The 72,089-nt window shown below is 33.8% G+C and overlaps 2 protein-coding genes across 2 annotated transcripts; one reads left to right on the top strand and one right to left on the bottom strand.

The window, feature by feature from the left end:
• Positions 1-22,021: 22,021 nt before the first annotated feature.
• Positions 22,022-44,305, top strand: LOC140437233 (protein dachsous-like). The gene is made up of 3 exons (XM_072526620.1): positions 22,022-22,242; positions 41,907-43,655; positions 44,273-44,305. The coding sequence occupies exons 2-3, from the start codon at positions 41,928-41,930 to the stop codon at positions 44,303-44,305; spliced, it is 1,761 nt and encodes a 586-aa protein (XP_072382721.1). The 5' UTR covers positions 22,022-22,242; positions 41,907-41,927.
• A 133-nt stretch (positions 44,306-44,438) lies between these two features.
• On the bottom strand, positions 44,439-50,905 carry LOC140437237 (uncharacterized). The gene is made up of 2 exons (XM_072526636.1): positions 50,000-50,905; positions 44,439-44,513 (listed from the first exon to the last, which is right to left on the bottom strand). The coding sequence occupies exons 1-2, from the start codon at positions 50,903-50,905 to the stop codon at positions 44,439-44,441; spliced, it is 981 nt and encodes a 326-aa protein (XP_072382737.1).
• Positions 50,906-72,089: the final 21,184 nt, after the last annotated feature.

The raw sequence follows: 72,089 nt of genomic DNA on the forward strand, positions 1-72,089 counted from the left end.
GGTTTCTCTTGTTTTCCCTGGGTTTGAATTCCATTCGCAGGTGATGCTAACATGAAGATGAGTTAAATCGTTTAAACATCTAAAAGGACCGATGAGATGTTCAACAAAAGTTTGGAGATGATCAAGAAGACATTTAAAAAGACCGATAAAAATCTCAAAAATGTTAAAACAGCAAAAAAATCAATAAATGTTTCTATTATGAAGTTTCTATGAAAATCATCAAATTTTCCTTTAACTTGTTATAAACCTATGACCAAAACAAAATATAAATTCTAATTCTTCTAGACTACTCAAAAGCTTTTGATACAATTAACCATAATTTTGTTATTCTCTATTTTAAAATATATTGGTCTAGAAGCGAGAGCAGTTGATCTAATGAAATCCTATCTTTATAATAGATGTCAAGCAGTAAAACTTAATCAAAATATTTCTTCATTTCTAGATATTTCTAGATCTAGACGATACCCAACTCTATATGTCATTTTATCCAAATGAGTGTCATCAAGCGGTAAATGCAATAAATTATGACCTTCTTCAGCTGCAGATTTTTTCTCAAAATCATTGTTTAAAATTGAATACATCAAAAACTCAGGGTATCATTTTTGGGAGGAATCTCCATAGGAAAATATTTTTAGAGAATTATGCCAATCGAATTATCTTAGGAAATGACAATTTAATTTTTAGCAAAAAGATTAAAAGCCTTGGGGTTTGGTTCGACGAAGATTTAAGGTTTACATATCATGTAAGTATTTGTTTACAACGAGCTTACGCCGTTTTAAAATTACTGTATCAAAGCCGCAATTTATTAAGTAGGGCCACAAAGTCATTATTATGTAATGCTCTGGTATTATCAAAATTAAATTATTGTGACGTGCTTTACAATCCGTGTCTCACAGAATTTGATTCATGGAGAATACAGAAATTGCAAAATTTTTGTTTGCGTTTGATTTTTGGCATCAGGAAATTTCAAAGGATAAGTCATGTTTTCACTGTAGTTAAGTGGCTAAATATGAAAAATCGTCGGAAACTCCATGCTTTATGTTTTTACCATAAAATCATTCAAGAGAGAGTTCCACCATACCTGTGCAATCGAATAACTTATAGGACGGACGTTCATAATCTTAATCTTAGACACAAGAATACCCTCACTTTACCTAAACATACAACATCCTTTTTTAAACGTTCATTTTCATATTCAATTGCTTGCAATATTACCAGTTTGTCCTACAATATTAAAAATCTGTCTAGAGTCAAGTTCAAGAGATTAATTTATGAGCAGTTGTTAGCTGAACAGTAATTTAAAAATTTAAGAATTAAAAAAAAAATAAATAGTTTATAATTTATAAATTTAATATGTACTTAATATTTGTATGTTTTATTGTAAATACAATTTCATTATTTAGATATAGTCTATCTATCCTATTTTCGGGGGGTTAGGTGGAAGAGCAGTTGTATGCCGCTGTTGCACAGTGGTACACAAACTGAATCTCGCCCTACTGATATTATATTTCATTGTAAAGAAAATTTAATCTGTTGTTAATAAAGACATTTATTATTATTATTATTATTATAAAGGTTGGGTTTGGGAAACTAAACTGCTACACAACACTACACTATGGAACAGTATTAGGGTTTGAAAAATCTGACAGGCAGATCACCTGGAAGATTACTTTTTAACCTTCGCAGGACCAGACATCTTATTAGGGGTTCAACGAATACGTTGGGGTGATTTTCTATGCCTTCGTCATACTTCTGGGAGCAGTACTTTTAAGATCACGAGCAATAACACTGTTAGTTACGCAACATGGAGTGTTTACGATAATCCTAAGTACTTTGGACTGGAATCGTTGTAGGATATCAAAATTGAAGTGAGATGCTGTCCTCCACAATTGATTTGCGTAGCTCCTTTACGACTTAACATCCAGTACAATTTGCTAAGTTTTAAGTCCAGTTGTTTTCTTTTAGCAAATATATGTGTTCTTCAAGTTAATCGTCGGTCCAGATGGATTCCCAGATATTTTGCATCTTTTTTTTGTTACAAGAAGTAACCATTTAATGCCACAGTTGGACAGGCACCTCTTCGTAGGGCGTAGGTAACATGAAGAGATTTAATTTCATTTGATTTAATTCGCCAAGAGGATTTTTAGGCAAGAGGAAATAACATCCAAGTAAGTCTGCAAGATTTGAGAAGCAATGACAGGATCTTTGTGAGATGCCATAACAGCGGTATCATCTGCATATGCTGCAATGGTTATATTTTTACTAGTGGGAAGAACAGCTGTGTAGATGATATAGAGGATCGTCCAAGTACACTCTACTGAGGCACGCCAGACCTTATTGGGTATAGAGTTGTGGTTTTGTCTTGATACAGATAGAATAAGGAAGGTATTGTTTGGTAAGCTTTTTTTGATTTTGTATAATAGTCCATCGTGCCAAACTTTGTCGAAAAAGGCAGCAGAACAGTATTCTTGATCTTTAAATGATTATAATCATATCATTTATAATAATAATTATAAATGATAATTTTTTTAAAACCCAGTGGACTTGTTCGATGGGGGCATGTTTCGCTCTAAATCCAAATTGATGGTTAGGAATGAATTAATTTGCTTTCAGAATTGGTTCTATTTTCTCTACAAGTAATTTTTCTAGCAACTTTGCCATAGCAGGGAATATACTAATAGGTCTGTAGAATGTTGTTTGCTCAGCAGGTTTTCCTAGCTTAGGGTTTAGTATAATTTGTGTTACCTTCCACAAAAGCGGAATGTATCCCGTCCTTAAAAAAGCATTGTATATTTATATCACATACCTGAGTCCCTTGTATAAAAGTTCTTTTAGAATTCTAGCATTAATTAGAAGTAAAGTCTGTAGATTTTTTTAATTTAACATATATATGGATCTTGTGTTAAAGGTAAAATTTTGTGTAGGTAATTACAGTTAATATGAGGTTTGTAGAAATGCAAACTATTACTTTTTCTTCAATGTCGAAGTTATTTTCATTGGAATATGGTTGGAGGACTTTTTCTAAGTGCTCGGCAAAAACATTGGCTTTGTCTTCATTACTTTTTGCCCATTTACTATTTAGTGCACGTATAGGATGGTTGCTAAATTAAGGCCTTTTTATTTTTTACAGCTTTCCATAAATCATAGTCAGTAGCTTCTGAAGCTGTTAAGTTCCTAAGAGTGTTTTAAATTTCATTGTGTTTTTATTAGTATTTAATAAGGTTTTGAGTTCTAGGGTAGGTTGATTTATTTCAGTTTTGTCTGCAGGAGCACGAGTTATTTGTCAGATTTTTTTTTATTTTCCGCTTTTCGATTTTACCATTTTTTATTTAATTATCGAAAGAAGTGAAGAGTTGCCAGAGACAGGGGCGAATGGAGGATTGTTCTGAGGAAGACTTTGGCTCATAAAGAGCTGTAACGCCCCTGATGATGATCGAAAGAAGTTCTTGAGGTGTGCTAGTTGAGACTTGGCTTGGAGTTGTGCCCCATATCGCTTTTTGTATCGATCTTGTAAAATGTTTCACCGTGTTCTCTATTTCATCATTGGTTTTTATAGAAATATAGAGATTCTACAAGGTATCTAGGTATTCACTAAAATCATTTCAATTAGTGTATTTGTTGCCTAAGCTTGGCGCTGATTCTTTTTGTATTATGCCACTGCTAATTGTAATTAGAATTAAAGATTGATCAGAAGACAATTCAAGACAAGAGTTTGCCAACACGCAATTTTTGGGAATTCCCTTGTAAAATCCAAAGTTAAAAAGATCAGGGACTTTAGTTCTGTTGGTTGACAAATTGGTTGGTTTATCTATTGATTTAAAGTCAAGACTTTTGTTGCCTTTAATAGTTGTCTACCTTTTGGTTTTATTGATCTAGAGAACCATTGTGTATGCTTGGCATTATAATCACCAGCCGTGATAATGTTGCCAAGTGTAATAAACAGCTGATCAAATTGTTTAGTAGTTATTGAGCGTCAGTGACCATACCAGTTCTCTATGCTTATATTGGTTGCTTGTATGTGACATTTTGAATGCCTATTGGTTTAGTTCGTGATGCTTGATTGTCCACCTAATAGTAATTGCAGTTCTTCCATGTGTCGTGCCATCTGGATGATTTGTGTAGTAGGCATGTGTAGTTCGAATGTTTAAAGTAGCTTCGATGTGTAAAATGGGTTTCAGAAACAAACATGATATCTATATTATGGTTTGTAATGAAAGCTTTTATTTCTCTTGCATGTTTTACTAGTCCATATATCTATTTTAAGCTATATGGAACTTAATCGTTTTGTTAATTTGGTCACGACAGTGATAAGCAGATTTAGTATTGTTCCCATCTGTTCCATAAGATTTTTTAACATGTTTTTAAGTTCATCTATATCATTCGTATTTTGAACTCTTGATGTGCTTGCTGCATTATTTAATATTTACTGTGGCTATTTCTTTGTTGCCTAAGCATTATTAATACCGGGTTTTAAGGGTCCAGAATTTATATGAGGTGTAGAAGAACTTTGTTTTGGTTTAAAAGTCGGATATTGTTTTTTTCTGCAATTCTTTGTAGATAGAGCAACCTTTGTAATTTGCAGGATGGTTACCCTCGCAAAGTATGCATTTTAAATTGACTGTCCTTACTGTTATGTATATCGTATCTTGGTCTGTGGGATCAGAATTTCTTTGTGTGTCCATAATGTTTGCATTTTATTCACTATCAAAACTATTTCTAGTTTATGGTATGGGGGCTCAATCTTTATACGACAGTTTAGTAGGTATTCTAAGTTGTATATTTCTTTATTATTAAATCGCGAAAGAAAAAATTCGAAGATTTCTCTTGACGAAACCAAAATTTCGATTATTGCTTTAATCTGTACCTTCTATACATTGCAAGGCAAAATAGACGATGCTAAAGATGTGAGAGAGAGATATGGAGAATCTAAAAGTTGCATTTTACAACATATCTAATTATCTGAGCAAAAATTTTTGGCGAATTGGTTTCTTGTACACATAAAGAGTAATCCGAAAGTCTTTGCATTTCTTTATTATTATTAGCTGGTTTTATGTCAATGTAAAACATAGGCAATAGTGCTTTGGTTTTAAAGTCTTTTATCTTCCATATATTCTCAACTTAGTGACCATGTTCTTCAGTGGCATTTGTTAATTCACTGATTTTTGCTGAATAATGAATGTTTTATCATCAAAATGAATTAAAAAAAGTTTGATAAGATACAGAAAACATAGAAGAGGAAATCAAACAATTATTGCCACAGTTTGATGGGAAGTCTTCTTGGTACATTTATCTTGGAGATAAAAGCCGTTCTGAAGAGGTCTATTAGGCCGAAATACGTATAAGCGGATGCACAGGCGCCCTGTACGTGAAATCAAATCTTAACTGTCTTTTCCTTTTTATTCCGATATTCTCTGTACGAGTACTAGAAACCAATTCGCTAAGAATTTTGCTTAGTTGAGGAGATATGTTGTGGAATGCAATTTTTAGATTCCCCATGTCTCTAATAACATCTTTATCAACGTCTGTTTTGTCTTGCAATTCTTAGAAGGCACAGATTAAAGCAAAGTTCTGAATTTGGTTCCGAAAATTAGTTTACGGATTTTAATATCAGATGTCGCTATTTGCGTCTATACGAAGCCATGTTAGAGTTGCTTCCTAAGACAGAAAGGATTTATTTTCACGTTTAGAGCGACTGTGAAAGCCGTTCTGAAGAGGCCTATTAGGCCGAAATACATATAAGAGGATGCACAGGCGAGAAATCAAATCTTAACTGTCTTTTCCTTTTTATCTTGGAGAATTTGAAGCTATTGCGTTTGCCAACTGTTGAACAGAAGAACATAGGCTATTTTGTTGACTGCGCATTTACAATTTACAAATCTGTGACAAATATACAAAGTAAACCTGCGAACTATAAGCATGCAAAAAAGGAATTGAAAGAGTTTGAAGCAGATGTTGCTTGTGTGGTGACGTTAGCTTATCCAGAAGTCTCTGATAATTATTTTTGAGGAAATAGTGGAAGATAACTTAGTTTATGGTTATGGTTTAAGAGAAAGAGCAATTTATAGAAAGCTTTATGAATGACAAGACCAAAACTTTGCTATCGCTTTGGATATTGCTAGTCAACTTTCATGAAACCATCAAGTTCGAACTATTGAAAACGAAAAACTTCAGATCGAGAGCTAACTATATACTGGAAGAGAGAGAGAGGCAGTGAATTAAGCACATTTCCCACTGTACGCAGAGATATCGCTACGTAGCAAAATCTTATCTAGATGGCTGTAAATAGACACCACTGTGTGTCTTTGAACTATGTACATCTTCCAAACACAAATTTTTGTAATTCGTTTTATCTGTTGCAGTGTATGCTCCAGAAAACATAAATTCCTGTCTTTTCTAACTAAAACCTGATTCTGAGACGAAACTTTATTATGACGAAACGTATCGTGTAAAATTTCTTTGATGTTGTGGTTTTTACTTACACATCGTTTTGTATGATTAATGCTATAAATTTCATATCATATATTGCATTATAAATTAAAATGCTTGCTTGTAAAGTTAACTAGAACTCTATTTCACATAGAGTAAACGTTAATTTGTCATATTTGTTGCAAATTTAAATGTGTCGAATTCCCATACGTTAAATAAAAACCATTTGTCTAATGAAAAATTCTTCTTTACCAGTTCGATATAAATTATTTTCAAATTAGTCGAATTTTATGTTTTTTGCCCGGACTAATACCCGTGTAAATGCATTTCGCGACAATAAGAAAGTCGACAAAAAATATTTAATCTCAGCACCGAGGATTCAGTTTAAAATATGCATAAATAATGTAAAAGAAGGCATGTTACATTTTAGTCTGCCATATTTATTATAAGCGCGTCCGCTTAAGTCAAGGATTTATTGTAATCATATGTGAAGTTGCGGTGCTGAGCCAGAACCAGCATCAAAAATCTCCGGTGGGACTTTGGAATTAAGCATAGGCTGGTGATGATTTCTGTATCGCACACGACTGCGAACTTATTGAAATTTACCAAGAAAACCCAAAGAGAATAATTGGAAGATGTCAAATAAGGCTTAGTTTAAGTTTTGTTCTACTTATTTTATAATTTAAAATCACAATTTTATATATCATATTCCTCATTTGTTATGTATAGACAAACAAACATCAATGAGGTTATAAATCCATAGTTAATCAGGGTTTCTGGCTTCTGGATTGTAGGATTTTAAATTTTAACTTGTTTTAAATCTGAAATGTTTCATAAACATCTTCTCTGTATTATAGTGATGTATTTATCTCTTAAGTTTTGCCGACGATCAAGTAGTCATCGCACAAGATGAAGAAGATCTCAGCTTTATGCTCAGAAAACTAGAAGAAGAATATAAAAACAACGGAATGGAAATAAACTTAGAGAAAACCGAATACCTAACAACAGAAAACAAGGATATGAGAAACCTAGAGATAGACGAGGGAAGACAAGTAAATGGAACAGATAAATTCAAGTATTTAGGAACCATAATATCGAACCAGGGAACAACAGAAGAAGATATAAACAACAGACTGAGACAAACAAGAAACTGTATAAGACAACTAAACTCAGTGTTGTGGGATAAGAACATTACGATAAAGACAAAAAAGAGAATATATAATACCCTGACAAGAAGTATACTGACATATGGGTCCGAAAACTGGACAATAAACAAGAGAAATAGAGGTAGAATAAGAGCAGTAGAAATGGAGTTCCTGAGGAGAAGCTGTAGACTTACAAAAAGAGACAGAATTGAAAACGCAGAGATTAAGCGGAGAATGGGAGTGCAATCAGACATAATCGACTATATAGAGGAGAAGAGACTATCCTGGTACGGCCACGTCAGAAGAGCGGACAGAGGACGCTGAATAAACAAAATCACAGAATGGAGCCCGATTGGAAGAAGAAAGAGAGGAAGACCCCGAAGGTCATTCAGAGATGAAATCGACGAGGCTATGGAGAAAAGAACCCTGCGAGATGGAGACTGGAATGACAGGGAAAATTGGAGAAAACGGTTGAGTGAAGGAAGACATTGCTATAATGGCGTGCCCTCCAAGTAAAGACTTGGCCGGACCCTGAGCTTCCTGGCCTTTCGGCATACGCTCTTAGTGAAACCTCTGCCCCTACGAGTTCGACACCAAAGTGAAGGTGCCACGGGGCGCGTACCAAAGACGTCCCGTGGGTCCCCCTGTGGGGGTACCCCGTAGGGTTACCACGACACGTCTAGCACACGCAACCCGCGGGGGCTCCACCTTCCCCGTAGTACCTGTGTTGTGAGTACCTTACCTACCCGTTACTCCCACACTACGGGCGGGTAGGTTCGGCAGGCGGAGGAATTTCCACCTCACACGTAGACAGGTCGCCGCCGAGGATCTCTCCTCTACCACTCTTGGATCTCCCGGTGGGTACGTGCCGGGGCACCTACACCGCTCCTGACCGCCGTCAGGAGCGGTGTGTCCACACCCCTCCTGACCAAGGTCAGGAGAGGTATTTACGGGCCCAGCTCGTTCAACCTCACCAGGCTCTTTTGGAATGGGAGTAGAGTGGTCCCACGAGTAGTCTCGTCTCGGATACTAGGAGTGTAGACCGGTGACCGTGTCGCCGAAGCGACCGTGTGCGTTTCTACAAACCCGACACCTCAAGCGACGGCTCTCCACCTCCCTATTCCTACCCATTAGTCGCCTCTTACGACAGGCAGGGCTTTCTGACCCCGGCCGTATTCTTATCTCCGCGAGCCGGACGGAGCCAAAGTGAAGGAAGACAGTGAAAACTGTGGAAATCCTTAGTAGTAGTAGTAGTATTTATCTCTTCTTCTTCTTATGGTGCCCTATCCATTAGTGGATGTTGGCGACAATTCTGGCATACTCCTCTTGGTCTTGTGTGGCTCTAAACAGTGCGTGGGCGTCGAGGTTTGTACAATCCATTATGTTTTTAAGCCACGAGTATTTCTTTCTTCCGATGCCCCGTTTTTCTTCTATCTTCCTTTCCATAATAAGCTTTAAGAACTGGTACTTGAAATTTCGAAAAATATGACCCAGATAAGCAGTTTTTCTTCTTTTTATTATTGGCAGCAATTCTCGTTCTCTACCCATTTGATTTAATACTTCGACATTTGTTGTGTAATCTGTCCAGGGAATTTTAAGTAGTCTTCTAAATACACACATTTCAAAGGCCTCCAATCGGTTCATCACATTAGCCTTTATGGTCCAGGTTTCTACACCATATAGCAGTATGGAGTAAATGTAACATTTTACAAAGCGATATCGAAGCGTAAAGTTAAGGCTGCTGTTGCTTAGCAAGGTTCTCATATTAGTAAATGCTGTTCTGGCTTGCTCAATCCTGCTACGTATCTCTATGTCTGGATCTAGATCTTCAATTATCCAATTACCGAGATATCTGAACTTTGGGACCTTTTGGATGTTTTTATTGTTTACTCTTATATTTAATTGCATATTTCGTGTTCTGCTAACCACTATTACCTTGGTATTGTCTATATTAATCTTCAAGCCCAGTCGTTCTCATTCAGTGTTTATTCTATCTTTTAGTCGTTGTAGCGCTTCTTGGCTATCAGCTATTATGAATAGTTTGTCCGTTGATTTTGATTCCATCTTCAGTGTCACTTAAGGCTCTATCGAAAATCGTTTCAGAGTAAAGATTAAAAAGGAGGGGTGACAGAACACAACCCTGTCGTACACCTTTTTCGATTGAGAAATATGATGTAGATTCCAGTCCTACTCTCACATATGCCACTTGATTCATATAAAGGTTCTTTATGATTTTAAGGTCATTCTCATCTATCGAACGTACCTGGAGCAATCTTACTAATTCTGAATGATTAACACAATCGAACACTTTCTGGTAATCTATAAAGCATAGGAAGACATCTTTTTGCTGATCTCTGCATTTTTGAAGTAGGACAGTTAAGCTATAAAGTGCTTCCCTTGTGCCAAATCCTTGTCTGAAACCGAACTGTGTCTTATTATTATTTATATTTTAGTTTGACACAGCATTTCATCACATTGTCGATTCGACAAAGAACAACTCTATATAAATACACTCGCGATCATAAAATCCGGGTCATCTTGAAAATTTAAAGTTTCTTAAATATTTTTGCCTCTGGTGCAGTAATAACCTTTTTTTGGCTAATGTATTTTTTATTTGTCATCAATGTTTGTTTTGAAAGAAAAAAAAATGGTTTTTTATTGTTTTTATTGAAAAAAACAGAAAACAAATCAAATTGTTGATAAAACAGACATACGAAAAAAAAAATGGAAAATACAGAACGTGGTAAAAAATCAGTGAAATTTCAATGACCAATATCGTGTATTGCCTCCCCTTGCTCTAATAACCTCTTGCAGACGATGGGGCATACTCTCAATTTTTCTCCGGATTACATATTGTGGTATGTTATTCCACTCTCTCACTAACAGATCCTTAAGCTCCTGTCCGTTGTTAGGAGGAGGTGTATGGGTTTGAATACGTTTTTTCAAATCGTCCCAGAGATGTTCGATGGGATTCAGGTCCGGAGACCTAGCTGGCTGGTAATTCCAACTTTGTCCAAGTATTACATACTGATCCTGGCAACGTGCGGTATAACATGTTCTTCCGGAATCTCCGTAATGTACCTTCGTGCAGTTAGGGACCCATTTTCGATGAAGGGTAACTCTGGGTGGAAGTCGGAAGATGTACCTCCCCAAGCCATGACCGAGCCTCCACCAAATGGCATTCTTGGAGCAATGCAAGCTTGTGAAAATCGTTCACCGGTTCTCCTCCAAACTCTTACACGTCCATCGGATCCAGTTAGGCAGAAACGGGATTCATCTGAGAATAACACTTTGCTACAATCGTTAATTCTCCAATGCGCGTATTGTCGAGGAAAAGCTAGTCGTGCAACTCGAGGCACCCGGCCAAGTGGCGGTCCTCTAGCCATTACCCGAGAAGATAGTCAAGAAGAACGAAGTCTTCTTCTTACTGTTGCAACACTAAAATTGCGATTTCGTACTTCCTCTAGACGATTTTGATGCATAACCGCAGTTGAGGTATGGTTTCGTAAAGCCTGAAACACAAGGAAACGGTCATCTAGTGCCTTGGGCGTTCTTCTTCGTTCAGAGCCAGGTCGCCTGGTTAGCAAACTTGCCTTCTGAAAGCGTTGAAGCACTCGTTAAACCGTAGAAAGGCTTACGCCAACAGTTTTTGCGACTTGCCGTTGAGTGTGACCGTCTTCCACAAGTGCAACACTTTGTGCCGTTTCAACAACAGTCAAAGGCATTTTTGTCAAAAAATAAACACTAATAATGGCACTAATAAACACTAATGGTGGCAATAATAAACGTTTGTCCGTTGCATTTGAACAGAAAGTCGAAGTACAAACGAGACATTTAAAACAAGCGGAGTTACAGGTAGCGTTCATTTTGGGAAGTGTGCACTTTACCGCGAAATCGGCACTATTGGAGTTCTTTGTTATAAAGGAAACCTCAACAATTCTCAGAAACATGCATTAGTTTGTACTTGTGTTATTATTATTTACGATAAAGCTCGTTAAAAATGAAATATAGGTGATTTTCAAGGTGACCCGGATTTTATGATCGCGAGTGTATATAAATAGAAAATATAAAAATATCAAATAATTAACAATAAATGTTCAATTTTTGATTTGGTGTGTAGTTTGTCAATAATAATCGATTCGAATCGATGAGCGCTTTGATAATCGTTTTGAAATTTGATCATTTTTGACATTGTACAGTTTGGGGATACAATGCTAGAAGTGGACAATAATTTCCGTACAATGCTGGAATTGTCCAATTTCGGGCTTTGCTCGTAACAATGTTAGTCTATGATTAGATTTTCTCATTGATTTGCCAATGCTGTTAAATGGCGAATGAACTAGGTATGATAAGATTTGTGGATCGCTAACAAATTTTTTGGCCAAAAGTGTTTTACCGAAATTAGTTTGTAAATAAGGTATAAGTGGTGTCTTAAGGTCGCGGCATATTATCGTGCACGTATAGTTTCCGGCACGTAGCGTTTCCAGTCCAGCAATTGGGCTGCGCGTTCACATTTTCATACATAGAACGTTTCAATTTGGTTCGGTGAAGATATGATCTCGCTTTTCTCGACAAAAATTATGTGCAATTGCTCTTCTACTTAACGATGAAGAATGAAAAACTGTGTTGAAAAGAAGGTTTGAAGTACATCCAATGCTAAGAGAAAGGAAGAAGGAATGTGAATACTGGACTTTATACATAGAATTAATTGATGACGATGAAAAATATTATGGATATTTTAGAATGAATAGGATTCAGTTTAAATATGTTTTAAATTTAATTTCACCTTCAGTTAAAAAACAAAATATTACATTTAACGAAGCCATACATATCAAACCAAAAAGTATTTTTAAAAAGAAGAGGTATCACTTCCGTACAAAAGTCCTAATTGTTTATCACTTCCGTGATTAATTGTCACAAAGCAATAAAAACACATAAATGACAAAACAGCCTTGAAAATTATTTTTTTCAATACTCTGTATCAAAATCAAACAAATACCTAAATAAACAACGGAAGGAAAACGACGGGCATCTAATTCACATTATCCTTCCAACCGGTTACGACTCGTTACGTAGCCGTCGGCATCAGTAAAATATTGTTTTTAAATATACTGAACGGAAACGTTAAGTGTCTGAAACGCTATGTTCCGAATAGTGTGCGTTGTTCATATTTAAAACCATTTAAATTATATTTTTCGGAAACTAAACGCTATGTGCTGGAAACGCAACGTGCATGATAATATGCCACGACGTTTAGAGATGATACTAATATTATGTTCCATCTTTAATATTTGTGCATGAAATGTGTTACAGATACAAAGTATGGATCTGACCAAGAATTAGAATATATTTCTTTTTCATCAGGTGCCCTACTCGATTATTGTGCGTTGACTATCAAATTGACTATACTAATTTTGTTGACGGCAGCTCGAAAAAGTGTTGCAGAGGATCTGTAAAACCATTTTCTCTGGTTTCTAAGCCATGACGTTCTTCTTCGGCCTGGTCCTCTTGTTCCGTCTATCTTGGCTTGTATTATTAAATGAAGTATATTATATTACTCTGGGTGATGCGTAACATGGCCTTAGAACAGATAATAAACTGGAATATAATATACTATATCTTTACTGATAGTAGTTAGATTAATATATTCTCTTTTTTTCATTACAAATAATTCTCATTTAACTTTGTATAAATAAACTGTTCTACTATTGTTTTTAATTGTATCCATTTTTTCACTGATAGACAATTATCACTAACGAACATGCCTTCAATAGGTATTAATACTTCCAAGGTTTGAATGAGAATCTCCGCTATATTTTGCATTGGACATTTTAGTCGTTGCAAATGTCTCATTACATATTCTGGTGTGCTATGGTTAGCAGTGATCGCAGTATACGTTGCATATAGATTTAGTGTTGCGGGATTTGTTGAAATATAAGATGCAAATATTGTGTACAACAAGGGTTAAAAATTTATCTACAATATAAAAACTATGAAGTAATATATCAAAATAAATATCATGAGGAAATTTATAGTGCTTATATAACAGTGCTCCTTTTATCGTTGTTTATAATAAGTGGCTTCAAGTACTCTTTAAGCAGTTACCTTTGAGGAAACGATGAACAACAGGAAAAAAAAGTAAACCAAATAATTTTGTAATACTAAACTATTAAATAATTTATTAAAACAGGATAAAAAAATATTAAAGTTAATTTTACAATTAATCAAAATGATATATCATATCCGCTAATCCACATAATTAAAATTACAAATTCATTAAAATTCCTATACAAATGATCAATAATTGTTTGGACTTATATTTAAATAAAAGATCTCTTCTCTGTGTTTTCTTTTTTTAAATTAAATCAAGAAAAAAATTTTCTTTTAAGAAATATTACTTCTTTTAATTTTTTTTTATATTTGAATTAAAAGATTATATTTATTGTGAAATGAAATCACTGAATAAAATATAAAAAATCCAAATTAATTATGATATAGTTGTGATCGTGGTTGAAAGTCTTTGTTGATTATATGGCAAATTAACCTTTTATTTCCAAGAATTCTCTACTGGCCCCTTTTCTTCTTACGACTGTGATCTGTCCACCTTTTGCTCGTACTCTCAGTTGCTCTACACACGCCTGCCATCTCCTCTGCTTGTTCACGTCTCTCGCACACACTATCGCCGCAACAGTGACTACAAAAGCTCCTGGACCAAACTCCTATCTCACAGGAACCCAATTTCTTTCTGGTCGAAAGGATTTTCACTTAATCGACTAGTACCAAATATACTATACACCTGTTTATTTATTACAGGATGTACTTTCGTTGTCCACTGCTATCAACCCTAGGGGCTCGTTCCACAGACCCAAAACATTATTTGACAAGAGCTCTGCTAACTTTCTCTGCAGAAAATGGAACAAAAACAACTTGCTTCTTGCTACGTTCAAATCACAGTAATCTTCCTTTTCCTGGGCAAAACCTGACTTTCTTCACTTGAATCCCCCCTTCTTCTTTTCACCAAATCAGACATACACATTCTATATACCACGCCATCCCTGTCGACCAATCAAATTCTGTGACTTGTCAAACACAAGCTCAATGCTATTATGATATTACATAACCTTGATATTTCCAAATTTTGACTATTTCCGAAATATTTGACTATTTCTATATATAGGGTGGTGCGACAGGGATGTATATTGTCCCCATTATTGTTCAATATATATTCAGAACACATTATGAACCTAGCGCTAACGGACATAGACGAGGAAATACTTATAAACGGAGATCGATTGAACAACATAAGATACGCTGATGATACTGTCATTTTTGCAGACAGTCTTAAAGGTCTGCAGACACTTGTCTCCAGGGTGGCAGAAGTAAGTAGCAGGTTTGGGCTTGATTTTAACATAAAAAAAACCAAATACATGGTTATAAGCAAAAATAGGATACCACCTGGTCAATTACTAGTTAACCAACAACCTATAACACAAATCACCAACTTTTGTTATCTGGGTGCAAACTTAAATGAACAGTGGGACCAATCGACGGAAATTAAGATAAGGATCGAGAAGGCAAGATCAGCTTTCGTCAAAATGAAAAAAATCTTTAACAGCCACGAAATAAAATTGGAAATAAAAGTTCGTTTACTAAAATGCTACGTATTCTCCGTTCTTTTATATGGCGTGGAGTCATGGACTTTAACTGAAGAATCACTGAAGAGACTCGAAGCATTTGGGATGTGGTGCTATAGACGCATGTTGAGGATTTCTTGGATAGACAGAGTTACCAATGAAGAAGTACTACATAGAATGGGTAAAGAGCGCGAACTAGTCATAACCATAAAACGTCGCAAACTAGAATACCTGGGCCATATAATGCGCAATGAACAACGATACAACCTACTTCGGACCATACTTCAAGGTAAAGTGCATGGGAAAAGAGGTCCAGGACGAAGAAGAATATCCTGGCTGCATAACCTGCGAAAATGGTTTATCTTAACCACTACCGGACTTTTCAGGGCAGCAGTCAACAAAGTCATAATAGCCATGTTAGTGTCCAACATCCGTAACGGATAGGCACCATAAGAAGAAGAAGATTTATAGGGTGAAACGACTTTAGTGGTTGGTGAATTTAATGTTTAATTAGATTTTAATAAATTTAAACCATAACAATATATATTAAATAGTAAGGGACCTAATATAGTACCTTGAAGCACACCATATTTTTCTACATTTTTTTTCGAAACTTAAGTTGTCATTAATTTTGTCCATTTGCGTTCTAATTTTTAAGTAACTTTGTAATAGTAAGTGTGGTGTACAGTTGATTTCAAGATCCTCCAAAGTATCCAGAAGCTGTTGATGACCCTTGGCTAGATCCAAAAAAAGAGCTAATGTAGAAGAACTGTTATCAATCATTTTGTATAAAAAATCAGTAACAGATGTTATAGTATCGGTAGTAGAATATCCGTTCCTAAAACCATATTGGTTTGCTGATAGTAGGTTAAATTTTATGCGATATTTATTTTATTCTAAATAATTTATTCTGACAAGGCTTTTTCAAATATCTTGGCAATGCTGTGAATAAGCGACATAAGCCGATAATTTTGCACTAAATTTTTATCACGTTTTTTAAATATGGGTATAATTACCGATTTTTTTAAAGAGCTTAGAACATGATTATATAGCTTGTTCGAATAATTTATTTATAGATATAGTTATGGGATCTATAACGATATTTGAAACTATTTTTAGTATATCTGCAGAAATGTTATCTATTTGATTTGTTTGAGCGAGAAGATTTGTTAAGTTTTAAGGTTTTTAATGAATAATATTATGGATTTCTAATTTAGTTACAGGTTCCAAAAATAATGTACGATGGCATATAGATTTTGGAGAATCGAGAGATTGATGAATTTTAATTTTTTCAGGGAGCTAAGCTCCTACATTGGAAAAATATTAATTGCAAATGTGGTTTATGTTCCAGCTATCAATAATTAATTCATTTTTTCTATTTAAGATATTTTTTTTATTTCATTTATTTTGTTATTTTTATCTAATTGACAGTATACCACAGGCCTTTGGAACCATTAGCATATTTTTTTATATTCCAGAGTAAAAATACTCCTTTTTTTGTTTCAATAATCAGTTTAATTTATTTTTGTATACTGTATATTCCTTTTTAAATATTTGTTCATCTGGATTATTTATGAAGTTTTCTGTAAAAATCATTTTTTTTTTAACTGATTTTAATCAGTCCGCCATCCAACTATCCTTTTTGAGTTCACATCTTTTTTCCTTACTTCCTTAGTATTTTTAATAATTACTAAATTGAGAGTATTGATAAGATTATTTACTACATCATCAAAATTATTCGTATCTAGAACTTGCTCCCAATTCTGAAAACTGAGATCTCTTTGTAAATTATCATAATTTATTATTTTGATATTTTTTTGAATCAATTTTGTTCTTTTTAAAAGCAATATTAACAAATTTAGCGTTGTGATCAGTTATAAGGAGATACAAAACAGCTGATAAAGTATTATTTACCATTTTAGAATTACTTTTTGCAAAAATATGATCAGTAAAGCTACGAGAATCTTCTTCAATTATAAATACAAAATTATTTTCGTATATAATATAAGAGATAAAATTTTATCGACAATATTTTCGACTGGTGGCAATTTTCACGAATTAAGTTTTGACAGTTAAATAACGAGACGTCAGTCGAGTGATTTTGTCAAAATTTCATAAGCGAAAATTGCCAAAAGGCAACAAACTTGAATAAAACCAGAAGAAAATTTTGCCGGTAAATAAATTTCTCTCAAATGATATTCGACAAGACTATTTTACGAGACAATTATTGCACCATATCAACGAATCATAATCTTTATTTATTTATTAACAATATTAAATGTACAATTATTATAATGTATGTATGTATGTAAATATACAAAGCTATAGTAGTTTGGCCATTCTTTTCTACCAAAGCATGATTTTGTGTATTATTAACCTGTAGCATTTGGGAACTCGAAGTTCCAGCTTCGTTTGTTGTTCTGAGATTTTCGATCATCTGGTGGTGAATGGAATCCAGCAGCAGATATGGTTTTAGAGAGTTTGCATACAGCTGAAGATTGATGAGAATGGTTTGTTATTTTATGTTTTTTTGTGTGTATTCCAATTTTTTTAGCTGACATTTTCCTCCACTTAGATACGGTGTTGATTCCAAGTGGGCAGTTTTTGAACCAAGATCCATCCTTCCAGTTGGGATGAACGGTAAGAAAGAGTCTGTCTCTTAAAATCCTTATTTTTCTTTTTCCATTAATTTCAAAAATAATCTAACTGGGCATAAATTTTCGTTTGATGAATTTCTTACCAGCCATTTGCTGCTTGCCAAACTTTTGGAACCGCCTTGATTTGTTTTGGAAAAAATGCTGTTGTATTCAATTTGGCCCGTAAATTCTTCAATAACATCAAATTCCTTCTAGAAAAAGTAAATCTTGTAGTTTACGGCTTCATTGGCTCTCCAAGTAAGTTCAAATGAGCAAATGTGAAAAAACTTTATTTGTGCTCCATCGGGGGTTTCCTCGTCGTAGCTTTGGATGATTTTTAATAGTTCTTAGGTGGATAATGCTTTTGAACTGAGTTTTTTTTCCTTGGACACTTTGAAGCTGCCTCTGCTTGTTATCTCTGGCCAATCTTTATGCCATTCTTTGTAAAATATTTTTCTTGTACCATTTTTACTGTAGTATTCCACAGTGACTTTACAGACACTCTTTATAGTCTTCGCCATTGCCCTTTTTACATGTTAAAGGCATAATCGTCGAGAATTTTTGCTAGTTCCGTGATGATAGTACATCTTTCAAGCCTAAAATTTCTCACCCGTAGGATTTCCGAAAATTGGGTTCAAATAGAACTTCTGGACCTCTGCGTGTTCAATGGGACATTTTCTGAAACCAATTTTTTGATTTCTTCACTTTACTGGTATCCAAATTTTGATTTTTCGTCTGGATTCATTATATCTGTCCAAAGTTGATTACGCCTCGATGACGTTTGTCAAACTGACAACAATAGAATTACTAGACACCTTCGTGACGGATCTGTCATAATTTTATCGCTGAGAAATCACGGACAGGAAAGAGTTTTGTCAGTAGAAAACGTGGCGTTGCTATGACGTTTTATCAGTTAAAAATAGTCTAGTAAAATAGTCACTTAAATATCATAGCATACTTAAATATTCAGAAAAGTCCGGAGACCTGTTTTTAATATTAATATCTTGCAAAAGTACATAGGATTTACAGGCAAAACTTTTAGTTTTATTCAAATAATCATCCGATTCAACAAAAAAGTTATTTTCATTAGCTGATGGTGGTCTGTAAATTATAGTTATTAGTGTGTTTTTTTAATTTTGACCAATTACAATTATCTGTATCGCCTTATATATAGAAACACAATTTTAGAGGAATATCTTAAGTCATTTCTCAAATATATGATGACACCGTTATTTTGATATATGTCTTCTTCATTATATATATATATATATATATATATATATATATATATATATATATATATATAAGCGGGGATCCTACAGCTTCTGCCGCTTCCCGCATTTCGATCACCATCTTTTTCTATCTCTCCAGGTGTCTTCATCAATGGCTCTGTCTTTCATGGTTTCCATAACACCTTGTATCCAAGACTTGGCTGGTCTTCCTCGTTTCCTTCTATTACTTGGATTGTATTCCATAGCTCTTTTTGGCCATCTGTTGTCGTCCATCCTCTGTACGTGTCCATACCATATTAACTGTCTAGTTTCTATTCTTTCAGAAGTTGTATGTACTCTATCTGTTTTTCTTCTAATTTCAGAATTAGGTATACGTTCTACTCTTGATATACGGCAAGCTTTTCTCATGTAGTCCATTTCAACCGTGTCAACTTTTTTCTTTCCTTTTACTGTCATTTGCCAACATTCTGCTCCATATGTAAGAATGGGCTCTACAATTACTTTGTAGATAGTCATTTTAGTTCTCATAGTAGCTTTGTTGGACCAAAGTATCGAATTCAGAATTTGAACACTCTTCCTGCCTTGTTGCACTCTATAGTCTGTATCTCGTTCCGTTGTTCCTTTACTGCAGATAATACTTTCCAAATATTTGTATTCGTAGCACCTTTTCATTTGTCTAATTTCCAAATCCGGTTCTTCGTCTTCACTGCCTATTCGCATATATTCTGTTTTAGACATATTCATACTCATCCCCCATTTTTCGTATTCATCTTTGAGCTTTCTAAGCATATAATCTGCATCTTCTTCACAGCTTGCAATTAGTACTTGATCATTTGCAAAGAACAGCGTTGTCAGATAATGGTTGTTAAGCTTCAACCCCATTCCCGCACATTTTTGTATCCACTGGTGCAGTGCTTCTTGGATATATATTTTGAATAGGGTGGGGGAAAGACAACATACTTGTCTGAAGCCTTTCGTTACTGTAAATACCCTTGAGAAAGTATTTCCTATTTTTACAGTGCTTTGAGGACATTTATAGATGTTCAGTATAGCTTTTAGATATGTTTTACTAAGGTCCGTTTTCGTCAAGACACTAAAGAGTTTTAAAGGAACTGTATCATAAGCCTTCTCCAGATCTATAAATATCAGATGCGTAGGGAGGTTTCGAGCTGTTCGTTTTTCAATTACTTGTTGAAGGGTAAATGTGCTGTCCACGCACGATCTTCCTGCTCTGAAGCCGCTTTGTTTTTCAATTTCTTTATACTCCTCTTCTATTCTTCTTTTCAATATACGACCATATAACCTTCCCAGTGAGCTAGTTACGCTAATGCCTCTATAATTTCCGCATTCTTTTCTGTCTGTATATAAGATATTAAAATTTATATTTTAAACAATGATATATTATTAGGAATCATCCAGAATTTAGTTAGACATATACCATCAAAATTCAGAGACATTTGTTCTAAATTTAACTTCAACTGATCCAGATTTGTATTTATGCTTCTGATATTTTGATGCAAAATTGAAAATGTTTCACCATCTGTACCTTTATAAAAAATTCAGTCAGTCAGTCAGCTGATTAGACGCTTGTAAATTTTAATTATTGATGAGTACTTAACTACAGCGATGTAGTCTATATCCCGTATATCCATCAAATAGATTTATCAATAATACTTGGGCCAGCGCGGGATCTCGTGTTTCTATTTTTTAGGATAGAAATATGAAAGGAATGGAAGCAATATCGATGTTATGAAGTCTTATAAGATAGGAAATATCAACAATGAAAATAAAAAGCGAATTTACAATACTATAGTAAATAGCATAATCATGTGCATATATCTACGAAGGATGACCTTTAAAAGAACGGACTGAAAAGAGCCACAGAGATGAACTGCTGGAGATAAGCTGCAGGAAAATCAAGACAAGAAAGGATCACAATTAAAAAAACATGACATCACAGACGAAATACGAATGAAACAATTAATATGGTACAGACATGTACCAAGAATACCCAATCACAGAATCCCAAATAAAGTATTAGATTGGAATTCAAAAGGAATAAGAAAAAGAGGATGACCATGGACAAGTTCCAGAGAAGGCGTTGATAAAGAGATAATAAGTGTCCTGGAAGATGACATGTAGAAAAACAGATGAATTAAGTTAGGAGTCGCAAGACGACAATTATTGAAGAATATTTAAAGACAGACGAAGCAACAAATCAGAAAATTGGAAAAATATTCAATATATTAAGAACAACGTTCTTTGAAAAGAAAGAGATAACACTTAAGAAAGTAAAAACCCGAATATACTAGAAAGAGCTCCCCAAAAATGTATGGAAATGAATCGTTGGTACTAACAAATATCAACAAGTTAAACAGTTTTTACTGACTGGAATGGCCAATAAAATGGGATGAGCAAGTTAGATAAGAACATGGAAAAAAATCAAATGAGAGAAAAACAACACAAAATTGTAATAATAAAAAAGTACCATTAAATAAATAAATAAGTAGTTGTTGTATATGAATTACTTGGATGACTATAGTGCTAGGAAACATGTTAAGTGCGTGCTAAGTACTATCTTCAAATTATTTGTATGTAAAGATGAGTTACTTGTTGATTTGGCGTTAAAGTCCGGCGGTGACTTCGACGTTGGATGAGAAACGAAACTCCATCTTCAAGTATGAATCAATTTATGGTAGGACTATTATGAAAATATTATTGCGTATTTCAGTACGTGCTCATCAACAAATGACCCGCGAATAGACAAGACAATAGAGTGTTTCTGTAGCCCAGACAATGAGCGACTAGGACGGTGCCCGTTTCAAACTTGCCGCCGTACCTGTACTCTCGCGGCCCATCGAGACAGGTAGCGGGGAACGGAGAGGTGTCTTGGAATGCGGTGGGGGCCGTAGCACTCACCACCAGCTCAATTCTCAGTTCATCTCGAGAACCGACAACGAGAGTACGCCGCGAGTACTTGCGTCCGCGAAAGTCAACCTTGTTTTTGTGGTGAACCGAAAACTTGCTCCCTACCTCGATTTTAAACTCATACAATCTGGATTAAATTGAAATAGTGGTACTACTAGTTTGTATATGTGTGTGTTGCTAATGTTGTGCTTTTTTGGATTACTCTTACCCAACAGTCTCTAAGAAGATATTTCACTCACAGGTTCGTCAATCTACTATTCTCTAAAAATCTAGAATTGAGGTACTATTCAAAATCTTTACGCTATAGTTGGTTGGGTTCCCTAGGATCTTAAGAATTGTAAACAAATTGCGCTAAACATAAAAACATTCACGCATCTTGCATAAATTATCACATTAAATATATATTACAAAAAAAGGGACCACAGCTTTCGGGTATTGAAGTACCAATATTCCTTTCGTTTTTCTTTCAAAAATATCCGTATCCCGTGATATAAAGATCGATAATAATCAATATACGCTCATATACATAAACATAACCTAAAAAACGCACCGAGCATCAATCCGCTAGTTTTTACGCTCAGGGTCGTACTGTTTGGGTAAATACTCGTAACACCCGAAGCTGTTGAGGTTTCGACAGATTCCCAAAGATCGGCACCTTCAAAGAATCTGGTAAATTGGGGAACCATTACAAACATTTTTAGTGAGTGACCGAAGAAGTTGCGGAGCATGTTTTCAGAGAAGATAGTAGCGGTTTTGTTCTGCTTATTAGCGAGTCTATCTCTTAGGGATGATCTCGAGGAGGTTTTTTTCGAACCCTCCTTTGGGGGCGGGTTTCTCGGAGTTAATTTCGAGAGGCGGATCGAGGATGTATTCAAATTTTGTTTAACTGCGGCAGGTTTAATTTGTGGGATTTAAATATTAATGGGAATATCATATTTGCGTTCTAAAAAGGTTTTTTTATGAGGTAGAGATATACGGGATGAGAATTTGAAAATTTACTTAAATAATATGAAAAATCGGAAAGACAGGTTAATTTTCATAACAAGGAGGAGACTTAAGTTACGTTTTTAAATAGGAATGGAAAGTTGCAGATTATTTTTAATGGCGTTTATTTATCCGTTCATTAGTAGTCTAATTCTCGGTACCTACTTGCCAAAACATTGCGTTCGAAAGTTACAGATATTGTTAGAACTTGGTTGCACTAAGATTAATGTTTGTAAAGGTATTATGTAAATAAAAATGATTTTATTGAGGCTTCTTTCAGTTCAATTGATTACACGATTATCTGACACCCTCCCAACGCTTAGAAAACAGAAAAAACACAATAACAGTAGTCTACTCGCTTGATTTTAGTTATTTTAATTTTCTAACAAGTAAAAAAACAATCAACAATTATTGTACAATACCACACGAAGATAGGTTAATGAATTGTCGGGAAGAGAGGAACTTATTTCTCACAAGCTGGTTCTTTAGTCACAAATTTCTTAAAAGTTGTACTTGAATTAGTTCTAATATACAAGTAAAATCAAAATTGACTACATCCTTTTACCAGAAAAGATGATGATTAACTCGAATTAAAAAAATACTAGTAACAAGCAAAATCTAGGTATGAAAAAACTGACAGAAAATAAACAAATGTATAAAGTAATACTGTAATAGATTCAGAACGTCTTTAGACTTTGTTCGATGTCCAATTTCCACTTTTTCGTTGTTTTTTATAATCTTTGAAACTAATTGGCTCTCTTACTTCCTCCGTATATGCGTTTTCCTCTCTTCTGGCTTCCTGTAGCTATCTACTACTCATATTGATACTGTAGTTTTCTTTTCGCTGCACATGCTCGTACCATTTGCGATGTTTTCGTTGTATGGATTGTATTAGATGGACTTCATTGTTGTGGATTATATTCCCATTTGCTCCCTGATTTTTCATTTCTAATTCCTCTTGTCCTTGAAATCATCGCCTCATATCCTATGCCTCAATACATCAATTTTCTTTATTTCCATTTTTCTTTTGTTTCTCTCTATTCATCGTCACTTTTTACAGCCAAATGATAGCATCCATAATTTTATAAATATTAAGAGGTCTTATAGCTTTATCAACTTTTACTATGTTGGTGTTAATTTCATAGATATAAGCAAGATATACAGCAAGCATACAAAGATTACAAGAGAATAAGAAATGAAACACATGCATTTGTAAGAATAATTAAAAACGAGCACTGGAAACGCTTCTCAAAAGAAGAATTTAATTTTTATCGTTTACAAAAAGAAATATGGTGCTGGAAGGAATTAGTAGTTCGAAACACATCAAAAAGAATGCATGGGTTGACCATTGAAAGAAGTTATACACAGAGGAACCACAAAAAATGACGTTAAAATTTTTAAACTGTTTGTCCTTGTGTCGTGTAGTGTATGTACAATTTTATGTTTATGACATTCTTAACAGATTGTTGGATAGGCCAAATTTGACGAAATGCCCCTGAAGATGCACTTGGAAGCGAAAGTATTTGGGCAAGAATTAATTAATAAAACTGTGCTCGATATCTGCCTTTCATTTGATCAAAGTTCATTTATTCGAGCATTCAACCTTATACCAATTCAGAATGATGTCTGTTTTTTTTTTATTTTCATAGCAAAAAACGATTTCTTTAAGTAATTTCCATAACTTATCTCAGCCAAAATTAGGACAATTATTATCTTTCGTAAGTAGCAAATTTTTACATTAAATAATTTCTATCCACTGGGTTCTTTTTTAAAGTCGTGTATTCTTGTGTGCACTTCAGATTTACTGACCTTCTTCTAAATTTATAGCTGAGGATGACAGAGATGTTGAAACGCGTCCAATATCTTAAATAATAAAGAATTTTTACAATTTTATGGTTTAACTTCTTTTTCTTCTTCTTCCTTCTTGTATGTAGGCTTTAAAACCTGTTTCTTCTTCAATATTAGTCTCCTAAATTGTTTAAATTATCGCACTATCTTTTCCTGGTCTGCCAATACTTCTTCGTCCATTTGGTGACTTATCTCGTGCAATTCGTATTTTTCTATCCTCTGCTAGTCTACTAATGTGTTCGTTCCACTTCTGTTTCCGTTTTGTCACCCATCCATTTAGGTTTTCTATATTTCATGCTCTTCTTATGTTTTCGCTTCTCTCCCTATCCTACAGACTTTTCCCTGATATTCGTCGGAGTATGATATATGAGTATGAGTAGATGTATCAGGCCTTGTCTCCGCCGTGTATGTTAATATAGGTCTAATTGCTGCTTTATAGAGTATTGTTTTTGTGTCTTGTCTTAGGTGTTTGTTCTTCCAGATTGTGTCATTAAGAGATCCCGCCGCCTTACTTGCTTTTAAGCTTTGTTGTCGTACTTATTCTTCAACATCACCGTAACTAGCTATATCTATTCCCAGATATCTAAACCTTGCTTCCTGCTTTATTGTTTTCCCATCAATTCCGATTTTACATCGTAGTGGGTATTTAGATGTTGTCATACATTTGGTTTTTTCTGTTGATATTATCATATTGTATTTCTTGGCAATTATATTGAAGATATGTGTTAATCTTTGGAGCTCGTCTTCTGTCTCTGCGATTAATGCGACGTCGTCTGCATAACATAATATTTGGATTTATTTATTCCCCAGTCTGTAACTATGACTGTCTGATACCGCTGCATGTCTTCCCTGTCGGTCGCTAGTACTACCTGGTCATCAGCAAACTGGAGTGTATATATACATTCATTGCTAAGCTCTATACCCATTCTATGCAACTTTCTTTTCCATCTTTCCAATGCTGCTGCAACATATATCTTGAATAAGGTTGGTGAGATACAGCATCCCTGTCGCAAGCCTTTTGTAACCAGGAATTCTTCCGTTAGATATTTTCCTGTTTTTATCTGTGCCTTTGAGTCTCTATATGGTTCTTGTACAGCATTTATCAATGTGTGGTTGATGTTAGATCTTTTCAACGTTGTCCACAATTTTGTTAAGGGGATGTTGTCATATGCTTTTTGCAGGTCTACAAAAGTAATATGAGTTTCTAGATTCTTAGCCGATCTTTTTTCTATTATTTGTTTAAGACAAAATACGCTATCGGTGCACGATCTTCCTGCACGGAACCCGCTTTGTTCTTCTTCTTCATTGTGCTGATATTCTTCCTCGATCATATTTCTCAAAATTCGTCCATACAGTCTGCTCAGGGTGCTGGTTATCGATATACCTCTATAATTATTACAATTCCTTTTGTCCCCCTTTTTGTGTATTGAGGACATGTATGCCGTTCTCCATTGTTCTGGTACTGGGTGTCCATTTAGGCACTGATTGATCACATAAGTTAATTTTTCAAATAGTTTATGAGTTCCATTCATAAGCATTTCAGCATAGATTCCCTCAGGTCCAGCGGATTTACCATTCTTCAGGGTCACTACAGCCTTCCTTACTGTTTCGATGTCTAGCCTCGCTTCCTCTCCTTGTATATGTACTGACTGTGTTGGGGAGTTCGCTAGGAATTCTTGTCTTGTCTCTGTCAGCAAGGTTTCATAGTGATCTCTCCATTATCTTGGTTTTATGGTGTGTATGTGTGCTTTGTCTTTTCCTGTATTTTTTACTGATTGTATAAAATTCCATACCTCTGTACATTGCTTCCCTCCGATGTATGTATTGATTTCTTGACATTTCTGATCCCATGTTTTATTCTTTTCTTGTTTTATCATTTTTCGTAGTTGTCTATCGGTTTCTTTGTAAGCTTGATGGTCTTCAGTATTTTTTGTATTTAGGCATTTTAGATGCTGTTCTTTTTTCTGTTTTACCATATATTTGATTTCTTCGTTGCACCATATTTTGTTACTAATTTTGTTTTGCTGTGTCCTGAGTGTCTCCTTAGAGGCCTGGTGTAAACTAGCAATAATATTCTCGTAAATATCTGAAAATGTTTGTCTCTCTATTTCTCGTAGTTATTCATCCAGTCGTCGTTGGTATAGCTGTTTAGTACTATCATTTTTATAAAAGTATTGAAGTTGTACTTCGGAGTGTCCACTGTCTGCAAGTCTTGCTTGTCTTCTAGGTTTTGGTCTCCGTGTATTATCTTAAGTGGGAACAAAATTTTCGCTCTTCGGAGAACTCTTACATCATTCCACTGCAATACAGATTTTTGTTTACTAATAATATAACCGATGACTGATTTTAGATTTATATGGTTTTACTTGTAAATTTGCTGCTTTATAGATTATTGATTTTGTGTCTTGTCTTAGGTGTTTGTTCTTCCAGATTGTGTCATTAACAGATCCCGCCGCTTTACTTGCTCTTAAGCTTTGTTGTCGTACTTCTTCTTTAACATCTGATATTATCATATTGTATTTCTTGGCTGTTGCTGATACCGCTTTGTACTGGTATACATTGTGTTAGTTTTCCATTTATCTTTGCCTGTAATCGATTATGTAAGTAGATGTTTTCGATGGTTTGTCTAATATTGATTGGTATGTTTCTTTTATACAGTAGGTGTAAGACGTCTTGGACTTGGGTGCGATCGAAAGCCTTTGTCAGGTCTATAAAACATATATGGTTTTACTTGAAAATTATTATCTCTCATTGCCTTGCATATTGTATCCAATGTAGGATACTCTTTGTTTAAACGAATGAACTTTTCTCCGAAGGACGGTTCTATGAAACTCGTCAATTTCCATTGGTTGTTTTCGTTCATGTATTTTAAAAATCTGTAAATGGTTCTTTCACTAACACCTATCATACCAGATCACATAGTGACTACAATATTAACCGTAATGAAAGGTTATTGATGAACAAGGGAGTTAAGAAGATTTAACACAATAGTTTTTTCTCTCATAGAATACGCACCGTTTTTAAGTTTAGCAGCAACAAATTCAAACAATAATGCCATTTTAACCCATGGACTGAACTGTTAACTGATTACACGGAAGGTATCAAATTCGTCAAAACTTTCACTTACTCGGTCGGCAGATAGGGAGATGCCCCAAAGATGGTTTGTCAAATTCGTCAGTCAATAATAAAGAATTATCCCCTACTGAGACAAACTATTAGATGAATGTAATAGTATATATAGATATGCCTTATAAATACAAAAATAGTACTACTATTAAAAGAGAAAAGTTGCTTCGTGAGAAAAGTGCGGAAAGAAAATACAAATAATTATCTGCCTTAGATATAAATTTTACAAAATTCGTACTTTTTATTTTCTTATTATTATTAGCGTTACTTAAGAGTGTTCAATCACAAATTAACCCCTTAGTTTGTAATCTCACATTATTCTTAATTTCTTAATCTATTATAGTTTCACCGTGTATAAGTGACATTGTGAAAATGATATCGAGTAATATTTTAATAATTAAAGTCCATTCACTTGTTAACGAATTGTCGAATAATATATTGTTTCTAATTGAACTTCTTAAGTGTCGCAATTAAGGCGCAGATTAAATTATAGGGTAAGCAAAGTTTGTTGGTATGGTATGATAGGAAGCAATAACCTATGTGCTACGTATGAAATATTTGTGAGATTATAAATTGGGGATTTGAGCTCATTTGAACACAGTCAATTATGAGTAGTTACCTAACGAACATCATATTGGGTAATTACCAGTAGCTGTCAATAAATCAACACTTTTACTCCACAACTTCAACCTTTTATTATACCTATCATCGTCGATCGACCAGAAGCGGACAAAGGGGCATTTACAAACCGATTCGAACCTCAAATCTACGTTCGAATCTTTCCAAGAGTTTTTAATTTCATGAGATCTTTTTTTAAAGTAAACTTAACTCAACTAACTCCAAATTTTTCAAAAAAATCTTGTTGGTTTCACCTGCATCCGTACGGCAATGGTTTATAGCTTTGACGGTAACCCTCAGCATCATTTGAAAATTTTCATTTGTAATGAGCTTCCAGTTGCAAACAAATAGACTTTAACTTATGAATATAAACCGATAAAATAAACGGTACTCATAAACATAAAATATTTTGATTGTACACCAGTTTTTGATAATATATAACTAAAATATTGCGCAATTGATCCTCAATATAAAATCAATTACTAATATCAAGCCACATATGACCTGTATTCACTAACCTCTCGCTGCTAAGCCTTCCAAATTAATTCCGATAGGTATAAAAACGTTCGGTATGTGTTATTACAATCAATAAAACATTTTTGAAAGCTTTTTAATCTAGAGATAGGTAACGGAGCCGCGATAGAGCCGTACGTATCGGAGGATCGTTATTCAACGAAATGTTTATTTAAAGAAATGCTAGCTTTAAACTCCTTAATGACATATAAATCACTCATTGACAGCCAATTAAAAAATATTAACACGTTGGATTAAATTATTGGCGGTTTACATATTTAAATTTTTAAATGGCGAATAATTGGACGGTGTGCGATGAAAGGGAATCAATCATAAAGTTTACGAAAATTTATTAATCGAGGCCATTTGCTAATGGCTTGTTTAGTTTTATTGGTAATTTATATTATGACAAATTAGCAAAAATTTCTACTTTGTTTTGGTGTTCAAGATATTTCATTGTACGACTTAAGAAAATTCCATAAGCAGGGTCAAATCGAACGACCTCGGTGTCTAGTTCATATCATCACCACGTGAGATGACCAAGCTCTCAAAACTCTGGTACAGAATGTCCAATGTGCATGTCATTTAATTCAGGCCAAAATAAGTTGGTAATCGCCGACCTATAGCGCTCGCTGTTGACTATGATGGTCTGGTTAACGTGTTGTCAAAGAAATATGGTCAGTTTCCAACTGCTACAGAATTTTAGCGAGTATACATAGTTTACATGCAGCTTCTGGATCAACTGAATTTTGTACGGATACAGGCCCAAGCCGCAGTGCAAAAGTTGTGGTCCGTGAATGGCCGAGTTCTTGTGAACGACGTGAAATTAACTGCCTCGGATTGTCCTGCACACTCTCACGGACAACAGCGACGTTTTCCGCAGATTTTGCTTTTCAGATACGCAAAATAGAGTCTCACCAAATTTTTTGATTGATCTTGAGTGTTGGTTGATTGTTTATTAAACCAGTGAACTCAAATTTATCTATAACATGGCTTACAGAACCTGCGTCTATGGTCTTCAATATATAGCAACCTTATTCATTGACTGACTTTTTTTTTAATCCTTCTCCTTAGTCCTAATCCCTTTTGGGGTGTGGTGATACCATCAGACCTTTACAGTTTTTTCACGATTTCTCTCCATTCTTCTCTGTCCTGGGCTAGTTGTACAGCTTCATGTAACCCTTGGTTAATCAGTATTTTTATTTGATCTACCCAACGGCTTGGAGCTCTTCCCCTAGATCTCTTTCCTTTAACTCTACCCTCGACTATCAGTTTTTCCATCGTACCTGTTCTTCTAGCTATGTGTCAAAAATACTGCAAATATCTCTGTTGTATTTGTTTAAGCAATCTCTCCTTTACTTTAAGTTGTTCTAATATTGATATGTTAGTGCGATGATCAATCCAGGATATTCTCAACATGCGGCGGTATACCCACATTTCAAAAGCGTCCAGTTTATTTTTATTCTCTTTCTTTAAGGTCCACGTTTCGGATGCATATGTGGCTATGGGAAAAATGAGCGCCCTTACCAGCCTTAGTTTTGTGTGTATTGTTATCCTAGAATTTTTCCAAATTGCTACTAGTTTGATCATAGCTATTCTAGCAATAGTCAACCTTCTACGTATCTCTCTGTCACACCCTCTGTCATTTGTTATTAGGGACCCCAAGTATATAAAACTATTTACTACTTCAAAGCCCCCAATTTCTTTAATGTGTTGAAGATTATTCCGAGCTCTGTCTACTTTCTTTTTTCTAATAGTGTACCCGAATTTGTTTCAATCCGGTTTTGCTATTTGATTGATAGCAACTGTGGACATTTTGTGTATGTATTTTCCCTTCTATCTCTCAGTCTTATTTTTAATGTTTCTGTTTTAGATACATAATATTGTTCATGTTTTACATAGATAGATAAAAATGGAAAGAATGCACCAGCAGAAAACTTTGCTCTTACCGAATATTTCATAATTTTAAATATGTAATTGAGTGTACCAAACAAAAACCATGTTAACATCGTTCTTCTTTTTATTTCTTCTGTCTTCATTATACTGTAGATCAAAAGTATATGTCGTCATTAATGTTTTTACTTTGTTTTGTTTTAACTAGAAATGGTAACTCTTCTTTATTTGTCGTAATTCTCTATCCGTCGCTAAGAAATGAAATTGTCTGCGTATCTTAGTAGCTTTTTATTCTTCTCCTTCATTCTCTTTATAAGCAATTCTGCTTATTCATTGGCGGATTAATACCTCTATGGAACAGTTCGAACTTCCTGTACATTTATATTAAGTTCTTTATTGGTGGTAATTTCTGATGTTTCCGGTTCTAGCGTCGTTTGTTCTTCCTCTGCATAGAGCGTTTTTTAGGTAGTCAATCCAAGTATCCTTTTCTATGTGTTATGGTTCTATTAGTTCCTTTACCTCCGTTCTTTGACCTCTTACGAAGCGCCATATTTCCTTTTCCAGACCGTAAGAATCATTTTTAAATAGACAGCTTCATGATAAGAAAAGAAAATATATATTTAGATCAAAATCAATAAAAAAAACGTGTTGAAAGATGAAAAGAATTTCTAGTACAAATTGGAGGAATATGGTATAGAGCTACTGCTATTTAAATACTTTAAAAAACTTTAAGAAATAACTTAAGGAATAAAGAAATGGTGCTTAAACGAAGTTAGGAAAAAATAAAAAGAATCGAAATCTATATAAAAAGTCATAAGAAAATTAGATAGGAAGTAGATTTTCAAAACTAGGTTTTTCTTTTTCTTCCCTTAAGTTGTTCTTTATCTATTTCTTTCTATTTTTGTTTTCTCAATGTATAACTATCTATAAAATAATATAATGTTAAATCTTAATTAAACAATGACCACAGCTACTCTCTTATATGGATTTGAAACTAGATAATGCCGTAGACCGTAGAGAGACTACTCTAGAATCCAAGGTAGCAAAATGAGTTTCCTTAGAGGAGAGACAGCCATTACAAGAAAAAGAAGAAGAAGTTTGATACCGGAACAAGTAACAAATAATCTTTGGAATAGAAAAGATTAAAACATGACAAAAATAATTACATAAAATGTTGCAGTTCACATTCTAAATACTTTTTATGTGATAAAATCTCTAATGTAATTTGGTTCCTTATTTTCAGACATCGTCCACCGTTCCATTATAAAATTGGAACCTTTTAAATAGATATGATATATATGCAATTATTCGAATTAACATGTATATTGGTTTTGGTTTTATTTACTTCTTGCTTGAACAAGATAGTGCTATAAATATCAAAAATGAGTTATATGTTTATACAAAATGTTAAGTCAGTTAAGTTGAAAATAGAAATATTGAATGTGAAGTAGGTGTTCATACTAGATGGGATGGATATACTTAGGACAAAAAATTTGAAACTAGTTAATATATTTACCATTTGTAATTCCGAAACATACGAAAAAATATAGTTTTGGTTTAACTTTTCAGTGTATTATTATTTTTAATTTAAACAAGAGATCTGTGATATTACTATGGTTTCAAATAATATTCCAATTAAAATCTGTACAAAAGTAGCTTAAGTTGGTTGTAGTGAGTTAAATTTTAGTGAGGAAAAATTTTACAATGTAAAATTTTACTGTAAAAATTGTATTTTTTTACCGCATCAACTCATAGGGTTATTAGCGGGGTGGTATATCTTTATTTTAGAAAAGTTACACTTAGTATATTAAAATTTACATAACAGTTTTGGAAAATACAAACATTTTATGTTAGAAACCCGTATTCAACCAGCTTTGTGGCTTTGGCTGGATATCCAAGTAAGCTATAGGTCACCAGGAATATAATTTTTGAGCGTTCTTTAAAGAAATTTTGGGATAGGTACTTGTTTTTGCCGTAAACGTCATTTGATTTTTTCCATTGATTTTTCTTCGATTTAATCAGCATATTTTCAGAAAATCTTTAAAGAAGTATGTGAAAACCGATAAAAAATGAGTCAAAATCAGATTATAGTATTAAGTATTTCATTCTTTGTAAATTACACACCCTTAAATAATCTATATGTAATATACTTGTCGTGTGTTTGGTTTTTACAGTATGGTCCAACTGTTCCATTCCTGGCGAAGGAATGTTCCATGATCAGGACACCATGCGCTTTGTCGACGTAATTTCAAACATGTGCTTATTTAAAAAATACGCATCGTATACAAACATCCATTTGCAATTCAATTCAACTATAGCTATTGTCATAGCTTTAGAAAAACAACTGAGAATAAATTTTAAACTCATCCATTCTTTGGACCATACAATACATACCAAATAATCTGTATTCTGTAGCTATTGAGACTCTCATACTTTGTAAGATTTTGTCATTAGATGTTTTTCGGTTTAATTTTCTAGCGGGCCTTTGCCAGAAATTCATTCATACGACATTTTTCCTTCCTCTAATAATCCTTTCTTCTATTTCCTTACCAGGACAGCCACTATAACTCAATGTTATGCCTAAATATGATATAAACATTTATATTATTTTTATCTATGGTTAGCTTTTCTCTTGGGTTCACAATGCACATCTTTTGAGTTTTTGTGCGATTTACGGATAAGCTTCGTTCTACATTTTCTTTAAGCAACCTTTTAGCCATAAATTCTAGATTGTTTGTCCTGGACTACATCCACTTGACCAGTAGCAGAGTAAAGTGTATAAAGAGTATTCTACTCTTCCACTTTTACTTTTCCACTTTCTCAAAGTTTTATTTAGATATATGTTAACCCTTTACCAGGGGTGGCCATTACTCAGTAGCTTTGGTACTGGACTAAGCTTAAGGTTTTTTTCTTCACCTTTTATTCTGATTCTAACAGTATTTTCTTCTGCATGTTTAACACAGTTCTTAGATCTTTCCTGTATGTTGTTGAGTATGGTTTTGGACGAAAAAGCTCACAGTGTATTAGTTGTTTTAATGTTTTTATAATGTATTTATTTCCTTCCTTTTTTTATTTTTTCTGAATGGCCTTTTATTGGTATTTTATTGCTTTCTCATATAAAATAACAATTGACTTCATAACCATCTGAATATTGAACTAAATAAACTAAAAATTGTTATCGGCAATTATTTACCATAGTCTAGAAGTCTAGTCTCTATCGGTAAAATATTCATTTAATTTTCTATGAATATAACTTTGCTTTGGGAACAAGTTACCTCATCATCATCATTGGTGCTACAGCGCTATAAAAGAGCCTTGACCTTCCCAAGTCTATTACGCCAGTCAGTTCTATCCATTGCCAACTGTTGCCAGTTTGCTGCGCCTATTTGTCTACCATCCTCATCTACACCATCCCTCCATCAGATTTTTTTCCTACCCCTACTTCTACTTCCCACAGGTTGTGACATAAGGATTCTTCTAGGAGGGTTGTTCTGCTGTGATCTTGCCAGATGTACTGCCCATCTTAGTCTTCCTATTTTTATAAGACATACTTCGTCTTTACCACCAAATATATGTTTATATCTGTGATATATCTCGTAGTTGTACCTACTTCTCCAAACACCATTTTCACAGATGCCACCGAATATTCTTCTCAGGATTCTTCGTTCAAATATAATCAGGAGATTTTCATCTGCCTTGGAAATGGTCCATGTGTCCGACCCATATATCAACACTGGTTGTATAAGAGTTTTGTATATTGTTATTTTTGTTTTTTGCATCTGCATATGCCAAAATTTGGGATGATTTATTAAAAATGTTTCCTCTGTTGTCTATTTGGGCATCCCTGACCGCCTTTTCCAGAGCTATGTTGAAAAAGAGACACGCCAGCGCATTTCCCTGTCGCAACCCAACAAATACCTCTGATTGTTCGCCCTATATTTCGACTTTGCAAACAACTTTACGCATTGTAGCCTTAACCAATCTTATCAGTTTAATTTTTTTTAAATTTATTCCTTAGGACACTCTCATAGGCCGATTTAAAATCTGCGAAAAGTTGGTATGTGTCGATATTGAATTTATTTTTTTTCCCGTATTTGCCTTAGCACAAAGATCTGGTCTGTTGTTGATCGACCAGGCCTAAAACCACTTTGATATTCGCCAAGAAGCTCCTCTGAATATGCACTTAGGCGACCATATAAAATACTCGAAAATATTTTGTATGCTGTATTAAGGAGGTTTATTCCCCTATAGTTTCTACATTCCAATTTATCGCCCTTTTTGTATAGCGGGCAAACGATCCCAATACACCACTCTTCTGGGATTTGTTCCTTACTCCAGGCACTCAGTATAATTTTATATATATGATTAGTCAGAGTAGCACCTCCACATGTAATAAGTTCCGCGGGTATACCATCACTTCCTGGAGATTTATTATTTTTTAGGTGTTTTATTGCATCTCGTTTTTTTTTTCTGTGTATTTTATTTTTTCTGAATGGCCTTTTATTGGTATTTTATTGCCTTCTCATATAAAATAACAATTGACTTCATAATCATCTGAATATTGAGCTAAATAAACTAAAAATTGTTATCGGCAATTATTTACCATAAAAGTCTAGTCTCTATCGGTAAAATATTCATTTAATTTTCTATGAATATAACTTTGCTTTGGGAACAAGTTACCTACACAATTTAAATGTAATGCTTGTGCGATTATCTTTCTAGATTTCAAGACCTCTCGAAAAAATATAATTTTACATGCTTCGTGAAACGCATAAGAATTACCGAAATTCATACACCGGATTCAAACTCCCTAATTTCCTAGCCACTTTAACTCAACCGTATTTATTTTAAGATCTAGAAAAAGGATCACAATCTACCTGCATATCTCCGGCATTATGTTCAAGTCAACTGTGACAATTGGATTACCTGGGCCTGTGAATGTTTCTGCACATTTTCTATCTTTAAAAGGTATTGATAATGATCGCTGGGAATACAATTCTTTTGTCATTCGTTCATTGTTTTATTTTATTTCTGTAATAAAGTGATAAACAAAGAATATTTAATGTGAATGTGAATAACAATATCGTTAGGTAATTTTATAGCTTTTTTTTATCTCTTGTACGTTTTATCAATGGTGATTTGCTTCCACGATAGTTTTTATGTTGTTAAAATTGGAGATAAGTGAGATATATCATGCAGCTATTTTGTGGAAGATCTATAAAGTGTTCATCGTATATACTGAACATTGTCGTGTATCAATGAAACGCGTAAAGATATCTATCAGTGAATTAAGTTTATTAATTGAAAGGACTTTTATTAGTTCTATGATTTAAAGTGCTGTCACAGCCGGCGAAAATGTAGTTTCATTATATCTTTCTTAGTAAGCACAACATTTTGAACTTATTACAGTGAAACTGGAATACCTATGCCACGTGAAAAGGGGACCAAAATATGAAAGTTTGACTTATAATGCAAGCAAAGATTTAAGAAAGAAGATCTGTTGGCCGAAGGTAGAATTCTTGCTTGAGATGCTTGAGAAGAATCTACGTGATTGGTATCAACGCAGATCGATTGATTTGTTTAGAGCAACAAGTTCAAAAATTAAAATAGCAAATATAAATTCTAACTTCCATAGTGAAAAAGTGTTATTTTAAACTTCAGAAAATTTTTAAAATAACAAGAAAATCAAGCAGGGGTATTATTATTGATAAAAAAGACTTAAAAGAAAACCTTAGAAGCTGTGAGCACATCAAGGAGAGAATTATTAAAGTATCTATTATGTGAAAATTGCATTTCTAGATCATTGGGATTTAATGCTCCTTCAATTACAAACACAATCACAAACACAGGATCACTACAGGAAGAAATAAAACTAGCAAATATAGCCGTAGGAAAGATAGCCAAAATATGGAAGGACTCTCAACTTTCACGAACTCTACAAATGAGCTTACTGTTCCCAATACTGACATACACATATGAATCTTACTCTACGGCAAGTGGAAAGAAAAAAGATAGACACCACTGAAATGTTCTGTTGGAGAAGAATGTTATGAGTTTCGTAGACCGACCATTGGACAAATAATTCAAATTTAAATAAACTAAAGTTCAGCAAACAGCTCTCCAGGAAAGTCTATCTCTAACAATTAAAATACTTTGGACATGTTATGAGAGCAAACACAGTAAATATGGAAAGACTTATTATTCAAGGAAAGATAGAACGCCAAAGATCACGAAGAAGATCCCCAACAAGATGGATTGACCAAATTACAGAAATATGCAAAAGACCTTCTTCTTCTTTAGATGCAAATCCACTAATGGATGTTAGCGATCACATTTTCCATTAATTCTCTATTTCTTGCAATATGTATCAGAGATTGTATGTCGTTAATCCCTGTCCATTGCCTTATGTTTCGGAGCCAGGACATTTTCTTGCGTCCCATTCCTCTCTTGCCTTCAATTTTACCCTCGATTATAAGTTGGAGGAACTGGTATTTTTCATTTCGCATGATGTGACCTAGATACGCCGTTTTCCTTTTCTTGATGGTTTCGAAAAGTTGGCGTTCTTGGTTTATTCTTTTAAGGACATCTATATTTGTGATTTTCGCTGTCCATGGTATTTTTAGGATACGGCGATAGAGCCACATTTCGAAAGCTTCTAATCTGTTTATATCCCTCGTTTTGAGTGTCCAGCCCTCTACGCCATATAGCAGCACTGACCACACGTAGCACTTAGTAAACCTTAGTCTCAGTTGAAGATCGAACTCTGAACAAGTCAGTACCTTCTTAAATTTTACGAAAGCTTGTCGAGCTATGCTTGAGACCTATGCTTGAGTTAAAAGAAATGACCAGAGATCTTTTTAGATGGACAATACGACAATACAATACGATGGACATCACGATGTTTACTACAATCCCTTCGGAGGTCGGAGGGCCAGGACTGAAGGGAGAGATGATTTTTAAGGAAAAAAGAGAGATCAAAAAGAGATTCAAATTTAATTTAAAATATTCTATTTTATAATTGAATTCTTACAGTTTTAGATGCCAACACGCTAAGCGGCTTCCGAGATCTTTTATCGAAAAAATCCATATGAGTGGCCGACGATCAGTAATAAAAGTGAACTTGCGGCCAAAAAGATGTGGTCTAAAATATATGGCTGCCCATACAATAGCTAATAATTCTCTCTCTATAGTAGAATATTTTGTTCCGGCTCTGCATAGTGCTTTGGAGGCATAAACGATTGCTAAATCTTTTACTGTAGGACCTCGCGATAGAAGGGAAACAACTGCGAAAACACTAGCGTCAATAGTAAGAAAAATGGTTTCTCAAAATTTTAATCTACGAGTATTGGTTCTAATATTAAAATTAAATTATTTACAAAATATAATAATTATCAATTTAACATTAAAAACTAATATTCCATGAAAATCTAATAGAACTTCTTGATAATATAAGTAGCCGTAAAGAAATTATGCTGTTGGGAGATTTTAATGCTTGGTCAGAGAAAAAACATTAGAAAAAGTCATAGTAAAATACGGGAATGACAAAACAAATGAAAATGGAGAACAGTTAATCAATGGCTAACATTAATTAATAACAGATAAATATACCTGGATCCAACCAACGAGAAACACCAAGTCAAGTATAGATTTTTTTATATCAAAACAAGAAACACACATACAAGTAGAATGTGTATCTTCTGTGCTAGCCTCCTTTGGTACATTTCTCTTGAAGAGCCGTTCCACAGTGATTCTACATTCTATACCACCAAAAGATAATAAATAAAATCAATGCAATGGAACAAAAAACAAATTTTTTTTGGTTATGGTACAAGTGTTGGAATCCGACCATTTGTTGAAGTTGAAGCAGCAGATATAATATTTGTGGATATTGTGAGCCCAGTGTACAATCATTTATTCATTTTTTTCAAAGTAATATCTTAAATGGAAAATGGTGAATTTTTCCACCAAAATGGATCTCTCCTAAGTAGTGGCACTTTTTAAAAACTCGATCATAGCTCTGAAGATGGCTTTATAAGCCGAAAGAGCTCATTCTTTGATTAATAATAGAAAGTATTGGGTTGCCATGGAAATAAATTATTGGTTACGATGTTGCCGTTGTCCCCTCCACCGGATCACTGGACTTGATATGGTGAGAAACGAAGATATTCGAAGATAAATGGAAATTGATCTAGACATAATAGATACAATTGAAGCTAAAAGACTAAACTGGTATGGACACCTGCAGGAAAGCAGATGGCAAACAGAGATAAAAAATGGAATCCGACCTTAAAAAAAACGACCCAAACTGATTTGGAGAGAAGATGTTGAAGCTGCAATGGCCAGATTGCTTCGACAGAAAACGCTGGAAATTAGGACTTCAGAAAATTCGAAGCAGTTAAATCTGCCTATAGCTATATTTATAGGTAGTAATATCTAAATATGTCCAAATTTTCCCATCTTGTGGTATTGTGGCTCTCTGTTGTATATAGCTGATAGTAGCTTTGTTTATTATTTTCCAAAAGTTTTGTTAGTTCGTTATGGACATTATCGGATTCTGAAGCTGTTCTAGAATTACGTATTTCGCTGTCGATTTTATATATGGTAATAAGCCAAAATGAATTATAATGAAAATGATATTTTTTTGTTGCGTTTGTGGATTTTTTGTATACTTTGGTTATATATCATATATCATTCTTTGGGACTAACAGGGCCAAAATGGTCTGTTTGATCAACTCTTTTTTGACGTTGATGTTCATTAAGAATTTATTTTGAGTCCATGAGGACACATAGACAACCCTTACATACCTCCACCATATTGTTGGTTTTGAATCTTGTCTGTAAATAGTATTTGTTTCAAATTCTTCCATGCATAGGTCTGCTAATAATGGTCTCCAAAAAGAACAACACTTTACTAGGCCAAAGTTGTATTCGTAGAAATTATTGGTTGTTTATTACAATGTTATACTTTTTTCTAGTTCCATTTTAGAGAATAATCTGTATTTTTATTTTGCGTGTGGTGACAATTGTTGACACAATTTTTTAACATAGTTAACTTATAGCGGGTTACATTGCAATGAATATTACCATATTAATGTCAACGCTATAAACTATTTTTCTTACAATTTTTGAATAATAAATAGATTTTTTCTTCAAACGTCAAATAATGATGACATTACTTATCTAACTTGATCCTGTCAAAGTTTGATGTCTCCGCCGGCAGCAGTTTTTTTTTCCCATTCCTTTACGGCGGAGGGAAAAATGTTGTCACGGCAACAATATGAAACATGTCACAAAGCAACAATACAAATGTCATTAACAACAATTAAACATCATTTTTATTTATAGTAATATTAAAAGTACAATTAGTTAATGAGGCATTTTCAAAATTGAAACCGTGCAAAAATGTTCCCGACTCTTGATACGCATTGGTAATTGTTGATGATACTGATGGTCGAGAACAACTTTCAGCAATCATTCCCGATGTTGGCGAATCATGAGGGTTTAAAATTTTTTGAGCGTTATCGTTCGTATTTCGTATTGAATTATCTATGTCTATATATCCTTCGGCAACCGTGCTTGATTTCCAGCCCCCATGTCGTTTGAGTCATTCTAGATTTCCGCCTCCATCAATTAAAAGTGTTGCTGAAGTTCGTCGTAAAGAGTGACCCGTGTATGCGCTTGCATCGTTTAAATTTAAATAACTAGCTACTTTTTGGGCTACTGCGCTGATCGAATGTATTCCCATGACGCTTCGGTAACACTTTCCATTTTGGTACTTGATAAAAAATCGGTTTTCTGTGAAATTTTTAGGCCGCAGTGATGCATACTTTTTATACAGTTTAATGCAGTTTTGACCAATTATCGTAAAAGATCTAATTTGTTGTGTTTTACTGTCTGGGATTTTGATAATTATTACATTTTCTTTATCCTCAATGTCCACAGTCTTCATTTTTACCATTTCGTCGCATCGACAGGCGCCGGTAACTCCAATTAACAAAACAATCTGAAATATTTTTATAATTTAGTAGAGTATACTACATGCTTTGCAATATAATTTTTTTTACCGTTAATCCTAAATTCAACTTATCTGGCGCTTCAAACAAAAATTTATCAAACTCGTCTTTAGTAAAAACTTTAGACTTCTTTGCAGTATATCCTTCGCTTGTTTTTTTCAGAAAGGCACGTAACTTTAAAAAATTGCTTATATCCATATTTTTTCTAATAACTAACTCGGATTTTATCATAGAGTATCGTGACCACATCGTAGAAGATTTCCATTTATTTTCATTTTCCATTATATTAAAATGTGCCAGTAAAACGTCTTCGGTAACTTGCCGTACTCCTCTTGTATCGCATCACTCTTGGAAGTGCTTGTACGCTAACCGATACTTTATTCCGGACTTGGAGGGCCCCAAACGTGCTACTGCATTATTAGCCGCGGACTCAATTTCGTTTATGTTTTCCATTTTCGCACTAAATTTGCGCTTGCGGTTGCAACAACAATAAGCTGTCTTTAATAATTGCAAACAACTGTCAAACAACTGTAACCAGGGAGACGCAAATCCCACCGACGACTTAATTATTTTAATTTCTAACATCTAGACGACTTTGATAGTTGGCACAGTTAATTTCGAGTAAAAATAGCGTATGAATTGTACTATTTATGGTTGAAAATTGCTACGTTTGAAGAAAAAATAGTATACTTTATTCGGCAAAAAAGCGACTTCGTTCGGCGCGTAATATCGGGCGCGTCAAGAAAAGTCATGCTTCTCCGCCTCATAAAGTAATATACTATTTCCATATTTTTGTTATTTACCATATAATATTATATGTATATGTTATATGGCGTACTCTTTTGTGTCTGTATGTTAATATTTATCTTGTAGTTTTAATTAGGACTGATATTTCTGACTTTCTGTTTAGGATGTGCGAGCGATAACGAAGATGATCTCGACGATGGCGGTAGTGTGGCTGGCCAACCTGCTCATCTTGGCGGCGGCGGCAGACGAATACGTCCGCGACTTGGAAGTGTCAGAAGGAGCGCCAGTGGGAACGAGGATAGGCTTCATTGGCGACGGGGCGTCCCCAAACAGCGGTCCGCCGTATTTGATCGTGCCCGTGGGAAGTGCCGTCGAAACCGATCTCTCCATCGACCAAAACACCGGCGAAATTCGGACTAAAGTGCCTCTGGATAGGGAGACCCGCGCGAGTTACCACTTGGTGGCGATACCGATGAGTGGGGATAATGTCAAAGTGATTGTTAAAGTTTTGGATGAGAATGATAATGCGCCGACGTTTCCGATGGCTGTTATGAACATTGAATTTCCTGAAAATACACCTAGAGATGTGAAGAGGACGTTACATCCTGCTAGAGATCTGGATCTTGATGTGTATAATACTCAGAAGTACAATATAATATCTGGAAATATAAATAACGCTTTCAGGTTGTCTTCACACAGAGAGCGTGATGGTGTACTGTATCTTGACCTTCAAATTAATGGGTTTTTGGACAGAGAAACCACTGCAGATTACAGTCTAGTCATTGAAGCTTTGGATGGAGGTACTCCTCCTTTACGAGGAGAAATGACTGTAAACATAACGATTCAGGATGTTAATGATAATCCACCGGTATTTAATCAAAGCAGGTATTTTGCTACGATCCAGGAAAATGCAACGGTTGGGACAAATGTGTTGAGAGTAACAGCTACTGACGCAGACTCTGAAGAAAATGGCCAAGTTGAATACTCGATAAACCGAAGACAAAGTGACAAAGATAACATGTTTCGCATTGAATCCTCTACCGGTCTTATATCAGTCAATAAGCCGTTGGATTTTGAAATAAAAGAATTACATGAGTTGGTTATAGTAGCAAGAGATCATGGTTTGCAGCCTTTAGAAGCCACGGCGTTTGTTTCGATAAAAGTGACAGATGTTAACGACAACCAACCTACCATAAACGTGATATTTTTGAGTGACGATGCTACTCCGAAGATAAGTGAATCTGCGCAACCTGGAGAATTTGTAGCCAGAATAAGCGTGCATGATCCAGATTCGAAAACTGACTACTCTAATGTGAATGTAACACTTTCTGGAGGAGATGGACACTTTGGTCTTACTACAAGAGATAACATTATATATTTGGTAATTGTTTCTTTGCCGCTGGACAGAGAACTTAAGCCTAACTATACTTTGGACGTAGAAGCAACTGACAACGGAAATCCTCCTCTGCACGCAACAAGAACCATCGATCTTCAGGTGACTGATATAAACGATAACGCGCCTGAATTTGACCACGCTATTTACCACGCAAATGTTATGGAAGTTTCGGACCCAGGAACGTCGGTTATTCAAGTTCTTGCAATCGACAAAGATGAAGGAAACAATAGTGCGATAAGTTATTCTCTTTTGGATACTCCGGATACGCATTCGGGATGGTTCCGTATCGATTCTCGAAGTGGTTTAGTAACTACGCGCGTTCACGTGGATTGTGAAACTGATCCAGTGCCAAAATTGACGGTAGTGGCTACCGATAACGGGTTTCCTCCGTTGTCTTCGTCAGCCACAGTGTTAGTGACTATTCATGACGTCAACGACAACGAGCCGATCTTCGACCAGAGCTTTTACAACGTTTCAGTGGCGGAGAATGAACCGAAAGGACGATGCATTTTAAAGGTGAGTCTTTTATTCGTCTCTCTTGTAGGTATAGTTTTGCACTGTGTTGTATGTTTTGTTTATCTGTAAAAATGTTATTAATTGCTATCAACTTTTCGTCTACAAACAACGCATTTGGTAAGCGTACTCGAATAATTTTTCAGTAATGTAATATAGTTATTTTTAGATCGATTTATTCGGACTTATATTAGACTCTTCAATAAGTTTTGCTGTTATACAAGAAAAACACTATTTTATGGTTTAAAATACACTTTATTATTCAGTATAGCCTTCTAAAAACAGCAATGCACTTGTTTCAACGAGATTCTAATTTATGAATTCCATTCCTGAAAGGGCTACAGAATACGCTTCCAAAGTTGTTATGACCTCATTATTTGATGAAAAATGCTTTCCACGCATGAATTTTTTTTGGATATTGAAACAAATATGAAAGTCACTAGGGACCAAATTTGGTGAATACGGTGGATGCTCCAACAATTCGAACTTGTGTGACACGATGCATTGTCCTGATGAAAAAAAAAAAAATTTCTTCTTTAGCTGGTGTAAAAGAATACAATAATATTCAGAACTTATTATTTTACCAGTTTGCAAGTAATTCACAAACAATATTCTTTTAGCATCCCAAAAAACTGATTGTAACACCTTCTTGACATATTTTTGGACACGAACTCGGTTCGGAGCCAAAGAACCAGGCGTTTTAAAACTCTTTAGCCTCATTATTTGATTCAGGATCATTTTAATAGATCTAAGTCTCATCCACAGTGATGATGCACAAAATTTACTTTATCCTTTCGAAAACGCTCTAAATGTTACTGAGAAAATCACATTCGAATGTATTTTGGTTCCATTGTTAGCTTTCTGAAACACAATACTTACTTAAAATATTGCTTAAACTACCCTACAAGATACCTACGGCTTTTACCAAATCTTTTTACGTCACTGGAGGATTTTACAATACAATATCCTGTATTTTTTTGACAATTTCTGGTGTTATTGCTGTTTTTTTTGGACATCCTTGATGTGAATCGTTTTTAAGGCTGTATATAACTGTTTTTAACGTACCAAAGGGCATTGCTCCTTAATACTTTGTTCTGAAAGCGTTGTACCTTTAAAATATTGTTTTTGCTCTCATAACCTTAGAGCTGAGCACTGGGCATACCGGTCTGAGTATTTGTTTATAGATCAAAAGTTTATTACCTATGGAGAGCTTTGAGTTTCTTCCAAGCAACTAGTACAAGGTTTTGTATTTCAGTTCAAGTTTCTCTTGTTTTTTCTTTATATGGACTTTCCAACAACTTCTCGTATCAAGATGCATACCAAGGTACTCCACAGTATATGCAACAGGGATCTGTGTGTCATTTATTTCAATTGGCACATATTGCTTTTTCTTTTTAGTGAAATATTCACATGCACTGATTTTATTCTAGTTTATCTGGTTTGTTGCCATTTGTGACGTAATTTCTTTTTTAAGAAATCAGAGTTCTGATTTCTTTCGGAAATTTTTTTCCTTCTGTCCTAATAAGGATGATTGGAGTACTGTTCCATGCTGCTTGCTGAATCTGTTTGGTAAGCAATTCAACTTCTACCTCTAACTGATTGTTACATGCATTTAGCAGGCTAGGGGGTCTCTTTCCGTATTATTTCGTCACTAAGTGTGAGGAGAATAGGGGAATGATCCATTCATATCCCAGGACTCCTCAACAATAGTAGCAATAATAGTAATAAATTAGAGACAATATTCTTAATTATGAAAAAGTCAATCAGGCCATGGATAGTATTCTGATTCGTTGGCCAATAGGTTACCTTTCCAGTCGACACTACTTCACAGTTCAATTGTCTGCAAACTATTGTGAGCTTTCTTCCTTTAGTAGTAGTTAATCTTAATCCCCATTTAGTATGTTTCGCATTGTAATCACCTCTGACAATAAATCTACTTCCTTGGGAGTTCAAAAATGTTGTGTACAAATTTGACTATTTTAAGTTGGCGAGCAATATATAGCTGAGACTACTAGGTTATAGGTCTTAGTCTTAGTAAAATAGGTTGGCGTCATTAATTACAAAGTTGGCACAATTAATATCTTTATATGTTAATATTAAAAGGATCTTCCTTGTGGTCTGGTTCCTGTTGATCTTAAATCTCGTGTTATTCGGGCTGGACTATTATGCTGTTATACAGAGACAACAAACCAAATACTATAGCCTTAGTCAAATATAGTCTGGAAAATAACCATTTTTTCGATTTTGAAAATATACAGATTTAAGAATGATAATAATAAAATATGTAATTCCCTCTTAAGGAAATCCAGAGCACGTTATCTGGGAGCTTCTTCATCTTCTTGTTGTGTAGACATGACTCTGTCATTGGTACTTTATTCGGTATTCTATACTCTCCTAGTGATTTTCTATTTTTATCTGAATGCATATCACATAAAAGAAAGGGATTCACCTAACGTAAGGCTTCTAAATCAATTAATTATCTACTCTAGAAGTAGTAGCAATAACAGTACAATTTTCTTTAAGATGGAGCTTGATGAATTCTCAGTGCCACCCCTGCCACAAGCAGTGCAAGATTTTGAATAACTGTGGCGACTCTATAACTCTTTTTCTACTTGTATTTTCCTAGAAAGGGATTTGGATTGTTTGGGTGTCCTCCTATCAATTTTGTACTAAAGACATGTGTATAGTAAGTGACCATAGTTTTTGTTGACAATACCTCCAATGGTTTTGAAGAATGAATGAATAATATCTTCAGAACATCTATCATAAGTATTTTTTTCTAGGTATCTTTACGCCCCGTTTCAGTCTATCGTATTATTTTTCCGTATATTTGATCAGAGATCTTTTTCTTTCGAAGATATCACTGCTTCTGATGCAATATATGAGAACCGGTACTATCATAGTTCCGATAGTTATTAGACTCAATTTAATAAACATTGATTGGATGATTAAAAAAACAGCATTTGTGGATTACTGCCCGGTTTTATGGCCCGATTTTTAATAAAATGTATCATACATTCTGCTTTTAATGGGATTTTAAGAGTAAAACTGGTTTTAAGTAACTTTAAATTGCCTGTAAACGTTTAATAAGAAATTCCGTAACGAATCTCAAACACGAAAAGACTTCTAACAGTTTCATTCACGTAACAAGTACCGTAAGGTTCCGTCGAAAAATGCGAAAAAGAAAATCGCGAACAAAAACCCGGCTATTAAATTATCAAGCCTTCTTTATAACGCGAGACAACCCTATTCTATGTACACAACGCAGCAAAAAGAACAAAGTAAACAGTTATCCATTATCCTCGGAACACGTCGATATCAGCGACATTAATGGATTTTTTAAAATCTAATCAGGAAGCTGCGATTTCTTTCGTCCAATAACGAGCTTATTGAAAAATTCAATAGCGTTTTTTAGAAGGCGAGGCCCGGTAATAGAACTGGACCGTTTCGAGCATATTGGTTTACCAAACCACCAAACACCAAACAGGTTTTTAATTTAATTGTTTTTATTATACAGAGGAGATCAAAAATTAGTTAAGTTTTTTATAATTTTGGCAACTGCTACCCGTTTAATGAGATATATCAAATCTAGTGAAATGACCTAGTCTATTACATAAATATATATATATATATATATATATATATATATATATATATATATATATATATATATATAAGAAATACTGGATATTATTGACTGTCGATATAAACAAACAACACAGTTTATTAGGGCTGCAGTCAGTAGGTTTGGCCGGGATGTTATAGAAACACTCTTTTGACTTTTGGTCGAGCTTTCGGAATTCTTTTATTCCTTCTTCAAGACACTGTAATTAGAAGAAAGTGAAAATATTTACAACATATCTCAAATTGTCATTACAACTTACTAGTCGTTGAGAACTAGTGTTTATGACACAACAACACACGTTGAGGACTAGTGTTTTAAACAACTATGTTGTTTAAAATTTAGTTGGAAAGTTAAACTTTTGTTAGTGACATCTTTTCATGGTGTGTTTTGACTGATCCATAGAGAACAGAAAAAAAAAACAAAAATAGTGTGCTTAAAAAGTAATTAGGAGTTCCTGCTAGGCTAGCCCATAGTTCCATAGGCTGCCCATGCTAGGTTTATTCTCCTTCGTAGTTCGCATGTTTGGTTGTCTCTTGTGATCTTTATTTCGTGTCCAAGGTATATGTATTTTTCCACCAGCTCTACTTCGTTGTCTCCAATATTGATATTTTCGCTAGGTACTAGATTTGTCATGAATTTTGTTTTGGAGACCAAACCGAACCAGTGGTCGATTGTATTCGATAATCTTTTCTATTACCGTTTTTTTAATGCTCTGTAGGTAATCATTGGTTCCAAATCCGGTACGAAATCCCGCTTGCTCTATTGGCTGGTAGAAATCAAGTTTTTTCTTAAGACGATTCGTTACTATTCTTATTGTTATTTTAAATATAATGGCCAAATACTAGACTGCATTTTGTTTTAGTTTGAACTTCCACAAGTAATCCTGATGAGGAGTTGATTGGTAGAATTCGAATTCAAATGAAATGTAATCTTTTACTTTTATTTTAACGTCTTTTCTCTAAGTAAAGAGCGAAAAAGATAGTATTTTTCAAAGGTGAACCTAAAACTGAAATTTTCTTCAGGTTTTTGTTTGAGAATATTTGAGAAATTCTACCACTTTTTGTTTGTTAGAAATTTGTGGTTTTGTCTTCTTTGGAAAAATTCCAATATTCAACTAATACGAACTCTTTTAAATAATGTAATAGATCATCTAGTTTTCTGATAATTATATATATATATATATATATATATATATATATATATATATATATATATATATATATATATATATATATATATATATATATATATATATATATATATATATATATATATAAGAATCTTGAACTCCTAAGTGGAGCATAGAGCTTCAGTGAAAACGCGCCATCGGGTTCTATTTTGCGCTAAGGCCTTCACCTCATTCCAAGACTTTTCTTGGCCTCTTATCTCGTCCATGATGGATCTTCTCCAAGTTTGTACTGGGCGACCTCTTTTTCTTTTCCCTTGTGGATTCCACTCTAGGGCAGTCTTTGCGATACTGGAACTATTTTTTCTGAGTGTGTGACCGATCCAACCCCACTTTCTGGACTTAATTTCATTTTGTACCCTCTTTTGTTCGGTCAGGTGTAGCAGATCTTCGTTCAACCTGCAGTTTTTCTGTGAGGGTGTTTGTCACTTTCCAGGTTTCACATCCGTAGAGTAGAATAGACATGACATTTGATCGGCATATTCGGATCTTTGTCCTTGTAGTATACTCGCCAGATCTTCAAACAGGGTTGAGCGTGCTGAAAGCTTGTTGGGCTTTTCGTATCCTCATACGAATATCCTCTTCTGTACCTCCGTTTTCTGTTATGACACTTCCAAGATACGTAAAGTTTTCCACATTTTCAATCTACATATTGTCGATAGTAAATAGCGTGTTGTTCCTTGCATTTATTCTCATGGACTTGGTTGTACTAATATTGATTTTCAAACATATTTTATTGGCTTCAGTGGAAAGTGTTTCCAATTGGTAAGCCAGATCTTGGAACCTTTGACCTAATAGGCAGATATCGTCCGCGTATTCTAGGCGTGTGGTTAACGTCCCTTGTATCTCTCTTGTGTCGGAGTCTAGTTTGGAGAGAACATAGTCTATAGCTATGTTAAAAAGAAACGGAGAAAGCACTCATCCCTGTGTAACTCCAGTAAGTACGTCGAATTCGTCACTGTTGATCCCATTGTGTGTCACGCTGCATTTCGCATCAGTATATAGTGACTTTATAATAGAAATTATTTTTTGCGGGATGTTTCTTAGTTCTAAAATTTTCCATACAGCAGCGTGAGACAAGCTATCAAAGGCACGTTCAAAATCAACAAAAACCATGTATAGGGGTGTGTTCCATTCAACCGATTGTTCCATTATTACCCTCACAGTATTTATGTGGTCTATGCAGGAGGATTCTGGTCTAAAGCCTGCTTGATTAGGTTGAAACTCAACCTTGTTCGTTATTCTTTTCAGTATGATGGTCGTGAAAATTTTATTTATGACAGTAAGCAAGGTTATTCCTCTCCAATTTTTGCACAGTGTGAGGTTGCCTTTTTTTGGAAGCTTGATAATGTTACCTTTTTTCCAGCCCGCTGGAATGTGGTTTGTTTCCCACACCTCTCGGATTATGGGGAGCAAAAGTTCAGCAGTTAGATGCGGATCAGCTTTAAGTATTTCAGCATCAATGTTATCGATTCCCGGTGACTTGTTGTTTCTCAGAGATTTGATAGCTGCTATTATCTCCGTTTTGGAAGGGGCCTCCCAAGAAATATGCAAGTCTATATTCTGCGGGTTTTCGATAATTTCGTCTGCGTTATCTCTGGGAATACCTAGAATCTCCTGAAAATGCTCTTTCCATCTCTCCACTTGGTCATCTGTTGTAGTAAGTAATTCGCCTGTCTTGGATCTTACAATGTTCGAACAGTTGGACCCGTTTTGTGTTAGTCGTCTAGTAATTTGGTAAAGCTCCCTAGTTCTGTTGTGTTGTGCAGCTATTTCTGCTTGTTTTGCCAGTTGTTCGGCCCACCTTCTTTTGTCTCTTCTTGCTTTTCTTTTAACTGATTTATTTATTGTTTGATATTCCTGTTGTCGGTGTGCTTTTCTTTCTACAGTTCTTGCTTGCAGGATATCTTTTTTTCGTTGTTTTCTTTCCTCGATAAGATTCCATGTTTCATCTGATATCCATTCCTTTCTATCTTTCTCTTTTTTACCCAGTTTGTCTTCAGCTATTTCTGTCAAAACATCTGCGAAATCTTCCCAGCTATTTATTTCACGTTCTCTTGTTTTGAGTTGAAGTTTCTCTCTAAACATATGTCTTCCTGGTACCGTTTTTAGTTTATCTAGATTGTATGTTGGTCTCTTGGTGTTTCGCGTGGTTTTGTTTTTTGCCATCTTGATTTTAATGGTACCAATTACGAGATGATGGTCACTTGCGATGTCTGCTCCTCTTTTATTACGTACATCAAAAAGAGATGATCTCCATCTTTTTGATATAGCGATGTGGTCTATTTGATTTTCTCTTGTATGGCCAGGTGCAGTCCATGTTACCTTGTGAATATTTTTATGTGGAAAGATCGTTCCACCAATAACTAAATTATGACTGGAACAAAAATTTGTAAAGCGCTCTCCGTTTTCATTCATCATTCCTAGGCCATGTTTGCCCATTACGGTTTCTAAGTTAATATTGTCTTCTGATAATTAAAGAACGAATTATATGATCAGAATTAGCACATTTTGCTGACATTAAAATTAACTTTTTTGACAAATGTTATTTAAAACTTGACTTGTAAAGATAAAAAACACTCAAACACCACCACTTGCTGTATAAGATACCAAGACAAAAATAATCTATACGAAATAGGTACAAAATCGACTATGCCATACCGATTTCTAATCGACCATATTGTGAAAACAACAAATTGTATTAATAACAAAAATGGATTGCCTATCTACGTAGTTCATGTGCACTTGGAACATGTTTTAAGGAAAATAAACATGAAATTTAATTAAAAATGCGTTATATAATAAAAAATAAAAAAAGTTTCGATTTCCACCTCGGAAATCGTTCTCAAATACCTATTTTAATCAAGTAACATAGAAAAGTCACGGGGAAATCGTTACAGACCATATTATATTTGACAAATTGTTATTAAAGTCATTGTTTTGTGGACACAATATAAAAAATTATGGTATTCAGGATTTTTTCACTCATTATACATTCATATATAACTACAATATATCTTATTCATAAATATTTTAGGGTGTGGCTTGATTTTAGCAGCACGATTTTAGTTAAAGAATAAAATCTTTTCTATCTTCGCCTATGACATTACCGTAACTGTAAATGAATCAACAAAAAATCGAAAGATAAAAACAACTGTTTACCGAATACGTTACATGCCGAACGACGACAATTTTTCATTATCAGAGGTCCGTGTGATAGATTTCTTTCAGTTATAGACACCTCCCCGGGCAAAAACTAATCTATCAATATATTTTCGCCATGAATAAATTATTGTCATCTCCTACAATAGCCATAAAGTATAATAAAACATTCCGTTTTACGTGTATACCAGGGTCTGGAAATTTGCAATTATCGTCAATTTTGGTCTAAATGACTGTGCTTTCTTTCATTCTTTTATAGAATTTTGTACTTTATAAATACTGTAGTATTTACGTTGATAAATCTGATCCCTTACAACTTATCGTCTGGTATGTCTGTTTCCTGGAAGGAAATAAAATTCTGTGCCACAGTTTATCCTTATACTTCCTCATATTCTGTCTTAGAAGAATTATCGTCAGCTGCAAGAGAAATTATTATAGGCTCTATTATGATCAATAATATAATACGATCAAGCTCCCACATGTTGCAATTTGTTTCAATGCCCAAGTAAAGTTGTCAATTATCGGAGGATAATTTGACCAGTAGGAATAAAACCTCGTCTTAAGCTCTGTGGGTAGGTTAAATTGTATTGCACATGTTGCTATAGTCTAGTGGCTCTTTCTTGTTCTTTTAAGAGGTGTAACATATATCGCAGTGGCGTTTAAAAATTATCAGAAGCAGATTTGAAAGTCTTGTGTTAGACAGTGTCTTAATATAATAATGTATTTGTATATATCTGTATATACAGTACATTCAACCATTTTACACCTCTAAACGATTAATGGAATTCGCAGAAAACCTTTCATTGTAGTAAAAGGCACGGTAAACTGCACTGGAGTTCTCCATAATCTTTTTAATTACTTACAATTACTGTATAAAATAAAGAGCAAAAACTTAAATGGAATTTTAAATATTATTTTTTATGCTCGGTACGTTCCACGACTGTTTTGGTTGTTTCTCCAAAATCTCCAAATGGTAAGGTTTATTTAAAACTATAACTGATGGTTCACTCAGTCTAGGTAACAGTTTCTCCTCAAGCCATTTAACAAACATATCTGCATTCATGTTTTCGTGGTAATCAGCAGATTTTGATTTTGAAGAAAAAATTAAATCTGCGTTTTCTATAAAGCCTTTTTTTCCTCCTGCATGAAGAATGATATGTGGCCTTCGCTATCTGTGTGTTTTATTGATTTTATGCTGTCGTCTTGCCAAATTCTTTTAATTCCACCCTCTTTTGCAAATATCCATGTCTCATCTAAGTATACGAATGTTGTATTTTCAAATTTAAGTCTAGTATATTCTCTCAAAAATTTAATTCTTTTGTGAACCAGACTACTCATTTCGTATAAAAGTAACCTATTATTTTCTTTTTCAAATTTAAATTATAAATATCCCACTCACATATAACACTTTCCAAAGGGTAGTCCTCTTAATTTCAGAAACTTGTCTTTCTCTTATTTTGGCCAGTAAAACTGTTTACGATTTGTTTTCTTGTTTTCGTGATACTCAGTTACAGTAAAATGTTCTTGAGAATCTCTGACAGTCTTCATTACAGTTTTAGCTTACTTTCTCTTATCCCGAGTGCGTCACAAACGCGTTGATTTATACATAATAATGACTTTAAAGGTCCATCATTGTCTCTTTCCATGGTAAAGTATTTATGCACATTTGCAATTAATTCAACAATATCCAACTAACATCTAGGATTTATGGTCACTTGAAACTACACGTCTGAATTACAATATACTGAGTTTAGATCAATATGACAGATACTTTCAAACTGTTGTGCTTGAGAGGTATAATATAATATAACCGCTTACAAAGATCCTAAACACATTAAGCAAATTAGCCTAATGATTATTAGAAATGCCGATTGTACTTATGTTTGATAAAAAGTTTAGAAATGGTTGGAAACCGTACATAAACGAATTAAAATGTTTTCCACAATTATTTTATTTTTAGTACTAGAAGTATTTTCTAGTAGTAGAAGTATTTTCATATATTTTACAAAATATATTTAACAAAACCCTAACTTTAATCCGTAATCGCATACGTCTCAATAACGCTACACTCTAACAGACATGGTCAATCTAACCACCACTATTTAAATTGACAAAATGTTTTAGTTTACTCCGAAATATTTTTTAACAAAAATTAAAAGTGATATTTTAATACTTTGTATATCTACTTTGAATATAAATTATCCTTAGCATGGTAGTATTTGTTTCACAAAAAAATTATTAAACAAGTAGGTGAAAGAAATTTACGTTAAATAACATTATGCAAGAATACTATTTATTAAAAAAAATGTAACAAAATATGCAAAACTATGAACAACGGGTTAATGACACATATATTTATTTTATACTTAAAATTTAGCTAAACATTATGGAGAACACCAGTGCAGTTTACCGTGCATTTTACTACAACAAAAGGTTTTCTGCGAATTCCGTTAATCGTTTAGAGATGTAAGTTGGTTGAATGTAATGTACTTCAGAAATTAAACCTAAAAATAACAAGTAATAGTAAAAATTAAAAATATTGTGTTACTCCTATCTAAGAATTTACTTTATTACTTTAATTTATTACTTTTTAAATTTAACTACTACAAAAAACAAAAAATGTAGATGCCAAACCTTCAAAATGCTCACGTCCAATAAATCCTTAGTGAATCATATCATAAGGTTGTACCTTTTTTACAAAGTGTGTCAAATCAAAGCTAACAATAAAAAGAAAGTACTTAAAAATCAATTAGTAACAAACCAGTCCCGTCGTCTTTACACTAACGAATTAAAATAATAGAACAGTACTCCTGGTGGGATGATACTAGTAGTACCGCCCTTATTTTGATTTCGTCTATTACTACCAAGTTTATGATTTAAAAAAATTGGTAATCAGACTAATGATCCAGAATTCTGTTAGGTGATCTATAAAAACTATCGGCATCAAAACAAAGGCCACTTATACGAAAACAGCCTGTTCCGGGATTAGCAAATATCTCAAGGTTCATAAAACCAGTAAGCAGTAGTAGTGAAAGTCATGACTGGCAGACAGATATAAGGGCTGATAGTTTCTTGAGTGACATAATAATATAAACTTATATAAACTAAACCAATTATACCTATAGTGGATTTTAAAACAAATTTAAATAACCCATTCTCCAAAAAACCATGTTCGCTATCAATGTGCGTGATTATCAGACTTAGGCAAATATACAAAAAAAGTGAAAAAAATTCATACATACAATATGCATACAACAAAAAACAATATATATATATATATATATATATATATATATATATATATATATATATATATATATATATATATATACCCGGTATTTTTAGGCGCTTCGCCCTTCCGGTAGGGATCTATGGAGGAGTATCACTGAGCCGCAAGCCCTTATCTCTGGGCGTACTGCTCCACCATAGGCCGATCAGACACCAGCATATTCTAGTCTAAGCCGCAGATTCATTTAGAATTTTAAACTGCTGCGTTAGACTTTTTGTTTTCTGTACACCGAGCTGGGAATCGAACCACTGAACCACTCGCAGTGAAGCGAGTGAGAGCCGGCCGCCCAGCCCGCTTGGCTATATAAAAACAATATACATACATTTAAAAACTAGGTAGGTAATTGTAATGAAAGTAGTAAAATACTATTCCTTAGAAACCATTATGAAAACAATAAATGAACAAATGTTTTTTCAAAATTGTCCAATAAAAACTTATGGCTTCTATCTGTGTATATATATTTATAAATCGAGAAACTTCTTTCCACATCAAGGGATGTAACCCTAGGACCGTATTATTATAACCGAATAAGGGACCATATTTTAAATTCGCAAAAATATTTGGTTCTAAATCTATCTCTTCGCAAAAATTACTAACAAGAACGTCAGCTACCTCAGTAAGTTTCTGAATTTTTTTTTAATTATTGTTTCAAATTTTTGGAAAATATATTTTCCGATATCACCTTTAACATTTTGACAAGCTGATTTAATTTCTTTAATTATTAAGGCTAAGCTTTCTACCGAAGACAACTTTGATGATTCTAATTGAGTAATAGTTTTTTGAAGCAAACTAAAATTTAATTTAATGAATGAAAGTTGCTGCCCACGAACTTTGTTTTTAAAAATTTGTTTAGCATCTAGCACAGATCGAGAACTTTCATCCGTTAAAGCGTCAATTATATTTTTTAAATCTACTAGATAGTCTGAAGAGCAAAAGCAGCCTCCAACCATGTTGCCCTTCGTGTTAGAAAGGGTTCTGATGAAAGTGAAATGTTTGAAAGCATTTCTTTTAAAAGTTGAATTCTTATAGGACATTTAAGGAATACTTTTTATGCTTAATATAAGGGAGTTTACAAAAGGAAACTTTTTTCTAATTTCTTCCGCAACTCTGTTTATTCCATGTGCTAAACCAGTAACATGTATTGAGTTGGTATACATTATTTTTAAATTTTGTCCTACCTTGGCCGTATATGCAGCATCGGATAAAACAAGCAATAATTTATGCCTAGAAACAGCTGCAAGAAGAAAAAATTTTGGTATTTATTCTTGTACAAAACGTGATATTGTAGAGTTGGTTTTTTCTAATTGCTTGCATGAAATTAAATAGGATTTTGGTAAGATCTGATCGTTTAGAACACCATCATTAAATCAACTATATATCTTCCTCACGAATTAGGGGTTTCGTCAACACACGTAGAACTAATTGTCACTAACATTAGTTTTTATATTATCAATTACTGACGAATACAACGAGTTGACGTGGTTTCTCTTTAGAGTCCTTTCACTTGGAATATTTTTTAAAAAAGAAGTTAAGTTTTCATTGGATAATTTTGAAAGCGGTATATTTAAATAGATTAATGCACGGCACAAGTCTTCATTAAAAGTATCTTGTTCGTTTCCTTCTTTCGAACTTGACCGAAAAAGACTTAGAAACCGAAGCTTGATATTTTTCTCCAGATTTAGTATTGTCTTTTTTGACTAAATGTGACCCAGCTCTGACATATTGATCTATTTGAAATTTCTTTTCACATGCAACCTGTAATAGATTTTTTAATATAAATAACTACAGTTAGAACCGATTTCTTTATAATCTTAAACCAAAGACATCAATAGCAGAAATTCCGTTCAAATAACTGCACTTTTATTGCATGGCAGTTGCTAATATTTCAACAATAGTTAAAATATTTATATTGTAATAAAATATACATAAATAGGTATTGTTATTATATTAAAATTTGATTATATTATTCCCGAGTGTTATTAACTTTAATTTATGCAATCAATAAAATATTTTAAATAACATATTAAATATAGAAAAGTATTAAATATTAAGTACTTACAATTTTGCCATAAGCTTTGTCCAGATTCATAGATAGCTCTTTGTAAGCTCGACTGACGATACTTAAGTTTTGACTTTTACTTTTGAGAACAAAACAATTTGCAAAAGGACAATCATATTCATACCCTACGCAATAAACTTTTAAAACGCCCTTTTATTACGGGATTATAATCGGTTACCTGCTACAACAATATCAAGAATATTAGGTGGTATCTATAGGTACTATCGGTAATATTGATGACTGGAATATTGAAATAAAATGAACATTGGAATTTCCAGTTACTTAGCCATACCATTACGTTTAGATAAATATTAATTAGAATCCGCAATTCAAAATAAATTGACGTTTATGCATTTTACTCCATTTTTTGTATAAATATGTAAAATCCCCAGATATTTAAAAAAATGCAAAATATGCAATGTATGCATTTTGATTATTTGCCTAAGTCTAGTGATTATTAATCTTCAATCATTTCCTGTGGGAGCATTTAAACCAGTAAAATATCCTGCTAGAAAGGCTTGTCGAGAACTTGTAATATCTTTATCTACCCATACTTTTGAAACGGTATGATTTTCGTTTAGCCAGGTTTCCTCTAAATAGAAAATGCATCTTCCTTCTAATTAAAATCTTTTCGTCGTTCTCAAATATTGCCTATTCGCTGTGTGCAACTACTTGGAAGGGGTTACAAGAAACGATCGTGCGCGTGCAGCGGTGAAATCTTGCAACTTTGTTAGCATATATTGGTTATATGGGTTTACAACTTCTAAGCACAAATTAATGCAACGAGAAAAGTGCATTTATATCATAATAAAGCAGAAGTAAGGACTGTAACCCAAATTCGATAAACTTTCTTCGTGATTTACAAAATAAATAATAGCAGCAACATGCCTGCACTTTTTACTGTGATTGAACATACGATTGCAAGACAGATCTGTAATCATTCTTTTGTCGTGTATATTTTTGCATCATATGGCTCAGAGGTTGTCTAATAACACTTGATTGAATTAAATAGCTTTGCCATAACTAAAGCTTTTCCCTTTGACTCAGTAGTTGATTGAAAAGTTATTTTATGATTCATTTTCTGGAATAAATAATTTAATAATTAATTTTATTTACTACATACAATGGTTACCTTGTGATAACCTCATTACCTCAATCTTAAATGTCGAATAATGAAATCTAAACGTAAAAAATATACAAATTTTCACAGTTAACATTCAATTCAAAATTTTTCCAAGTTAATTATTGATATAATTAGAATAATTATTGTATTATAAACAAGTTTAAGTCACTTTATTTGTAGCCCACTAAAATCTTCGCTGATTTATGCCACTAGGTGTCGGTCTTCGGAACTTGTACATAGCGAATTGCCTTAACCCTTAACCTATATTTAAAGATTTGCATTTGTAATGAGCTGCCAGTTGCAAACAAATAGACTCTAGTTAGAATCTAGGAATATCATTGAGAGCGATGATAATGAACAAACTGTAGGTGCAATGTGAAAAAAAAAAAACGGTAGATATCCATAATTGACCTCGTACATAAATACGAAATGCCTATATATTCATAATATGAATAGATAACGTATTACAGATACATACATAGATATTTACCTAAAATCTTTATACCTATTTATATCAACAAAACGTTTATAAGGAGGAATTATGACTCTATTATTATTTCAAGGACATTTATGACATTTTGAGTGCATAAACAAACCCATTTTATATGTTGTGTTCAGTTCATTGTATCCTATAAAAATACGTCGAGTGTTCATAGTGTTACATAAACTGTAGATAATACAACGAGAACCACCTTCATAGGTCAAAATCCTGGCTCTCTCTAGGGGGCCATACCTGTTGAAAGATATCCTTGAAATATATAAATTTACCATTCTGTAGAGAGTTGAAACGGTTATTTTTAGAAAGTTATGAATATTACTTATGTAAAAATTACCAATAATACTATAGAAAAGGGATATCTTTTTAAATATTAAAATTTGAGTGATCAGTAGCAGATAAAAGTAAACCTAATAAGTAGATAGAAATATTTTTTTAGGAAGCAGTGCAAATAGGCAAAAATATAGGACAAAATACAACCACATCTTGAAAAAAATTAAAATGAACTAAAATATTTAAAGAATTTTGATGTTACATATTTCCGACAATGATTCTGTGCTAAGATACCCAATTTTACCATAAATGATGGTTTTCAAGTACATAATTCCTGTTAAACTTTTAAATAGCCTCAGTTACAAATTCTCGTTCGTTAACTAATTTGTACTTTTTTATGGTCTGTTAGGATCCACCGTTAACACTCGGTCGAACAAGTGTTAATACACTTTTTCACGTACCCAATACCGTATCACGATAATTTTATTTGTGCTTTCGAGTAAGCAGTACCTACTGAATACAAATTTGTAGTACTTTTACGCACTATCAACTGTAAAACTTGGTATAAAATTTTATCGTTTGATTCAGTAGAAATACGATGAGGTTTGAGCTATTGTCATCGAATATGCATATTTTCTTTTTTCCTACTAATTTCGTTAAGGGTGGTCTAAAAATATGGCATAGCGGAATGATCTTAAGATTGTAAAAGTAAGTTCATATTTTGTTCTTTCAGTATAGGCGAGGAAATGCTTAGCATATTGGATTGTTTTATAAGTTATAAGTAATATTTGGTGCATTAAGATAATGAAAATCAGCAGCATACAGATTTAATAGAAAACTAACCTAACCCAACTATTATAACGTAGTCCAAGAAGTTCATTTTTATGGATTCTAACGTATATGAGTATGGTTTGTGCTAGTTTTGTGGATATTTGAAACTGATTGATCATTTTGTCTTTTAGTCGAGGTAAACACACACCATCATAATTAAATTGTTTTAATTACAATATACAATATTACAACCAACCATTCATTATCCAACCATTCTAGTCTATGTTTTAACATCCGTTCTAAAGTTTTACAAATACTTAGGAACAGTAATCAACAACAAAGGAGACATCGAGGACGATCTTAACAACAGAATGGAAAACAAAGGAAAACTATTCCAAGCACTAAATAAAGGATTCCTTAATAACAAAGAAATATCAACAAAGACCAAGATGACAATATACAAAACAATATATAGACCTACAGTGACATATGGAACAGAAAATTGGATATTAAACAAAAGACATCAGAGCAGAATTCAGGCAGCAGAGATGAAATACCCCAGAAGAACGATCGGAGTAAAAAGAACTGATAGAATCAGAAATGAAGAAATAAGAGAAAGACTCAAAATCAAACCGATACTCGACTCAATCAAGGAGAAAAAATTGGCATGGTTCGGACATCTAACCCGGATGGACAATAATAGACAAGTAAAAAGAGTGTGGGGCGCCAAACTCATAGGGAAGAATAGAAGAGGAAGACCCATTAAAGAATGGAACAGTGACATCTCGCAGATACTGCAGTGTAGATACTTCCTTTCCAATAGGAAGGAATGGAGAAAGTTCGTTAAGAGCTAGAACACCTCAGAAGACTAAATTATTGTAATTTAATGACTTGTATTATAAACGGCCCAACACCGAAAGGTACAAAGATTAAGTAAAGTAAGTAAAGTAAGTCTAAAGTTTTAAATACAAACGAAAAAAAAAAGGAATAGGTCGATAAGAGATAAGGTTGAATTTGTCTCTTTGGTAATTACCTGTCCATAATAATTTCCAAACCAACAAACAATAATCGTCTTTGTCAATCTCAAGACGAGAAACGCTGCAACAAGCAATATAGGCAGTTGTAAAAAAGGAAAATTATCATGCACGCATACCAGACACGACTTAAGAATAATACATCTGGTAAATATGTTGCGATATTCAAAACTTAAAGAAAATATATATAATTTGAGAAGAATTACACAATATTTTCTATAAGAATATGTTAATATATGTTATTAAATATAACACAAAAAGAGAGAAAGTTAGGCTAGGACAGGCTTCTTAAATTCGTTCACGAATGTCAACTACGGTATTTGGTGTTTGAGGTAAATTACTCACTTGTCTTACTCAGCCTATACCATCGCGCCAGTTATAGTATTATTAGTAGTTCCGTGAGAATTTCTTTACGTTTTCGTACCCAGCCTGGCCTACACTTTAAATCGTTAGAATGTTTCCCTTTCAAAACTCGACAAATACAAGCTAAGACAATTTTATCTACGAGAAGTAGGTTACACAACTTGATTTGCATTTATAAGTAAATATTAGTTGCCAAGAAATGAAAGTCAAATTAGCAGATGGTATAGGCAGAACAAGTTTTATTATTATATGAGGACTGCTCTTAAAATTCTAAGAAAAAAGAGTAAACTTAAATTTTTTTTTAATATAAATGATTTTTGAGATAGTTTTTATCTGTCTACTTTGCTTTTAACTCTTTTTTAAAGGGATGTTTTGCAAATATCACATTTGTTTCAAGAAATCTACAAGCAGGCACGGATTTTTAATTTTGAAGATTAAAAAAAACATGATATGAGATTTATACCAGAAGTTTTTTTGCAGCATTAGTCAAAGCTTCTCAATTTTATTTTTGTTTTTTGTTAGCATGTGTATTTTTTCCATGGTTCGTCCATTTTAGAAAAGAACAATATATGTCTGTATACTCATTCTTCATGTGTTTTAGTTTTTCGTACCTCACAACTTCTCTTTTTTGTGGCATACACAAATTTAGAGCTTAGTGATGGACTTTAAATATCTAGATATGAAAGATCAAGTGAATAGACCAAAAATAGCCGCAGGTTGTGTAAGTGTAACAATATGGAGAAATAAAAATATCGGGAAAGAAATGAAAGGTAGAATTTACAAAACAGTTATCAGACCAATAATGACATAGGCGGCGGAAACATGACCTGACACAGAGGACAAAAGGATGTTAAAAACAGCAGAGATGAAAGCACTTAGAAAAATTGATGGTAAAACACTATGGGAGTGAGCTAGAAGTACGATTCAGATGCAAGGTGGAGAACATCAAGAACTGGATAAGAAATAAAAGAACAGAATGGAACGATCATATAAGTCGAATGACAACTAATCGAGTAGTAAAGCCGACAAAAGGCAGTCTGTTTTTTCTTGGTATATTCAAATTTAGGACGTCAGTTTTTTGATACTGTAACCTTTTTAATTTAATTTACTTTTTGTAGTTATTTGACAGGCATTCTTCCATTCTTAAAGTCTAGAAATCCATGTGGCTGATACTGGTGACCAGAAAATTTGTTGGTGTGTCTGGAATAATATGTATTTTGTAGTTCTCTCAAAATTTTATTCAGTATAATAAAACTCATGCATGTATTCTATGATCTTGCCAATATTATTAAGTTGAAGGGTAGTGCCTTTGGCTAGTTTCCTGCCGGACTCCCCAATTTTTATGTTAATATGTATTTTATTTTATGTTAATTGGTATAATTAATACAATTTTTAGTATTTTCTTTTTGTGTATTGGTATTTTAATGCTGTACTTAATGGTATTTAAAATTTAATAAAAAGGTACCTCCACATCTGCAATTTTCGTTTCCTCGTTATGTTTTAAGAGTTCATTTGGTGTGCCATCGGGTCCTGGAGCTTTCTTGTTTTTAATTTACGTAGGCTATCCCTTTCAGTAGAAGAATGTGAGGTAAGAATTGGGGACTTAACCCCAAAATGGCTCTATGGTTATACACAAGTTGTATTATACCAATGAAAACCTATAGCTCGGTGACGTGGTCGACAAATACGCAGCAAGTGGGAACAATTCATTACAGAACATTCGCCAAAATTTACGGCAGACCTAATAAGCAAAGACAGGAAAACAGTCAAAGCCATAGTAGATCTTCTAACAGGCACTGTAAGCTGAATAGGCACTTAAAGCTGATGGGATTATCAGATGATGACCTGTGCAGATTCTGTCACCTCGAAGAAAAAACTGCAGAGCACATTCTATGTCAGTGTGACAATCTGGAAATGTGCAGTTATTTGCATTAGGAGAAGAAAATCCACCCGCAAATAGCTACATGGAAGGTACAGTCTCGAAGCTATTAGACTTATAAAAAGGACAAGCTAGAGAATGTTATCTAGGACTAGAGGACCACAATAAGATCTGAAAAGGTCGCAGTGGAAACATAGCGGCAATGGTGGAGGCTGAATTTAAAGGACTAAACTCAATTTTAGAGAATTCAGAACAAGATAGCGTAGGTTTTTATTGTCTTCTAGTTATTTTTCACCTCTGGTTATTTTCGTATTTTGAATTACCAATACACCAAGTGCTAAAACGATAATTTGAAAATCTTTAAAAAGAATTATTCACGTGAATCATTTTTTAAATTTTCAATTACTTTTTTACAATTTTTCTCTGCGTTAATCCTCATCTTCAAAGGTCTACGCTGTTTGGTTTTGAGGCTATAATAATTGTAAATATATCTTGAACATTTATGTTAAAATCGTTTCTAGTAACTAAACAAACGCATTATGAATACTTCGGCGTTTTATGGGGGCGGCCCGCTAACTTTCTATAAGCGTAAAAAATTACTACGGGAACGAAATGAATTAAATACCGATCGAGGAAAGTGAAATAGCGCTAAGAAACGTTGTAAATTCGTATTTTCGAATGTAGATATGAATATAAATATAATTCGAGTGGGTTTAACTTCTGAATATACGACTGAATTTATTCACGCACTAAAGTTATCGTTTTGTTTATTTGTTAAAATTTTACCAGTTCGACCAGAAGTTGAATATTGACGGAATAAATAGCCTTTATACGTTCGGGATTATTTACGATCTTAAATTTGTCTCCGCTTTCAGAGTCTAGAATAACTAATTTGTCCGAAGTAATGGAGTATTTGCTTTTCCGTGAAAAAATGAAAGAGCTATTTTCAAGAGGTTTGGAAAACCTTGCATTAGGTATCAGACCATTTTTTAATGAAATTGGATTACTTGTTTCATTCAACCACGACAAAATAAGAGTACCCTGTATTTCCTACACCATTAAATGGACCAGCAGGTTTAGTCTTCATTCAGGACTCAGCAAATTATTCAAAAACGAAGGAAATTTCATCTACGTATATAGTTGGTTCTTTATAAAGACCGTTATAAATTTCTGCCTTAAAAAAATTTTTTTTCATGTATTTCCGAATTGAGAATGGTTATTATGATATACAATTTCTGATAGGAGTGGCATAAGAAGTAAAAAAGAGGTGAAAACTGTGAAAACTGTGATCAACGCTCTGTAATTGTGAGATATGATCGGAAATCCTCACTTACATCATTAGTCCTTATATATACAATAAAATAATTTAAACAAATCTATTTATAATAACCATTTATATTAACCAGGCAAATATGTACAGAGCAATCTTGCATTTTATATGCAACTAGTAAACTTGCATATTATTACTTGCATGAATACTATAAAAAATTGCTAACCGAAGACCGCCCCGAATTAAAAGAATCAGAAATAGACGGAATAGAAATCTACACACATGACGAAATCGAATTAAGCCTAGCTGAGGTTAAAAGAACGATCAAAACTCTAAAGAACAAAAAAGCAGAAGGTCCCGGCGGAATACCAAATGAATTGATAAAAAACGGATCGGAAAAGTTATTCCGTATGATACATAAAATGTTTGAGAGAGCACTGAATGGAGAAGACTTACCGGCAGAATGGACCCAAGCATATATGACATCAATATACAAGAAAGGAAATAGAAAAAACTGCGAAAACTATCGGGAAATCAGCATTATGTAGGCAGACTGTATGGAAAGACCATAAAGAAAAAATTAGAAATATATATACAAGATAAAATCGGAGAAGACCAGGCAGGTTTCACAGCGGGGAAAGCATGCTTAGATCACATTTACACGGTCGAACAACTAATAGAAAAAAGAATGGCCAAAAATAGATCCGTCCATCTGGATTTTGTTGATCTTAAGAAGGCATATGACTCAATACCTAGAACCAAGCTATGGGAAGCAATGGAAGACATCGAAGTTCCACGAAGATTAATAAACGCAGTAGAAGCACTCTACAAGAATAACGAAGTAGCTATCAAAACGGGCAATAGAATATGCAGTCCATTTAAGACGACAAAGGGACTACTACAGGGTTGCTCCACATCCCCCACCCTGTTCAAAATATTCCTGGAAAAAACCCTGAAACCGTGGAAAAGAAAGTGCGAAGGAATGGGTATACCAGTAAGGAACGAATATCTATATACGCTAAGTTTTGCCGACGACCAAATAGGGATCGCACAAGACGAGGATGACCTCAGTTTTATGATGAGAAAACTGGAGCAGGAATATACAAAGAATGGGATGGAAATAAACCTAAAGAAAACTGAATACCTAACAACGGAGAATACAGAAATAAAACAGCTGGAAATAGACGAAGGTAAACAAATCAAAGGAACAGACAAGTATAAGTATTTAGGCTTCATAATATCAAACAAAGGAACAACGGAGGAAGATATAAAAAATAGACTAGGACAAACAAGAGACTGCATACGAAAATTGAACCCGGTACTATGGGATAAGAACATCAGCATGAAAATAAAGAAAAAAATAGATAATACCATGACAAGAAGTATCCTCACTTATGGGTGTGAAAATTGGACAATAAATAAGAAAACCAAAAACAAAATAAGAGCAACAGAGATGGAATTCCTAAGGAGAAGCTGCAGAGTAACAAGAAGAGATAGAATAAATAACATGGAGATTAAGAGGAGAATGGGAATGAACTCCGACATAATAGACTACATCGAACAGAAGAGGTTAACCTGGTACGGACATGTCAGAAGAGCAGACCAAAATCGGTGGATAAATAGAATAACAGAGTGGAGCCCGATAGGAAGAAGAAAGAGAAGCAGACCCAGAAGATCTTTCAGAGATGAAGTGGACGAAGCAATGAGTAGAAGAAACCTACAGGAAGGGGACTGGCTAAACAGGAAAAATTGGAGAAAACGGTTGAGTGAAGAGATACAGTGAAAACTGTGGAAATCCTTGTATATATATATATTTATATATATATATATATATATATATATATATATATATATATATATATATATATATATATATATATATAAACTTGCATATAAATGCCCGTATATGGATACAATTCTTTTAAATAACATGTAATAACTTTATGAGATGGAGAAATATGAATCTGTTATTGGAAATTTTAGGAGGTATAGATAATATTCGACATTTTAGAAACATTAGAAAATAGACGGACGATGATTAATTGGGTGCGTAGTTCGTACTTAAATAATTTTGTTCCGTAAAAAATGCCTAAAACTGTATTCTTACTTGGATTAATCTATATAAGGAGTTTTATATGGACTCTGACAAGGTTTACCAGTCCATTTGCAGCAAAATTGTAAGTCAATTTTATTTTATTTGTGAATGTTTTTCTGCTTTAAAACCTAAAAAAAAATTGGATACGTGGAAATATGAAAAAAGTGACATACAAAAATTGGGTATTGGGTATGTTTCCATACATGTCTAAAACTGGACTTCTTAAGAAAGAAATAAGACCAACTTTTAGAACAAACAACAACTTAGGCAAATATATCAAAAACAACAAGAGCCATAACAAAAAGAACTTACACAGTGATGTATACAAACTTAAATGTGGCGACTACCCAAAAACTTACATCGGTCAAACCGGTAGAACTTTTAACAAACGTATAGCAAAACATAAAAGGGCTTTCAATAATAGAAAAACAGATTCTAAATACTCACTTAACCTTCTAGATCATCCTCTAGATCATCAAGTTTTGGTTTTACCCATTTAATATAATAAGTATAGTTTAAAATTCATGGTGTGTTTTCTTGACAGTTCTGTTGAATTTTTTCTGCATATTATTGATAAAAATCAATTTTTTTTGCCTATCATTGTCAAAAGTTGTACATATTTATGCGCATATACTCACGTTTGAAAATGCATGTTTGCCCAAGCTTGTTAATAACCTAAGAAAGTTCCTTAATATCGTTTCGTAGTTATTTTATTGTAGCATTTTAATATTATTTACTGTCTAATGAAAATTAATCACAATTTCCAAAGTAGAAATCAAAATTAAAAAAAAAACGTATTTTCAAATTAGTAAATAAAGAAAGCTTCCATTTTAACGAATATATTTATAATTAGCAACATTTTATCTAATGGTTTTTCCTTACTATTTGTCATTATTTATATTCCCCTTCCAACGTGCCATATTTTAACCTCCTTAAATGGTCTAATTAGTTTTCTAATATATTTTTCTTCGAAATACCACAAAAGTGTCACGGATAAATTAATAACACGGTCTTTTATAACCATTTAATTGTACTAGGATCGTTGCTGTTATTCTTCTCTTTCCTATTCGTATGTACCGTTACAAGACATTTGTTGAGGATATCTTACAATCTCTTGATAGCAACAACGAGTTGTTGCTCTTCGGCTTGTGCGTAGATAACGTGTACGTGGATGTGTGAATAATTTTTAATTATCAATCTGTTTATTTTCAAAATCGTAACTTTGTATCTCATGAACTATGTAGCTTTTTGTATCTTTGAAGAATCTGTTAAAAATTAAATTTTCAAATAGCGCAGAAAATTGATTTATAATCTAATATCTTAGGGAAAAGATAATCAGAAGCAAACGTGACAAATAAAAAAGCAGAAACGGGCAGTTTATTATAGATTTCACATTAATAAATAAGAAATAAAGCAATTTCGTTATAATGCATTTTCCATGATTACTAATTGGTTTGCCTTTAAATCCTTTTTACTTATTTTGAACGTGCTTGTTTTATGTCCATTTCTTTTCAATTACTTGGACTTGTTGATATCATTATCGTAATCCATTCCTGCTTCTTTTCTTTTCCGTACCTAAGGTCTCATAAATTGCTTTTTCAATTCATCTTCTCAAAAATTTTCCCATTCATTATTTATATCTTGTTTTGTAGGTTGTTGTTCCAGATATTGATTTTAAGATCTTTCACGCTTGCTTTGATTTTTGTAGGAGTTTAACATCTCTTAGTCAATCTATTTCAGTTATTTTATAGTTGCTAGCAATTCGCCTTTTCATACTGCATTTAAATTCATAAATCGTAATAATTATTAAGGTCTAAATTTTGATATTATTTTGAATTCCTGTTATTATTTTTATTCAGATTTAGCCATACGGCTCACACTCCCTGTAAGGGGAACATTCGCTTATCCCAGATACCTACGGTATCAAAAGGATTGAGCTTTGGTGGGACTCTTTCCATGTTATCGAGTCCTAGGTGACTAGGTACGTCGGTGTATCTCCCAAAAATTTTCGCACGCATCTGGACGTCGAAAGTAGCACAGCTTTCTGCATGATCTTATATAGATGTTCATTAAGACCCAGCTTTTTTACGTTTTCTAGGAGGTTCTTCGGGATGACTCCAGTGGTAGAAAGAATAATAGGTATCGTCTGGGTACTTTCCATTCTCCATTGTCTCCTTATTTGTATTTCCAGATCTCTGTACTTGGCGATCTTTTCGTTATACTTAACACGCAGATTATTCTTGTTAGGTATCGCCACATCGATTAGTGATGTTTGTCTTGTTAGTTTATTAACTAGCACGAGATCTGGTCTATTATGTGCTACAGTTTGGTCTGTGAGCACAGTGCGATCCCAGTATAGCTTGTAGTTGTCATTCTCAAGCATACTCTCAGGAACGTATTGATAATACGGAAGATGGTTTGTATGTAGAAGTCCCATTTTAAAAGCTATCTCTTGATGGAGGATCTTCCCTACTAAGTCATGCCGTTCCTTATATTCAGTTGCAGCAAATGCCTGGCAGCCCCCGGTAAGATGTTGGATAGTTTCTTGGGCTTGACGTCCATATCGGCATTTGTCGTTTTGGACCTGAGGGTCTTTGACGATATATTTCAGGTAATTTTTGGTTGGTATAACCTGATCCTGAATGGCGAATAATGAACCTTCTGTTTCAGGGAACATCTTTCCTGATGTCAGCCAATAGTTCGACGCTATATTGTTGACATAGACTTGACTGACTTCATTCGGATGTCGCCCGTGTAGAGGTTTACCCATCCAGATGCGCATTTTTTCGTTCTTAGTAAGATAGTTTATGCGCATTTCTTGTTCCCTCAGTTTGATCGGTGTTGTGTCATCTACTGCACAAATTATTATTATTAAGAAATTGAGCAAATAACTTAACTCAACAATATATTAAAGCAAGAATTGTAACCAAATTAAAAAATAACTGGGCATTATCAGAGGCAGCAAAACATTGTAACATAAGCAGAACCACAGTTTTTCTATTAATAAAAAAGGAGGGAACAAGAAACTCTCGAAAGAAAGCGAGAGTCTGGAAGACCAAAACTATACAGAATTTAGGAATGTAAAAATAAAATTAATATTTTGCAATATCTCCATCACCATTGATAACAGCTTGTAGTCTTCGGTCCATCTTCGTGAAAGGAACTATGAAATTGTCTTCTTTAGAGAGCTCTTCCCAAATCTGTTGTATACCGTGCCACAATTCTTAGACATTTTGAGGTCCCACATTTGGGGGTTTTGACCCTACACACATTCTCGATTGGGTTTAAATCTGGATTGTAGGTGGGCCATGGTAAGTTTTCGATGTTGTTATTCTGGAGCCACTGGTTTATTATATTTGCAGTGTGAATAGGATAATTATCTTGTTGGAAGATAAAATTATTTTCTGGACACAACTGTTCTACACTGAGAAACATGATGTTTTCTAGATTATTCAGATAAGTCTGCCCAACAAACCTGTCATCAATACGCCATATCCTTCCCATTCCTCTAGATGAAATCCATCCCCATACATTGGCGCTAAAATGACCAGCTGCTCGATATCTATCAATGTATAGAGAATTAAATCTATTATTATCTGGTCCATACACCCCAAATTTGCCCTTTTTAGAAGACTGAAAAATTTTCTTATCTGTAAATATTACCCTGTCCCAAAAATCTTTGTTTTCTGCGATGCTTTAATTCTGCGCCAAGTTGTTGTCTTTCTTCTCATAAACTGTGACATAATTCTTGAATTTTTGGCATTTTCAAAAGGATTCTCTTTTAATCTCTCCTGAAGGGTACGATCTTTTAGAATCTTGCTTTCTTTCGAGAGTTTCTTGTTCTCTCCATCTTTTATTAATATTAGAAACTGTTGTTGTGTTTACGTTAAAATGGCTCATTACGGCAGATAGTAACCAACCATTTTCCAATTTCGTTACAATTTTTGCTTTTAGTTCTTTGCTAGCATGTGCTAGCATCTAATATTTCATACTAAGTTTTATAAGGAAATTTCCTTTATTTTTTTATATATAGAAAGGGAATCAGTATTGCGTAACAATAGCACTAATTGCACACCGTACCACTTTTTTATATAATATTTATTCTTTTTATTCAGTGCCAAATACTTCCAAAGTATAGAAGTTTGCCATTTTTGCCACTTAGACAGTGTAAAACTTTCACCTACATTTTTAATTCCGCAAAAAACAGTTCATATCTACTCCATGTAAGATGGTCATGCCCTCAAATCGTTCGTGCAAGGAATCAAAGGTTTTACTTATTAGGGAATATAAATAAAACTAAAAAATATTGTCTTAAAAAAAACGGGTGTGGCAGTCCGGTGGGACTGCCGGTGGAAGTTACACTTCTATACATGCATTCGCCGTTACAAATTATTTGGGAGCCAATCTGCACAATCATTACATATGTAATGTTATAGGTAGGACATAGCAGAAAGAGAAACAGAATTAATAACAACTTACTAACAATTAATAAACAACTTTTGACCTGTAATAAGTAAATGAAGGATTGAATCAATATTTTGATGAAAATGTATATTTTTATTTTCATATATGTATGAAAGGAGTTGAATGCAAAAATTTTTTTACACATACTCTGCAGTAAAATTCATTGTTTATTTTGTTATTAATATAATAATACAATACAAATTAAAATGCAATATTCATAAGTATTTAAAAATGACAATAATATACATAACTTTTCTACTGATGCATATATGTTTTACCATTATACATTTACCATGTAATAATATTAATAAAAAAGTACTCCCCGACTGAGAATCGAACCCCGGTCTCCCGCGTGACAGGCGGGGATACTGACTACTATACTACCGAGGCCATGACACAAACGTATTTCAAAATTGACAGTTCTCGATCATACAGTGATTTATTGAGATTATTATTTTGAAATACAAAAGACTAATATAATTATGAACATTTAATAAATAATACAAAACATATCACATAAATAATAATATTAATAAATATTTTATTATATATGTAATATTATATGTATATATATCTTTATACAATATATATAATATTAAATTATATATACAAAAGGAACATTTTTATATTCGAGAGAGGAAGAGAGAGAAAATATATCTTCTGTCTCTCTCTTACTGATTATCTTACATATGTAATGATTTCACAGATTCACTCCCATACAAATTTCGCGCGTGGAGCACCATGCAAAAACGTGGAGCGCGCGTATAGAAGTATAACTTCAAAAACATGGTACTTTTTTACCTTATTTACCCTTATGGTCCTAATAAATTTTCCCAAGGCGATTCAAATTATTGGGGCCTACTAGTTAATGTCTAATCTGAAATGATAAGACTACCAAAGAGAATGGAAATACTATTATAAAAATAATACCTCAATCAACCATGGGAGCTTATCGTCTATGCTTCGCCTAGCTCAGTATCTCAAGTGTGAGTTCGTCTTGTCTTAAACTAGGAATCAAAACTGCTGATAGCAAATAAAACAAATTTTAACTAATCATATTTATCAAAAACAGGAAACAATCAACCCTGCCAATGCTTAACAATAGATATAGTGAGGGTGATACTTAAGGCAACGATGGCATCAATGGGCTGCTTGTGCGTGCTCCAATAGTCAATCAATTTTCATAATACGGCCAATAAAGTCTGGAATACGGTTAATTAATTAACAAATAAAATTTGAAATCTGGCCAATAAACTAGAATACAAGAAACAGCTCGTATTAGAGAGACATCAAAAAGGGTTTAATTTCCTTGCCATTTTACAAAATTCTAATGAAATTAATAGCAGAT

Source organism: Diabrotica undecimpunctata, chromosome 1 (assembly GCF_040954645.1).
Source record: "Diabrotica undecimpunctata isolate CICGRU chromosome 1, icDiaUnde3, whole genome shotgun sequence".
NCBI classification, from domain to species: domain Eukaryota; kingdom Metazoa; phylum Arthropoda; class Insecta; order Coleoptera; family Chrysomelidae; genus Diabrotica; species Diabrotica undecimpunctata.

Bases quoted from the DNA above. Each gene is read 5' to 3' on its own strand.
- LOC140437237 (XM_072526636.1), bottom strand. From the start codon at position 50,905: ATGGGCAAACATGGCCTAGGAATGATGAATGAAAACGGAGAGCGCTTT. The intron at 44,514-49,999 runs GCCCCTTCCAAA...ATTGTGTTTCAG, and splicing joins ACTTGCATATTTCTTGGGAG to AAAGCTAACAATGGAACCAA.
- LOC140437233 (XM_072526620.1), top strand. From the start codon at position 41,928: ATGATCTCGACGATGGCGGTAGTGTGGCTGGCCAACCTGCTCATCTTG. The intron at 43,656-44,272 runs GTGAGTCTTTTA...ATATTCTTTTAG, and splicing joins AAGGACGATGCATTTTAAAG to CATCCCAAAAAACTGATTGT.